Source organism: Dasypus novemcinctus, chromosome 13 (assembly GCF_030445035.2).
Source record: "Dasypus novemcinctus isolate mDasNov1 chromosome 13, mDasNov1.1.hap2, whole genome shotgun sequence".
In the NCBI taxonomy this organism is placed as follows: Eukaryota; Metazoa; Chordata; class Mammalia; order Cingulata; family Dasypodidae; genus Dasypus; species Dasypus novemcinctus.
Window position 1 is genome coordinate 37,178,699 of NC_080685.1, and position 68,614 is coordinate 37,247,312.

Consider the following 68,614-nt stretch of genomic DNA (forward strand, 5'->3'; position numbering starts at 1 on the left):
GTGGCCTTGGCCAAGTTACTTGCCCTTTCTGAGACCCATTGTCTCCATCTTGGGACCAATTAGGAAGAATAATACAGTAATATCTACCCCGTGGGCTACTGTGAGAATCTAACGGTTTTCAGTCTGTATTGCAACAAGTTGTGAGCCATGTGGTCAATAAATTGTAGCTCTTAATGTTTAAATTAGAAGAGGTTGCAAAGGGTTTGTGTGTGTGTGTGTATAAATATCAGTGAATTTAATGTTTTCTCTGCAATGACATAATTCTCACTTACTTGCCTTTCACAAAGCCTTCTTGACTGGGACATAAAGGGTTGGAGACAGCTAATCCCTTGGGAATTTGCACATAAACTACAGGCTATCTTATCTGTGCCACAGTCCTTGGGAGTGCAGCAAGCAAGCACATACCATCTCTCCTGTGGTGCTGGGATAAGGCTGAGGACCACTGAGCTGACTCCACTGGCCAGTGGGAAGTGCAAGCATGGGACTGGTACCTGGTAGGTTCCTTGACCAAAGGAGTGAGGAAGGGGAGCACATGGGGGTGAGAATGAAAGCTCTCTAGTTATAAGCCACTGCATGATCTGTCATCCTCAGGCAGTGTTCTGGTTTCCCCCTCCTAAAGACAGGGATGCCTGGAAGTAGAAAGGGGGAGAGGGACAGGGAGGTCAGGCCCCTGGGGCTGGCTGATGGGGGTGTGATGTGATGTGGGAGACTGGCCAGCATCCCTCAATTTCTCCTGGGGAAGGCACAGTGTCTGATCAGGAAGCTTTGGGGTTGGAAACTATGGGAACATTCACGCCTGGGCCAGGGTCAAGGACAACCTGACTCCAGTACTGTCTAAGTGGAGGGCATCCTTCTAGAAGGGAAGCTCTGCTGCTGGGCGCTGCCTGGATGCAGCCTCACAGGCACCTAGAATCAAGCAACAAGGTGTCCTCCCTCCAGTCCCTGCCTCCCACTCAGTCCTGCTCATTCCTTTGCTTCCCAGTTCCTCCTCACCACTGCAACCCCCCACCCCAGGCCCCAAACTGGTCCAGCCAATTCCAACGGTCACCTTGCCCCAAAGCTGCCCAAGCTGCCTCTCACTGGGAGGAGGCAAGGCCAGGCCTTGGGGCTGTGTGAGCAGCCAGCCAAAGCAGGGGAGCCCCAGGCAGGACAGCCCCCTGAGAAATTCATTAGGTAGGCTGGGCCCTCCCCTCCCTGCAGACCTGCCAACACTGCATTTTGGCCCCCAGCCCAAGGGTAGGTCTCTCTTCTCCACCCCAACCAGGCTCACCTAAACCATGCGACAGAGGATGGTGGAGGAAATCTGAGAGAGGGGTCCTGACGGCAACCTTTCATCTCCAGGCCCTCTTCCCCTGTACTGTTCACTGCATTTCCCCAGTCTTCCTCTCTCTTCCCCACAATGGGCACGATGGCCCCACACACAGCCAGAGTCCATCCAAAAAAAAAAGACTGGGATTCTTTATTTCAATCAGCAAAACTCACATTCCTCAAACCCCAGACCCCAGAAGGCTGCCTTCCCTCCTCTGTCCCCTCACCCCCACCCCTTAGCCAGAGCAAGGGGAATGGAAAATGAGAAGCCAAGAGAGCCTCTACCAGGAAAGGCTGCCCCAGATGTGTGGTAAGCGCAGTCCAGCTGTGGCTGGGGTGGCAGCTGCCCCAGGCCCCTCCCTATAAATTAAGTCCCTGCAGCCACAGCTGTGGGGGAGGTGGAAGGAAAGCCAGTTGGCCTCAGAAGGCCAGAAGGCAGCATCCCTGACTCCCAGCCAAGGAAAGGATTGAGAGCACAGAGCCTGGGAAGAGAGGCCAGAGGGAACGAGATTGGGTGGGATGAGACCCCCGAATTTTGGTCCTGGGGAAAGAAGTGGCCAGTTGGTCCAGTTGGGTAGTTTGGGGGAAGGGAATGTATTAGTAAGCACGGGGGAGAGGCCACCATTGGGCACCCCCAGAGATGATAGGATGGGCCAAGCCCCCACCCCAGCAGAGGGGGGCTTGAGGACTCCGAGGACTGTCAGGGAATGTCACTGCTAAAATACATATATATATATATATTAACCATTCATGGGGGCAGGGGCAGGTGGGGGCAGGATCAGAGGATCTGGCGTGGCATCCCGTAGCCGGTCATGCCTGCCTGAGACGCCCCGCGGTTGGTGCCCATCTGTAACCCGATCACATTCTTGCCCTCTTGCAGCTGGTTGTCCGAGAAGTTCCGGGGGTTCTCCTTGGATTTCCTGGGGGAGGGAGGGAGCACTGGTTAGGAGGAGGCCAGAGGATGTTCCAGGAAATTGCTTCCCTGAGCACAGGCTTCACAGTGGGCTCAAGTGCTGGCTCTAGCCCCCTTAGGTTCTCTGAAGCTACCTCCTCATCTCTCAGATGGGACCATCACTTGTTCTGGAGAGCTGTAAAGATTCAGTGAGATGAGGAGTGCGAAAGTGCTTTGTAAAGGGCCTCTGCTATGGAAACATCAGTTGCTTCCTAGGGACAGGAAGGGAGACAGGAGGGCTGTTCCTGCCACCGACCCACTGCTGCCCCATAATACTTACTTAGGAAACCAGTTGGGATCCCCAGAGAATAACCCATCATTCCGGGCTACCGCCAGCCCACCCAGGTTCATCAGTGTCCGCTGTACACAGGCCATGTTCTTCCCTGGGAAGGAGGAGGAGGATGTGTTGGGGTCCTGGATACCAGGGTTCTACCTCCATCACTCAGCCAGCAGACCCACCCTCCCAATTCTTTTTATGCTTCCTCCCCTTACCCTTCTCCACCCTAACCCCAACATGGCTGACTCCCCCATAAAACACATGTACACACCTCTCTTTGTCCTCAAGGAGAATCTGTCCCTTTGCCCTGGTCAAGATGGCCCAGCCCAGTCTCTAGTTACATGGAGGTCAGTCCCCCAGACCCTGGCTCACCTTCCCAGAGATCCACAGTCTGGAAGATGTCTGTGGTGTTGATGCCATAGCGCTCGGCTGCTTGCAGGAACTGAGAGATCTGCTCCATCTGCTTAAAGGCCATGGTAGAGGACTGGATCTTCTTTACTGGGGCCTGGCCCTCAGGATACAGTCCATTAATAAGTTCACAGAGCACCTGGGTCAAGGACAGAGCATTTGCAGAGGTTGAGGACATGCCTGCTGCAGACCAGCATGTACTGTCCTCAGCACCAGAGGCAAGGGACCAAAGAGGTCCTTCTACCTGAAGACTGCTCGGTCTCCTGTATCTGGAATACACCTCAAGGGTCCTTCTTGCCCAGTCCCCTGCCTCTGAGCCCAGAATGAAAAGCCACTGATTATAGTCTTTCCTTGCTCTTCCCACATCTCTCTGACCCTCTCACAGTTCATTTCTTGGAGTTATTCTTCCTTGGTGTCACCGAGGGCCGTACCACAGTGGGGAAAGCACACCTGCCCTTACCCTTCAATTGGCAAAGAGAGAAGAAAGTATGGGTCCTCTGTATAATGAAAATTTCAGGTTTAGGAAGAAGGTGGAATGGGTGCCCTCAGTCCCCTCTTCTACAGGTTGAACAACCCCAACCCTCCAGACCCAGCCCTGCTCTCTCCTGGCACTTGTCAGCCCAGGGTGGGCCCAGCTCTCACCGTGCCATCCTTGAGCCAATTCTGGAAGTTCTCACGCCCAGGCTGGGGCCGGCCCACATCCTTGCGGCACTGGGCGGTTATCCACTGGATCAAGATCTGCTCCAGGTCTGCATCATACTGTTTCTCAATCTTCTGCTGCACCTCCCGGCTCAGACCATAGGCAGGTCCCCTGTTGGCCATTCTGAAGGGAGCTAGGGAGCTGGGGAGAAAACACACCCAGGCCTGCGGTCAGCACTCTGCAGCCCGTGGGGTGGGGGGTTCTGCCTGCAGAACCATATTCCCCAGAATGGACCCCAGGGGTGAGGACAGAACTGCTGCCAAATGAGAGAAATCTTGCCTTCACCCTGGCTCTGGGCTAGAATGGTGCTACTTGGAAGTCTGGGAAGTGTCATGGGGACACACACAAGCTGTCTCTGGAGTCCCCCATATGGATGACAAGCAATCTGTTTATTATACAGATTTTATTTTGGCTGCTCAGCTTTAGCAAAGACAAACTGGTTGTTCTTAATCCCAACCCTGATCTTTATAGCCTTGGAAGGGGAATGATTCAGGGAGAGGACAAAGGATATGGAGCAGCTTGGGAAACCTATACTAGGACCTGGAGGACTAGATGGATCTATCTCCAATCAACCACTAGATTTTAATTCAGCAGTTTACCATTTGAGTTAAGAATGCTGGGAAAGACAGAAGTCCTTGGTCCTAAAATTGCCCACAGTGCATTAGGGAGACAACATGAGTACATATGAAAAAGTAAAGATTGTACACGATGAATGCTAAACTGCATGACACACCCCACCTCAGCTACGACAGTCTTTGTCTTCGGCGCAGAGTGCAGAGTGGGATGGCTGGAACCCCCGGCAGGAAGAGGAGGGGGCAAGAGGTTATAGGGATTCAGAAAATAGTAGTCTGGGAGGGCTTTCTGGAAGAGGTAGTTCAGAGTAGCCCCTTAAGGTATTTCAGCAGACAAAGGGAACTTCCGGTAGGAAACCAGGCAGTAGGAGTAAATTCCACTTTCCCTTCTAGGAGCTACTGGTAGACCACGTCCTCATTCCCAGAACCTGTGAATGTGTTACCTTACATGACAAAAGGGTCTGTGCAAAGGTAGCTAAATTAAGGATCTTGACACAGGGAGATTATCCTGGATCACCCAGGAGGGCTCAATGTCATCACAAGGTCCTTATAAGCCAAAGAGGGAGACAGGAGTGTCACAGCCAGAGAAGAGTTGTGACAATGGAAACAGATGCGGGGCCATGAGCCAAGCAACACAGGCAGCCTCTAGAAACTGGGAAAGGCAAGAAAGCAGATTATTCCCAGGGCCTGGAGAAGGAACACAGCCAGGCCAACACCTTGATTTTAGCCAAGTGAGATCCCCACTGCACATCTGACCTCTAGAAATGAACAGTGATACATCTGCGTTGTTTTAAGTCATTAAGTTTGTGCTAACTACTTACAGAGGCAATAAGAAGCTAACACGGCAGGAGCCCTGGGTACTGTTTTTAAGGAAAAAGAGGGAAGGATGGAAGATCCACAGGAGTTTCTTTAACTTCACTGGAGGGCTTAGGTTAGCAACTGGGTAGTTTCCCAATCACTGGCCTGAGCTGCAGCCCCTCACTGAAGGCAGTCTGTCCCACCTCACACTGCCCAGGTTCCACTCTCAGGGCCTGTCAAGCCAGAATGCTGCTGATGCCTGGGGGCAGCCAGATCTGGACAATGAACAGTCCCCATTTCCTGCCCTGTCCCCTCCGTGATGGCTCTTCTTTCTGCTCTGAAATCGAGCCAGCCCTATGGCTGCTCACAGAAGGGGAGCTCCTAAGACAGGCACCTGTGTTCAAGGAGAGGCAAGGGAGCCACCCCCTCTCCCACATCTGGCTCCAGGCCAGGCCAGACTTAGCGATGAAGTCACTTTGGCCCCCTCTCTCCCACACACCCCAGGTTAAACAATGCCACCACCCCCTCAGAGTGAGAAGCCAGGCCCCAGGAGTGGCAGTGTGGACACCCCCACAGCCGAGGCCCAGGGCAGGCCCTGAACCTGGGGGCTTGGGTGTCTCAGGCCAATCCCCTCTTCCTCCGCCCTCCAACATGGCCACTCCTTCAGCTCCTGGGGCTGAACCCGGTCTGGGCAGCCACCCACAACTGTCACAGTGACCGCTGCTGGGGGCGGGCAGGCAGGATGGCACTGCACACCCCGCCTCAGCCACCACACAGTCTTCATAATCCTCTAACCTTTGGTGCAGAGTGGGAGGACTGGAAGAGTTGGCAGGAAGAGGAGGGGGCAAGAGGCTGCCGCCACCGTTAAGTACCCCTTTTCCCAGCCCAAGTTTCCAGACCTGTCTTCTGGGAGTAGTTTCACCGTGGTCACCCGGGCCTCAGGGCTTTGTCCCTAAGGGACCAAGGGATCCCTATGGCGCAGGGAAAGAAAGGGCAAGAGAATAATTAACCCAGACAGCAGCGTCAGTAAGAAAAGTACAGCCAACAGCCAGGGAGAAGGCGATTAGGCCTCCCAGCCCCAGCCCCGTGCGGCCAGCGGAGGGCAGATGCCGTGGGCCCCGCCCCTCTGCTATAGCCTGGTCGCAGCTGACAGGGCCTTGACCTCCAGCTGCGGTGTCTCTGCTCCACTCAGGAGCCATTAGCCTGAAGCCCCGAGGTGCAGGAGGCACGGGGTGGAGCTCTGGAAAGGGGCAGTCCCAGCAGGGCTGAGTCTGGCCGGCAGCTGTTTCTCCTCCCCACCCCCAAGGACCAGCAAGAGCTGATGGTCTGTGGCTGCTGGAGAGGCCCACCCTAGAGACCCCCTGTTCTTCCTCGAAGAAGGGAAAACAGCAAGTCACCTATTGGGATGGGGAGAAGCCATATGCCCAGCTGGAAAGCAGGCATGGGAGATTCCCTGAGTTGGGGATCCCAGGGGAAGACAACAGCTGGACAACTTGGGGGGTTGGGGATCCCAGGGGAAGACAACAGCTGGACAACTTGGGGGTTGGGCTGGCAAATGCTTTTATCTAAGTTGACCACAGTTGTGGGAACAATACTCGCCCCCATCCACAGGGTTTACACTGGTGGGGAAAAGGGGAGGGGCCACAAGAGGCACTTTCAGCCCTCAGCCCCACCCAGCCTCTGGGCTGGAATGCTTACTTCGCCCCACCCAACACCAAAGCCAAAGGAAAGGAACACAAAAGGCGGGAGACCACTAGAGGTTCCTGGTAGCCAGAGTTTAATTAAGAAGACAAAGGGACTGTCCATTCACTGTGGAAATATGAACTTCCCAACTCAGAATTGGGGACCGGCCATTCCGAAAGGCCAGTGCCACAGAGAATTTGCAGAAGCAAGGATGCTGGGAGATTCACGATTAGAGCCGTCCCCTCACCATCAGGAGCTGTGGGCAGAAGAGAAAGCTGAAGCTACACAAACAGGAAGCCACAAGGTTTGAGCAGGAGGAGGGGTGGAGGTGGCGACCGTTGCCATGACTCCTGTGTACCAAACACAGGAATGGGGGCAGGGTGGGGGCACCCAAGCAGAAACACCCAATCAACCCAGACCAAGTGATGAGAAGGCTGTGAGCATGGGGGCAGAGGTGGGGTCCTTGGATATGGAGCCAGGTGCAGGAGATTTCTCGAGGAGGCAGCTAAGGAGGGTTTGGGGTGCACTGGGGGAGATAGGAAGGCCACTCCCCAGCAGGGGCAGAGGTTGAGGTGGTGTGGTGAGGGGGGAGGTTGCAGCTGACAAAGACTTATTTGTCGGTTCTGGAATGGTAGGGTTCTGCAGGCCCCTCCCTGCAGTTTTAGATCTTCCTGGTGGAGTAGGAAGGACAAATGGGGAGGGGTTTGGAGGTGGGAAGCTGTCCCTCTGTCTGGTGCCCTGGAGTCAAGATGGAACTGGGGGGGTGGGGTGAGTCCATCCAAGCCACAGGTCTCCTACACCGGATCTCCACACCCAGTCTATCTCCACAACCACTCGGCTTCTTTCTGTCCCACAGGCACCAAGTTACCCCAGAACTTCCTTGGTACTGGCTCCACGAGGGCTGCCGGGGGTGGGGGTGGGGCAAGGCGGCCATCCGCTTCCGGTCCTGCTCTGCCGACCCCATAGAAGCCCCCCCCATCACCACCACACCCTGACCGTTGCTGCGGGATGAGTCACCCACCGCCCGCCGCTGGGGTGACGTAGTGGTCTGGGCAGCGCGCCCGCCCGCCCGCCCGCCCGCGGCCACCGCCGGCTTTCCCAGCAGCAGGGGGCACGGGGAGGGGGCAGCAGGGCCCCGGCCCCGCCAGGGGCAGGAAAGCCTAGAAGGCACCCCCCCCCCCCCCCCCGCCTCCCACCTTACGCGAGCAGGACACCCCGGGGCGCAGTCGGGGTTACAGCTTCCCCCTGCCCCCCGCCAGATGGCAGAGTTCGAGGGACTCTCCCAGGGGGCGACCGAATCCTCGATTCCCGGCCCGAACAGGGGAAGGCGAGGCCACTGGGGGACCCGCACGAGACCCTCAACCCGGGTCCACGGCCCCGGTTCCGCAGGTACCAGGTCCGGCAGGAGAAGGAGCGGCAAGTGCGGCTTCGGGGACGCAGGCAGAGGGCAGGCAATGCCCACACGTGTTCCTGTAACTGTGAAGGGTCACCCAGGAAGCCCGGTAGCCGCCCTCCCCCGGGACCGGCCCACTCTTCCCCGACGCCCTCCGTTCCTCACTCCAGCGAGGCCCGGCGCTGAGCCGGCGGGTGGGGCTCGCTCGGCCGGGGAGTCCCTACGCGGCCGGACGCCCCGTCTGTGCACCGGCCAGCCTCGCCTGACCTCAGCGCTCAGCAACGTCGGGTCGGGTAGGAGACCGGAGTTGACAGCTCGGGGCGGGGCAACGCAGTCAGGGGACCCTCGTCTGACCCCGCACCTTGATTCCCAAGTTGTCCGCAGCAGGTCCCGGGCGCCGGCTTCTCGCGCTCTACAGACCGCGCACCCGCCCCAGCCTCCAGCCCCCAGCCCCCAGCCCCACCCCGGCCCGGGTCCCTCGCTCCAGCTCACCTTCCGAGTCGGCAGGACGGAGGCGCACTCCGGGCAGGGGCAGCGGCGCGAGTGGAGTGCAGCGGACCCGCGGGGGGTTTTCAGGAGGCTCCCGCCTCAGACGGGGCGGAACAGGGGCGGGGCGAGGCCGGGAGGGTTTAAAGGCGCCGCAGCGCCAACGCGGGCTGCAGCGTTAAGAGAGGGGCAGGGGCAGGGGTGGGGGCAGGGGTCGGGGCGTCTGAAGCGTCCGGGGGGCTCTAGGGGCAGCTGCAGAGGTCTCCACCCATGAGAGCCCATGGACTTGTAGCCATTGGGAAACTTCCTGCCAGGAGGTTAGCTCAAGGCTGTGGGGCGTGTTTATGTGGGAAGAAGTCTAATGGTTTCAAAAGGCTGGCAAGGTAACGGAGGCACAGGAAGACACCACCCCGCGAACCGACTTGCAGGCCGCGACAGCACCTCCACGAGTTCCTGCTGGTCAAGTTCTTCAAGCCTGGGCAGGAATAACTGAGGTAACTTGGCTCCGGAGCCCGAGGGGGCGTGCCCAGCGTTTCTGACCTGACTTCTTTCCCCTTTTTCACCTCCTCTGTGACCTGACATCACTTCTTAAATCCAGGAGCCATCTGAAAGGGAGGCCTCTGTGGAAGCCGGCAGGAATTCTGAGGCCCTTCTGGGTGTCTCAGGGTGGGGGGCAGCATAGTTTAGGGGTTGGAGGAGTGCCCCTGGGATGGGGTCCCTGCTTACACGCATCAGTAGTTTCCTCACATGGTAAAGGCCCCCTCTTTAACCTGGTTTTCAAGGGCATTAACAACCAGTCCGTTCCCCGCATCTTACTCAGCCTTGTATTACAGTCCCACCCAGTGATTCCCTGGTAGCATTTTCATTCTTTACAGAGGCTGCTCCTCTGCCTGGGATTTGCCTTCCCCTTCTTGGCTGGCTTCTGGCCTACTCTGCCACTTACTGGCTATGTGACTTTTGGGCAAACTACTAAAGCACTCAGTGCTTGTTTCCTAGTCTATCAAATAGAGCTAATACTAGAACCAGCCTCAAAGTTATGGAGCAAATTAAATGAACTCTAAACACGTCAAGAGCTTATAGCAGTTCCTTGCACATAGTGAGTTCTCAAATGTTAGCTGCTATTGTCATGATCCCCACTTTCTGTGGGGAGGCACACGTGTCCCCCAGCACATGCTGTAAGCTTCCACTAGTTTCTCTTGAACGGAACATCTTCCTTTGTGCTAACCTAACAGCCAACACAGAGCTTTATCACAGAACTTCTCACCATTGTACTGTATTTATTTGTCTGCCTCACTGACTAGAAAGAACTCCCCAAGGGCAAAGGCATGCCTTAGTGTACTCCTTTCTCAGCGTCTAGCTCAGTGGCTGGTCCTCAGGAACTGACCTCAGAAGGCACTCAATGAATGCTTTTAGAGTGAATGTTGACTGCTTCTCCATTGACACAGGAAGATTCTCCTCCTCTTTAAGGGTCCTAGGATTTTCCCATCTCTCCCTCAGATTCAAGACAAAACAACACACCGGAAAAAAATTTTTCATACTTTATTCACCTGTAAAAAACCTCACCCACACTACAAACACCACGACACCATACACACAAATACACTCTCACACATACACACACACACTCGCACAAAAGGCCATCCCTAAAATCCCTGTTCCAATCCCCAGACCCACTGGCAGGGGTCAGCACATAACATCCCATCCCAAGCCCACCCAAGCCCATCATCAGGGTCTGTGCCTGGGCACCAGAGGGGCAGGGACAAGTGCCCCAGATCAGAAGCGGGTCTTGTTGGGGGCTTCCTTTGCAGGGTTGATGTGGCCTTGCCCAGGCTCACATTAGGGACGTTCATAGAAGAGTGGCCTGTTCAGGGTGGGGGACAGGCTGTCGGTAAATTGGGACCCGGGCCCGACTGGCATCACGGCGGCGGCGGAAGGCTAGGAATTCCTCCCGAAGGGCAGCACAGCGGGCCTCAGGGCCAGCAGCCTGGGGAGTGTTCAGGGTGAAGCCCTCCTCTGGGGTCTTAGTACCTGCAAGAGGAGGGCAGGAGAAGGAGAGAAGAAAGAAACCATGAGATGCACTGGGTGCAGAGCTTGGATGGGAAGCTGCCCAGGACCTTCCAGAGCACATAAGCCAGGGGAACAAGACATAGTACAGAGCAGAGGAGCCTGGGGGCTCCAGTCAAGGACAGGGCCTGACTGGGAACAGCCTGGAACCTAAGACCCCAGGGACACGGGACAGTGAGGCCAGGAACGCGGGGCTTCCTGGAGGGCCCACGCACCTAGCTCTGGCTCAGCTTCAGGCTTGAGCCGGGGGCCTGCCAAGCCCAGATGCAGAGCTTCCAGCAATTCTACATCACCGGGGAATTCTGAGTCCCATTCATAGTTCTCATCCACGGATGTGTTCCTCCTGTTAAAGGGAACAAACATGTGATATGGGTAGAAGCAGCAAGGGTGGTCAGAAACTCAGGTTGGGCCACCAAGCTTTCCAGAAGATCCCCAGACCACAGCAAAAGCTTACAAAAGGAGACAGTGTCCAGGGAGGAGTGGAGCATAGAAGGGAGAGGGCACTGGCAGAGGGGTGGGAAGAAAACAGGGCAAGGGCCAGGGCAGGGATGGGCTCTCACCTCTTGCTGACTGTCACATGCTCCCTTCGGGGCCACCTCTCAGGGCCACTGGCCCAGCTGCTGGTGTCCCCTGGAGCAGGACTGAGGTAGCTGCCTCCTGCAGAGGGGACTGTGGAAGGGGGCCGCAGGAAAGAAGCACTGCCCCTCCCGCTGCTCTGGCTTGTGAGGCTGCCCCGAGGGGCGGTGGCAGGAAGAAGGCCCGGCAGCAGCCTCTCCCTCAGTGTCCAGTCCCCCAGCGCTGTGTAAGGCGGCTCTGGGGTGGTTCTAGCCCCTACCACGGCCCCAGAGAGCACTGCCCTGGGGCCTAAAGAGGGAGACTCGGGGGGGTGAAGGAGAGATGAGGTGGGGCAAGGCCGGGTATCCATGTAATCTGGGGGTGGAGCAGGACTGGGTTCCTCAAGCGGGGGCCAGTCTCCATCCACATTCATCTCCCGGAAGAAGGGCAAACTCAGGTACTGGAGCAAGGGACCAGGGCCTGGCAAGGGGCTGGGGGGAGCTGCTGGCGGGGGCCCCACAGGGCTGATATCCGCAATGCAGAGGGGCTGGGGCACCCCACTGGGGCTGCTGCTGCCGCAGTCAAAAGACTGGGCCTGGTGCCAGGCTGGGGTCCGAGGTTCAGCCAGCTCTGAGTCTGACCTTTCCTGGGGAGCCCCCACATTGGGTCCCATCACAAAGCGCCCATCTGGGCCCCGGCAAATGGGCTCTAAAGGTAAGGGCCCCCGGTTGGGTGGAGGATCCGGGGGGAGCTTGGGGGGTCCGGTCGGGTCTCCCCAGAGCAGACTGTGGCGCAGGCTGGGGGCCGGGGAACCCTGGAGCTTTAGCTTTGCCACGCTGTCAGGACTGCTGGAGCCCGGAGCAGAGCTGGGGAGAGACAGGAGATCAGGGTCTGTGGTGGGGGGCCAGTTCCCCTGCCAGGAGCCAGCACCAGGCCTTGTTGTGTTGGAGCACAACAGAGCACAGCTAGGGAGAGCAAGCCAGAGAAGGTGGGGGGAAGGGGCTGGGGCCTCTGCACTCCCATTCTCTCCCCCCTGAACTTGTGTGCCATGCCCTCCCACCTCTCCCACCTCTCCCAAGGTGCAGAAAAAGAAGGGCATCCCGACAAACACAACAGGAAGGCAGCAGCGGAAAAGCCTTGGTGGAGGGACTTACTGTGGAGCTGACTTCCTGGGAGGAGAGAAGATAAGAGGCGGGTCTGTAAGAGCAGGAGAACAGCAGGTGACACAGGCAAAGGACACGCTCCTCCTGAGCTCCAGGCACAGGCCCTCTCAGCACCATTAAGAGCCCACCCCGGTGCCGAAGCCCTCGGGATGCGGAAAGGGTCGTAGACAGGACGGGGACACAGGATCAGGGGTCCCGCAAAAGGATGGCGCCAGGCAGTGAGAAGGGCTTTTTCCTCTGGGTGGGCGGAGTTTATGGAGGGCCCGCCTCGTGGGCGGCGCCTCAAGAGGCGAAAGTGTTGCCGAGGGCCGGCGGGTTATCAGCGACAGTGCAGGGACTTAGGGGCCTTACCTTGGCGGAGGCGTTTGCGTCGGCGGCGGGCAGCCCTGCGCCTGTTCATCAGGCAGGCGGCCAGGATGCTCACGAGGACGGCCACGGCCAGGAAGCACACCCCGCCCACCACGCCGGCCAGCACGGGCTGGGGCAGGAGCCCCGGCAGCTGGGTGCGCGAGGGGTAGACCTCCAGGCCTGGGCAGGGGGCCACGAGGGCGGGTCAGTGGCCAAGAGTTAGTCTCCTACCCTCCCCCCCCCTCCCAGTGCCATTCCCTGCCACCAGACTCTCACCTGAGGTGGAGACGTTGGCAGTGTTGCTGGGATCGCTGACATAGCTACCCGCAAAGGCCACAAGGCGGAACTCGTAGAGAACGTCCTGCGGGAGCCAGGAAGGTGTCAGGGCCCAGCACTGGCCACCCCACCCCATTTGGAAACACTGCAATCAGGAGTACGGGTGAAGGAGGGCATGGGAAGTGAAGACGGGGCAAATCAGAATAAGATCGTCGGGTTCTGGGAATGGAGCAGGGGACCAGAGGTCACTGGGAGGACTCTCCCAGTGCCCACCTCCCACACATACCTTGATGAGCCCTGGCACCAGCAGCTGCATTTCCTCGCCTCCCACGGCCCCATCCAGCACCTCCCAGCCCTCGGCCCCTTGCCGTCCTTCCAGGATGTAGCCATCCAGCCTCTTGGGGAGCAGTTCTGGGGGGTCCCAATATAAGAGCACCCCCCGGGGTGTCCTCACTGCCACCAGGCCTCGGGGAGGGGAGAGGGGAGGGGGCATCTCTGTCGGGGGAAGCCTGGGGACAGCTGGTGTGGTAGGCAGCCCTGATGGGGACAGAGGGGCATGTCAGAGATAAGATTCCCAATCTCCCCGGTCCTCCCCATCCCACCCCTTCCACAGCCCCCAGATGCCCACCTTTCTCCCAGAGCCCTTAAACAGGTCTCACCTTCAGGGGCGGACAAGACGATCTCGCTGAAGGGCCCGCTCCCCAGCTTGTTCTGAGCTAGGACGCTGAACTGATACTGGGTGTGGGGCTGCAGACCTGGCACCAGCAGGTAGGCAGCTCCCACAGGCACTGCCAGGGACACCCAGTCGTGGTGGGCTCGGTCAGGACGCTTGGCTCTGGGGGACATGAGGAAACGGGGGCATCTCATGAGCTAGGAAGACCAAGAAAACTCGGGGTCCAGCGTGCTGACCTCTCCCCTCCCCAACTTCAACCATCTAAGGTCTCAGGACCTGGGCCCTGAACGCCAAAGATTCTCTGGGAAAAGGGTAGCAGAGTTAGTGGAGGGCCAGAGATAGAAGGACCGAGGGCCAGATGGTGGAGAGGAGAGGAGGGGAGGCTGACACAGAGGGGTGGCAGGGGCAGGGGCACTTACAGTGGGGTGTACCAGACACTGAACCTCTGCAGATAGCCACCATCAAAGCCAGGCTCCCAGGAGACGTTGGCTCCCTTGGGCAGAGGCGCCACAGACACATTGGTGACAATGTGGGGGCTGGTGCCTGTGGACGGGGGACGGAGGGAGGGATGGTGGTCAGGGCCATGTGGGAAGATGAAGCCTCTGCCTTCCACCCTCCGCACCCATGACCCCCATCTGGGCCTCCAAAAAGAGTTCCCCCATCTCCTGTCCCTGCTGGTTTTCCCCAGCCCCCCATGTCCCACCCTCCGGCCACTAACCCAGCACGTAGACATTCGTAGAGGCGGCCACTCGGGCTACGGCATTGCTGACGCTGCACTCCCAGCGCCCGTGGGCCTCCTTGGTCAGCGGCCGCAGGATCAGGCTGCTGTTGCCGTCCACCTGGGCCTGGCCCCGCAGGCCCCGGCCCACCTACAGGACCACCGGCCAATCCTGAGGACACACGCAGCCACCCCGCGCCAGGGCACCACTCGTCGGTCCCAGCAGCTTGTTTCCGCCCCACCCTGTCCCTTTTTTAGGCAGCGGTGCGGTGGGCAGGAGTGCAGGCAGGGCAGGTGCAGGAGTCTTACCTTGGCCCAAGAGACAGTAGGCGGAGGGTCTCCTCTGGCAGAGCAGGGGATGAGGAGCTCCCGCCCTACTTCTTGGAAATATTCTTCCTTGGGCCGTTCTATAAAAGCTGGGGGAGCCTGCAAGCCAGATCTGGCATTGGGAGGGGCCTCTCTCCCAGCCTCTTACTTGGCTGTCTAAGGTTGGGTTCCTGCCCTTCCTGGGGCTCTGGGTCACACCGTATTGTCCCAGCCTCTCTGGCACTCTTCCTCTGGCCACCAGCAGGTGAGGCTGGAGGGAAGTGGTGGGCTAGACTGGACAGGGGGGCCGGGGCAGGACTCTCTGGAGGTGTACAAACCTCTAAAAACCCCTTTCACCTCACCTTGTCTTCCCATTCTTTTCCCTCCCTAGAGCTCCAGAGAGGAAGGCAGCATGGTCAAGGTCAGTGCAGCTGGGGCAGGTAGGATGCCATTTCTCTTCTACCCTTTGTTCTCTATCGTGTGGATTTGCATGTGACTGATGTCCCACCTCCCCAGTACCATCTCTGGGAATGACGTCTGACAGCTGCCGACTTGGCCACCCTGGGAGAGCTGCAGACCAGAAGCCCCTCCCTCATGCATCTTCAGCCCGCCCCCCCCCCACCTTGCTCACCTTGAGCAGCACGCGGGTCACCGGGGAGGGCCCTGCAGTACCAAGACTGTTGTAGGGGGTGCAGGAGTATTCTCCCAGGGCATCCTCGTTTCCCAGAGCAATGATCAGTGAGCCTTCTGTGCCCTGGGACCAGCCAGGGAACTGCAGGAAAGAAGAGATGACAATAGACGAGAGAACCTCAGCAGAGGAAGATCGAGATGGAGAGAGGCAGGAAGGAAACGAGACAGTACAGGAGACCCACATGCATGCAGATGACTCCACAACTCGACCCCTAGACCTGACCTCTCTGAATTCCAGCCCCCCGTTTCTGTCTTTCCTACAGAGGGGCTGCCACCAGCAGGCATGAAGGCTGTGACTGCACAACCCCAGGCGGCGCCACGCACAGAGAAGGCAAGCTGAACGGCGATTCATGTGGGGCTCCCTACCTGCTGGCATCTTCTACTCCAAACCGTCCATTCTTCCTGGCTCCCTTTTTTCTATTTAAGGCCCTACCATCCACATTTCTAAAGCTTGGCTCCTCTCTTTCCCTCACTACCCCCCACTAACACTTATCAAGCCTGCCATCCTGGGGCATCCCTTTATGTCTGGGCATGAGGCCCTATCCATCTTCCCATCTTCCTCTCTCAGGCTTCCTAACCCCTTGCCTGGACCATTCTGACAATCTCTGATTTCTCTTCCCCTCCGTTCCAGCTGACAAACTCAATACCTGATCCCAGTTCTGATGATATCAAATCATTGCCCAAGAAACTTCATGGGTTCCAACTGCTTTTAGATATATATATTTTAAACATTCAACAAAAATGTATTAAGTACTACTACTGTAGAAGCTCTGGGGACACCATGATTAGAAGCCTCAATATTGAAGGATGGAATTCTGCTTGCAGCTGTAGACTCTCTACGTTCCCAGGTGTAGTCGATGGCCATCCTCACCTCCCTATTAGCTGACCTGGGTAAGTCCAATGAACCGGAAAGTAGGAGTTGCAACCCTGCTGGGGCTCAGGGCCCAGCTGGCACATAGACAGTCCAGAGATTCAAGTCTCCTGAGCATATACCAACCCCAGAGCCAACCATAGGTTCAGTAAAAGTGACAGAAGAGGCATGCATAGAGAGGTCACATCTGAGTCCAACTCCATCACACTCAGGAACACAATCCATGCTGCATAGCAGTGCTCCAGAATGTACTCATCAAATGCAGTGAATGTACCACACTAATGAAAGAAGTTGTTGATGTGGGAGGAGTGGGGGTTGTGGGGAGTGGGGTATATGGGAACCTCTCATATTTTTTAATATAACATTTTATGTGATCTATATATCTAAAAAAAAAAAAAAAGATAAAAAAAAGCCTCAATACTAGCCCTCCAGAAATTTAGTCTCCGCAGACAAAAAAATCCCAAATGTTTTGGAATGAGGTCATTTTAGCATGGCATCCATAGTTTTTGTTTTCAACCCGAACATATCTTTCCAGCTTTCTCTGCACCATTCATGTCCCTACAGACACTGCGTTCCCCCCAAATTGGAGGACTATATTAAACACACTGTACTATTTTGTGCAATATCTGTGCGCCCTTCAAAGCCCATTACCAAAGTCCCAGAAGCTGGGACCGATGTATCCTCAACCAGCCCTAAGAGGAAGACATTCCATCCCTGCCTTCTAGCAGAGCATCTATCTTGCCATGCTACCTGTCAGCCTGCCTCTCCAGGCTGTGCCTTCTTTAGATGGATGCCTCTTTGCCCCTGCTTTCCACCCAGTGCCCTGCACAGCACCTGCTAAGAACCGTATGTTCTGGAATCACCAAATTGAATTAAACTGAACTATCTCCACTCAACTCTTCTTCTGGCCAGAATAATGCCAAGCTAAGACCTTCTGTCCCCCTGCCCCAAGCCTGTACCTTGTCCAGTTGCAGGACCTGCCCATCTTTGGTCCAGCTGACAAAGAGCAGAGGGGGGTTGGCACGGGCTGGACACCGGATCACCCCCCGCATGCCAATGGGCAAGGGTGTCTCAGGAGGCATTGCTGTCACCTGGGCTGGGTCTGCAAGGAAGCAGTAGCAGGTTGGTAGGGGAGAGAGGCTTGGCCCAGGGGAGGAGAAGAGGCTGGGGAAGGAGCTGGGGTCAAGCTTACAGAGCACAGTGAGGTACGCAGAGGCCGAGGGCTGGTGCAGGAGGCCATTGCTGGCCTCACAGGTGTAGCGGCCGGCATCATCGGGCTGGACAGCCTGCAGCCGCAAGCTCCCGTCCACCAGGATCCGCACTCGGGACTGCAGGCGGCTATAATATGGCATGTGTGGGCAGGGGTCCCAGCCTCACTCAGCCGAGAGACTCCTCTGTCTACCGATTCCTCCCCCCACCCTTCCAGAGTCCCACCTAATGTGGAAGACATTGACGCTGTCCTGGAACCAGCTGTAGGTGAGGTTAGCAGGGTACGCCTCAGCCTGGCAGGCCAAGGAAACATCCTGGGAGGCATTCACCGTGCTGTTCTTGGGGGGCACCACGATGACTGGGGGTCCTGTGGAGAGCACATGGGGAGGTAGGCAGCCTTAGCACAAAGTCCTTTCCAGAATCCTCAGGTCTCGTCTATAAATCCTCCCAGCTTTCCCCTCTGGAGTACGGGGGCTGGTTGTCTTGGGGAACAGAAACAGGGCCTGACCCTTGGAGAGAACAAACGTTCATCCCCTACCAGCTCTTCTTCCCCATTTCTCCTTCTACCACCAGGGCAACCCCATTCACCCAATTTCCCCTGCCAAGGAGCTGTTTGTGTGTGTGTGGGAGGGGGTCAGTTTTAACTCTCTGGTCATGTATCCTTTACATTCCCCTATCAGTCAAGTCTTAAATCACTGTCTGTTTCTTATTCTAATTTAGGTACCTAGGCCCTCACCCCAAGATGCTGCAGCAACCCCTGACTCCAAGCTCCCCAACCTCTGCACAGAGCTGCTAGTCATGCAAAAATGCCCCTCTGGTCACAGAACACTTGAGCTCAAGAACCTGCAGCAGCTCAGTTCCTATTGCATTAAGTTCAAGCCTCTTTGTCCAGCCCTACAGACTTCCCCGCTGGCCAAAAGACTTTCCACCTATTACTCCTCCTCAGGCCCTTTCGGGTCAGTATGGTCAGCTAACTGCTGCTGTGCTCACTCCTGTTTCTAGGCCTCGGCTTGCTCTGAGTCTGGAATGCCCTTTCCTCGGGGCCTGGACGAGCCCCATTCCCTTGCAGAACCACCTCTGACTACTGCAGCTCCACCGCTCTCTGGGCTCCTATTGCGTGGCTCATCAGGAATAAGAGGTAGCAACAAGCTCACATGGATAGAGCACCTGCAGCATGCCAGCCACTTTGCTAAGCATTTTCCTTGCATCATCTTGTTTAATCCTCGCAACCCTTTTATGGTAGGAATTATTGTCCCCACTTTGTAGATGAAGAAATCAAGGTGCAGAGGCAGAGAAGATTGTCAGGTGACTTGCCCAAGGCCAGCAGGGAAGGCAAGAGCCATATCCAGGCCTTCCTGATACCGCACACTACACTCAACCATCACACAGTACTCTCCTCTGCTTCACAATTTAATCTTATTTCCCCACGTAAATAGTATGCTCTGTGAAGATAGAGTCCAGGCCTAACACTTCTCAGCTTTCCTTCCAGAGGGAAGGGCTTGGCCAGAAATTACCTTGCTTATCGCTGTGCTCAACGATTACCTAATTAAATCCTTGAACTAGTCCTGAGAGGTAGAAGTGGATGCCTTTATATAGATGTGGAAACCGGTTCAGGGAGGTTAAATGTGAGAAGGTCTAATCCCAGCACTCCCACCCTTTGGACTATACCCCTCTGCCGTGCACTAAATATCGATTACTGTTTACTGATTCTTTTAAAATTAAGATTAGAGCAAGCGCCCGCATGGGGAGCTCCCTCACTCTCCAAGGCCCGATCCCCAGGCACAGCCTCCTCCCCGCTCCTGCTTTGGGCACCCCCAAGCACGGTTCACAATCCTCTTCCACAGGGGATCCCTCGTTCCCAGCCCCGCCGCCTCCCGCCCCCCACCAGAGAGCACCTTGCACCAGCAGCTGGGTGGTGTGGGTGGCGCTGCCCTCAGTGCTGGAGGCTTGGCAGGTGTAGACCCCGGAGCTGCCCCGCTCTACCCGCTGGATCCACAGCGTCCCATTCTGCACCTGGGGAATGGGTGAGGAAGATTCCTCAGGTCTCCTCCCCCCGCAGCCGCCCTCAGCGCCTGTACTTCCGAGGCTGGCCAGCAGAGGGAGGCAGCACCGCGGTTCCGGGGAAGCCAAGGCGTAGCCCCTCCTCCGGCCATCTGCCCGCCTAGCCTTTGGATCCTCATCCTCCAGCCCCGCTCCCGAGCTCCCCCCTACCTCTAGCACCCTATCAGGCCCACCCTGCCTAGCCCCAGGGCTCACTTGCACCAGGCCCTGGCCCTGGCCAAGGTCCTGTCCGCGGAGTTTCCAAGTCACGTGAGGCTGGGGACTCCCGCGGGCCACACAGCGCAAGGTCACGGGCTCCAGTTCCCGCACTTCCAGCACAGCGGGCGGTGTCTCCCGGAATTGAGGGGGCGCTGCGGGGAGAGAGGCATGAGGGCCTGCCAGAAGGGCTATCAGCCCCAAGAGACAGCCCCCTCACCCCACCGGGAGGGCCAGTCTCACAGGAATCCCCAACCCAGTCACCCTGCCTGCTGCCCCACTGCGAAGTGAGACTGACAGCAGCTCATCACACCCACTGGCCTGCTGAGCTGGCACCTCGGGGTGGGTGTTCAGAAACAGGTACCCCCACGAAGAGCACTGTTCTGGGAGGCAGGAGGCCCGGGTTCTAGGCTCTGCTCTGCAACCAATCAGTGGCATGACCTAACCTTTCTGTGTCCCAGTTTCTTCATCCATGAAATGGCAAGGTTTAGGACCCCGCCCCCCCCCCTTCCTAGGGTTGAGAGAGAATTAATGAGGTACAGGATGGAAAGATGTTCTGAAAGACATAAAGTCCTGTGTCTGTGAGCTAGATTTCAATCAGGGCATACCCCCTGCCCCCATTTCCCTCTCAAGGCACGACAGGCAGGAGCAGGGAAGACAGAAGTTCCCGACACAGAGCTGGGAGCCCGATTGGATTTAACAGAACTGAAAGGGCAGGGGTGGGAATACAAGAGTGGGCTTGCAAGGGGAGGGCCAGGAAGGGTGGGGCATTAGAACTGCCTGTGCAAGGAAATACAACTTTCTCTTCCTCTTTCTTCCCACCAGCCCCAGGTCCCCACCATTCTGCCCCCTTCCTGTCTCCACTTCCTGTCCCCCAGCTTCATACAATTGACTGTGAGGTGCACCCAGGAGCCGTTGGCAAAATCGTCTTCGGGGCTGTGCTGGTCCAGGAAGAGCACGCGGCACTCGTACCAGCCCTGGTCTTCCGCCCGGAGCCCCTCGATCTGCAGAGATGCCCCCTTCTGCAGCCGGACTCGCCCTGGGCGGGGGAGGGAAGAGCCCTGAATCAAGGTGCTGAAGGGACCCCCTGGTTGCCCCAACCCCTGGTCACAGTCAGGGGTCAGGAACAGGCTGGATCTCAGTCACCCCAACAGAGTGGGGCCAGGAGAGGCAAATGGGGCTGGGGTCGTTCAGGGCAGGTACCCTGTCCAGCCCCTCTTACTGCTCTGGCCTTTTAGCAACTGGGGCCCAGTTTAAACAACAAAAAACCCAGGGAGGCACCCCTGAACAACACCAGCTTCCAGGACTGTTGGGGGAAGGCAGTTGAGGAGCCAGCACTTTCCTCTGTATTATTCCCAGATCTCCCCAGCCCCCACCCCACCCCTGGGCAAGGTATGGGCACCAGGGAGTGCTCTTCCTGACAGAGGACTCTGGCCCCAGAAATACGGGCAGTATTTGAGGCCCTAGCAGGGAACCAGACCTGGCCTGCCAGAGCCCCTAACCCCCAGGGCTATTACCAGCGCCCTCAGTGCCCTGGCGGCCAGAGTTCAGCCAGCCAGGCTGCAAAGTCAGCAGCCACCTCACCCCATCCTCCCCACGCCCCAGGGCACGGGGACTGGCTGCCCGCCACAGGAAGCTCCACAAAGTTCCACAGGCCACAGCACAAGCAGACACCTCCTTCCCACCCTAGTGAGCATCCACACCACAGCCAGGTTCTGGGTGCCCCCCCCAAAGCCCCTCAACACCCTTCCTGCCCTACACCCCAGGCAGCTGCAGGGGTCCCCGGCAGTGCAGCCTAGTGAGAAAGGCCCGTGCTCAGGAGGGAGACCAAGGCAGGGTGCCAGCTCAGCTGCGCACCTCTGTGGGCGGTCACTCTCAACTTGTTTCCTCATCTGTAAAGTGAGAGAAAAAAATGTGGGTGGGGCGGAAGGGAGAGATAACGTAGGAAAGGCATCCAGCACTGTGCCAGGCATCGGCAGGTGCTCAAATAAAGGTTGTTGAACTAATGAATGAGCTCCAGATTTGAAATCAGAAGCCTGCTTGAGTTCAGGTCTCGGCCTATCCCTTACCTGATAACACAGCATCAACCTTTTCTCCTCCACCCCCTCGGAGCTCCCTGCCTCAGTGAATAGCACCACCGTGCACCCAGTCACCCTACCAGAAACCCGGTATCACCTGCATTCTTCTCTCAATTACCATCTCATCTACTTGTTCATTAAACCTTTGAAATCCTTCCTCCTATTATTTTTTTTCTTCTTCTCTTCCACCCGCTCCTTAGTTACAGATCTGTATCAGCTCTGGAATAACCTGGGTTATTCCAATAGCCTACTAGTAGGCTCTCCCCTCAACCTCCCCCCTCCCACCCCCACAGACTTTTACATTCATCAGCTGCCACCCCCACCCTGGCCTTTGACATGTACAGATATTTTCTAAATCTTAGGGGATATGAAAGGCAGCCCCAAGAAAGTGCCCTAGCAGCGTGCCTGCCCACTTCAACCAAGCAGATTGTGCCCCGAAGCCTGTCCTCATACTAGAAATTATGAAGGTGCTAGTGCACTGAACCTTCCAATGTGCTTCCACTCTCCTTCTAGAGTGAGCTTTCTGAAATATAATCTAAGCCTACTGTGCCCCCAAAGCCATCAGGGAAGGAGAGAATGATCAAGTCATTCTGGCTTTGTCATCTTAGGTAAGACTTATTTCTTCCAAGTAAGAGTTCCTGGGGTGTGGACTCTTTAGAATGGGTGGACCTGCTTATAAGGTCAGGTGTTTAAATCCCCACCCAGGAGATAAACCTAGACCTAGCAGGTAAATATTTAACATAATCACACCCTTCCACCCTCTAGCGGGACCTGTAACCCTAACCTGCCTTGTCGTCCAGCCCCACAGATCCCCCAACTGCCACCTGGTCTAAGGCCTCTATGATAGTTATTTTTCATTATGGTAATCTTCTAGACGGAAGAAGAGGGGAGGGATAGTGAGCAGTGAATATGAGTCATGCAATATTAAGCATTGTCACCATATTTAAATCCTCGTAAAAATTCAATTATAGATGAGGGAACTGATGTTACATTTCTTTCCAAAGCTACATGGCTAGTGACAAAACCAAGCCGCCTTCGGATAGTTTACTTTCCTTTGTACACTGGTGTTAGGACCAAGTCTCAACACTGAGCACATTCAGAATATTCTCTCTTAGGAGAGATGAGCAGCCAATGGCAATAATTCCAAATGTATGTTAATCAAAATCTCCAGAGAAGCACACTGCATGTCCTGACTTTTCTATGACATGCTGACTCCTAGACCTGCAGTGTTACAATGAGCCGGAAAATGGGCAGGGGCAGGCAATCTTGAGCCATCCTCAGTCCTGCACCCACATTCTGGAGGCCTACCTCCACCCACAGGGCCAGGGTCTGCTGTCTGCTCTCCGTCTCCCTGCATGGAGGGGTATGTCAAAGAAACAAGGAGCTCCGTCTCTGCCATCTAGTTTTCAGAAGGCAGGAAACCTACACACACTCATGCACATTCTGCACACACAAAAGTTCAAAAAAACGATGCTAACTGTGCCTGGACATCCCAAGAGCCTGTGAAGCAAGAGGAATAAGGAAGGCTTCAGGGAAGATGTGAGTGTGCAGAGGTTTTTGAAGGATAAAGGGTGGTAAGGGGAGAGTACTAGAGGGCATAGAGGAGTTCTAAATGGGAGGATGAGATGATTGATTTTTGTCAAACAACTCAGGACCCGGAGAAAACTCACTTTCCTCCTACTTTCTGGGGCATCTCGAGAATCCCAAGAAACACAGTATGAAAGTCAAAGACCCATGGATTAGAAGAGTTGGTCTAAAATCCACCTCTGGAAAGCCGGGGTGGAATAGCCTAATTTCTTTCATCGGTAAGCCCATGTCTCAAGCACAACCTGATTGTCACAGATTACCAAGCACTATGTGCCAGGCAATTCACATACAGCAGCTACTTTCATCCTAGCCCTCACTCACAGCTTGTTGTAACTGCTTTTTGCTACTTGTATGCTATTCTATAAATCCCATCTCCAACTGCTAGGTGGATTACAGGCTCCCCTAAGCACCTCCCTGGCTCCTCACATGTCCTAGGCCACCAGCCTCACACACAGTCCCAGGCCCATCTCCCCTTCACTTGCCCGGAGGATTTATGACAGTGCAGCATTGTCCTTAGCAACCTTCACCTCCTGTTGCTTAGCAACTGCAGTTCAGAGTCCCCTACACAAAGGCTGAGAGGCCCCTTCCACACAGTGAGGCAGTAAAAGGGTTAATGGGCTCCGGGGGGGCACCTTCCTTGTGACTCCCCAGACTGGCTTTGGCCTGACCTGGAGCTCCAGTCTGGGGGGTGGGGATGGGAACAAAGGGTAGGGGTAGGAAGAAAGGCCCAGAGGTTACTGCTCACAGCCCCAGCAGCTCAAAAGAACAGGAGGCAGAAAGAAAACCCACAGGTAGGCGAAGTTTCCAGCCATCCAGTGGTCCGCACGCCCGAGGGACCCCAAGACAGGACAGGTGTGGAGGAGAATTCCACGCCCCCCTGGTGGAGTCCTGGAAAAGCCTTTCTCTCTCCTCCACCTCTTCCTTCCTTGCCCTGGGTCAGTCGACATTCTGAGTCTGAGTCTGTCCAGCCTCAGCCCAACAGCCCCAGGCCGGGGCGGGCAGAGCAGGGTGGGCATGACGCTTTCCCTCCCTCCTCTCACTGGCGATGGCGCTCATCAGTTCCCACGGGGCTTGTGTGGACACATCCACTCCCACCAGGCTGTTTGCCAACAACTGCCCCAGTTTGAAAATAAACCCTTCCCTTCTCCAGCACCTGTCTGAGTCTCGGCCCCCTCTGCTCAGCCCACCCACCCTGAGAGCTCAGCCAATCCCAGGGCTTCTCCCGGGATTCAAACTAAAGACAGGAAAGGTGGGGGCTGCTCTCCCTCCACCTCACACCCCCTCCCCACCCCCCGCCACCCACCCTCCCTCTCTCCGGGTGCTGTCTCTGGATTTCCCCACTGAGGAGGAGAGAAAAGACTCTCTCATACCCTAAAGTCCCTGCAGCCCAGACCACAGTCAGGGTCCACATATGGTGACCTCTGAGACCAGCCTTCCCAGCCCCACACTGGCCTGCTCAGATCAAGGCTCCGACAGGGCTTAGGAGAAAACTAAGCTATGCTGGGCAGCAGTGCGGGAGCAGTAGAAGGCCCCCAGTGGGCCTGTTCACTATTTTCAGATCTGTACAGGACCCACCTGAAGCCGCAGCCCAGTCCAGCCTGTCCACGTGCTGACTTTTAGGAGAAATGGCCCTCTCCAGCCCATCCTCTCTGCACACATGCACTGAATCAGGCTTCTCCAGTGGAGAAGCCGAGAGACTGGAGCTTCATCCACCCAGCCACCCCATCAGTCCCCTCCTGGAGAAGCCTAGAACATCCTGAACCAGCAATAAAGACAGTGGGAGGGGGAGCAGGGACCAGCACAGAGCCAAGTGCAGAGGCTACCGAAGATGAGGATGGTGTCTAGGAGGTTTCGTGATGAGATCTAGAAAGAGGCATGAGAGAATTAGAATGTATTTTTGGAGTAGGGCTGCAGGATCTCCTTCGGGTAGATCACATGGAGTTCTAAATCGCACAGCTACAACGTGTTGTGTATGTGTGTAAATGAACGAATCAGTCCATGAATTACCACTGCTTGAGAGGAGAGTCTCATTTGTTAAGCAGAGTTAAGGCAGAGGAATTAGAGGGTGTGGTGGGACAGTGCAGTTAAGAAGAGGTCTTGGGAGCAGATGTGGCTCAAGCATTTGAGCCCTGCCTCCTACATAGGAGGTCCTGGGTTTGGTTCCTGGCGCCTCCTAAAGAAGACAAACAATGAGCAGACATCAAGCAAAAACAATGAGCACACAACAAGCAAAAACAATGAATGAGACAATGAGCAAACAACAGACAATGAGCAAAAAAACAAAACAAAGCAGACGAACAGGGAGCCGATGTGGCTCAAGCAGTTGAGCACCTGTCTCCTACATGGGAAGTCCTGGTGCCCCCTAAAAGAAAAAACAGACATCAAGCAGACAACGAAAGAGAAAAAAAAGAAGACGTCTTGACCACACCCTCCTCAGCCCTCCTTTGTTGGTGATGCCTGCCTATCTCCCACCTAGGATAACGCTTACCCACGTAATCAGGGTCGATTCGGGGAGAGTAGAGGCCGAACTGGATGAAGATGGGAAGCAGGAGTCCAAAGCGCAGCCACTCGATGACATGCAGGGGGGGCCGGCTGGCAGGGGGCAGCAGGTCACAGCCCAGCACGGCACTTTCCCCAGCCCTGCCCACCACTGATACCACCTCAGGCTTCCCTCGACCTGCATGGTGGGTGGCATGAGGGCAAAGTGGGGGGTCAGAGTCAGGTTTGGGAAGGGACATTCTGTCAGTATCTCTGTGGACTCCCTTGGACCTTGGGTGCTGGGAGAACTCCAGCTTCTCCACAATCAGACCTTTTCCTCCCCTCCCCTCGCATGCTCCACGGAGAACCCCTGGGGAAGCCCCCCTCCCATCCCAAGGCTCAAGAGGAGTTCTTGGGTCCGGGGAGTTCAGCTCACCGTCAGCCCCCTGGCTGATGATCAGGCTGAGGATGGCCAGACCAAGGCACCAAACCATAGCCCAGCTGGCCTGCTTGCCCAGCCCCTCCTATCCACGGGGGCCCAGATGGAGAGGCCGAGGGCTGTCCACAGCCCAGCAAGCTTGGGGTCAATCCCTCTGATCCACCTCAGGTAACAGATTTCAGCTCTCACTCTTCTGGCGGTAGGGGCTTGGCTCATGAGATGAAGTTGTTCTCTGGAGAACACCAGATCTAAACCCAAAATGCAAGGCAACATGCATTGTTGGCCAATACTGGAACCCAGAAGAAACCCCACAGTTAAAAAAGGCACTAGGAAGAGACAGGAGAGGAGTGAGCAGTAATCCCCAGTAATAGGGAGCAATGACACAAAGAGATCAAGGACCTTGAGGCCCCAGCACCAGAGGAGCCCCCATGTCCGCATCCTCTCCCTGACTCCTGATGCTAACAAGGTAGCAGATAGCCAGGCAGAGCCAGATTTATCATCACCTCCACCTGCACTATGACAAATAAGGACCGTGAGGGTCTTGGAGGGCCTTGCGCAGGGGCACAGAGCAGTCAAGTGCAAAGCCTCGTCTAGAATCCAACCTCTCGGCCCCCAGGACATCCACACCCAATCCCCTGCCCCATTTTCCCAGCCTCTGGGCACCGTGTGGCCTCTTTCTCCACTCAGCCTCCCAATGTGGCTCTTGCTTTAGCAGTAAGTGAGTCAGGCACTTGGGGAGGAGGCCCTGTTTCCCCCACTTGCTGATATGGGGGGCACAGACAGCACCTCCCAGGTCCGGGCAGGTCCTGGGGCTGGCGCCGCTTCCTCTTCATGATGCTACTGGGCAGGCTGCCCACCCTCTGCCAGGCACCATGACCCAAGTGCCTCACCCAAATTCCTCCCACTCACTCGCCTCCAATATCCTCCAGAGTTTGCCAGGCCCTCCCTTACCCAACCCCAAGGGCATGGTCCATGAGAAGACAAAACAGCCTGGGAGTCTCTAGGGTGTACAAAGTGAGCCCTGGGACAGGCAGAGTAGAAATGCTGGACAGCCACAGTCCAGCCACAGCCCCAAAGGTGCTAGGGCAGTTACAGTGGGTGAGTCGGGCAGGGGCCAGCGGCCCTGTTTTGGGCCTGGCAAATTCAGCTGGACTCTGCTTTGGGGCTCCACCCAACCCTCGGCCTTATAGCTCTGGACTAGCTATAATACATCCTCTCCAGCTCCCGCCTTGATCCCTGCCTCTGTTTAATGCTCCAGTAGGTCTAATCCTGCTCCAGTAGGTCTAAATCACCAACCATTCCCCTTGCCTCCCACCACACTCCAGCCAGCTCACCTATACTTCCCCAAAACATGTTTTCCCAAGTATATAAGAACCCCCAATCTTTTCTGGCTCAGTTTTCCAAGAACCTTAGTAACCCAGGTATCCTCAGAATCCCTCTGCTTTTCCTAAGATCTTCCCACCTCCTCCACTCCCCACCATTTCCTCACCTTTCTAGTCTACCCACACACACACACACACACACACACAGAGCACTTCCCATTCTCCCAGTACTTCCATCCCAGATATCCCTATTTCTCCTAGTTCCCCAGAATTCCAGTTTGTTGCACCTGATCTCCAACTGCACCAGGTCCTCTGCGCCTCAAAGAACTCTCTTCCCATTTCTTCCATAGCACCCACCCCTGACTTTTCCCCAGCCTCAGCCCACAATACACTTCTGGTACCCCACCCCCAGCAATTTCCTTCTCCCCGCGGTATTCTCCGCACCCCTAGAACGCCTCCATTCTCTTGGAATCCAGCAAGTACTCCCCGACTTTACCTCCAGAACTTCTCCAGTTTGCAGGAACAGCCCCCTTCACCAATAATTCCACTTCATTCCCAGAACTTCCTTAGTTCTGCTCCCCAAAGAATTCCACTTCTTTCCAGAACTCCCTCGCGCTCTCCTGCCCCCCAGAACTCCCGCACTGTTCTCCATTCCCCCTCCAGCACCCCTACTTCTATTTCCCCCCCAGAACGCCCCCGCCCTCACCTGCTCCGCACCGCTCGGCTCCACTCTTCCAGCTACACAATAGGGGGCGGACCCGCCTCCCCGCCTCGGATGCCCCGAGCGCCTCCCGTTGCCCTGGAGACCGCCAATCCCCCTCCCGCGGCGGCCAATTGGAGCCAACAGCAGGCGAGGCGAGGCGGGCGGGACCCCCGAGCGGCCTGGGAGTTGTAGTTTCGCGCAGGAAGGACGCGGTGGCACGTGGGCTCAGGTCGCCCCCTCGTGGAGCTCTGTACAGCCGAGCGTGGAAAGGCCCATCTGCCGCTTCCCGCCGGAAGCTTGAGGGACTACCAGCCCGGGCCCCTGCTCCAGGGGACTGCAAGAACTGGCTTCCTCGCCGGCTCCCCGCACGCCTCTGTCCTCTTCCTTCCCCGGCGGGCTAGAGAGTCGCAGATGCCGCAGCTAGGGTTGGAATCTGAGCCCGGGGGCAGGAACTCCAAGGCTGGACTCCCCGCCCTCCTCCCTAGGGATCCACCTAGCTCCCGGGATCATCTGATCTCTTCCCCCCATCGCCATCCCCACCTCCACCCATTCCTTCTCTCGCCGGACTGGAAATACCTGTCTGAGCCGGCGCCTCCCACGGTGTGCAGAAGCGGGGGTGCTGCTCTCAGAGCCTGGGCTTGCCAAGTCACCTCCCGCTCCAGGTGCCAGAGACACAGGCCCAGAGGTCTGGCGAACGGACGAACATCCTGGCACGGGAGATTGAAAACGGAGGAATGAAATAAATGGTGGTGTTCTGTGCCAGACCCCTGACTAGATGCTTTTAATTCTTGTGTAATCTCACGAAGACGCAGAAAAGTGAGAATAACTCTGACTGAGAAAGCTGAGGCTCAGCGAGGCGAAGGAAGTAGCTTCCCCAAGATTTCCCATTTAGGGAAGGGCAGAACTGGAATACAGAACCAACCGGGACACCTGACCATCCAGCCTACTCCCTTGGAGACCTCAACCTCAGGCAAAAAGATATTTAGCATGTCTACCCTGCGGAACTTTCTACTTCCTCAGACCAGGGTGCTTGGCACTGCCCTGGTGAGGCAGGGTTGTCCTTTTGCCTTCCCCACCAGGCTTAAGCAATCATTACCTGTCCACGTGTTAAAGTGCCTCCCCTGGAAGCCTTCCCTGAAAGCAACACGTGAATCTCACTCCAGCCTCAAGTCCTGCAACTGGATCTGAGTGCACCAGGAATCTGATGCACAAAATCACCATCTCAATGTCAGGAGAGACCGCCCTGGGGTCACACTAGAATGCCTGCCACATCAACCTCCAGGTGGCAACCCCTATCTGACCACACCTGGGACCAGGAAGCCCATGCTCCCCCCACCTCCCCCAACCCATTCCATCTTCAGTCAACTCAGACTGCTGGGAGGGTTTTCCTGGTGTTAATATCTGGGTGCTTCTTGCCATAGCTGGGAGGTTTTTCCTGGTGTAAATGTCTGGGCGCTTCTTGCCATAGCAAGAGAGGGAAGCTGGGGGGGAGGGAGGAAGGAGGAGCACCGGGCATAGTCTCTCCCGCCATCCCTCCAGCAAATTCTCCCAAAGTAGCACCTTTTTGACATTGTTTTACAGTGTAATATGCTAACCTAAGAGTCTAAGAGTCTATAATGGAAACATGTTGGTGGACTCGGTGTGAAAGAGGCAGAATGCCTAGAAGACAGTCAAAGAGTAAAGTGTTTTTCATTTCTTGGCGCCTCACCAACCAGCGGGAACACTCTCCATCCCCTGTATTAGAACTGACTTCACATTTCATTTCTGCTGTCTCCGTTGTTTTCTTCTGGATAAGCTAATCTCTCCTCATTTGGATGTTAAAATAACTTTTTGTAAATTGGGATTTAGAAAGGTTTTAAAAGTTTATGATATGGTCTTTTTTTTTTCTTTTCTGGAAGCTATTTTGTGAGCTTTATTACTGTTGTCATCTTTCTCTGATTCAGATGTATCTCTTTGGCTTTTTGGTAAGAAAAGGAACCTAACCCCATAACTGGTTCCCTCACCACCCCAGAAGTGAAAATTGATTTTTTAAAAAATAGTCCCTGAGACTCAAAACTAAAGGTTTTCCTCTGGGTTATCCTTGATCCATAATTATTACTCTCTGGAAAAGTTTTTTCAACCCACAACCAGAGTACCAGGAGGCCCACATTTTCCACTGGTTGTCAAGAATATCAGGAGATGCTCTCAAGACCAGGGACTCTGCTGACGATGTGTGCATAAGCACTGGCCCCATCACCAGACCACACAAGAAGTATGGTTTCCAATATATTGCCATTTAACCGTTTGTCCTGCCTTTTTTCCCCAGTGAGACTCTAAGCTCCATGAGGGAGTGGATCATGTCCTGTTTGTCCTTGAACTCCCCCAATAGAAAGACTGCCTACCTCTCCAGCCTGTTTCTCACCTCCCTCTTGATCACGTTGTGCTTTGACCTTGCAGTCCCAAGAACTCACTCTGTTCTTTCACCTATCCATGTCTTGGCACTTACCTTCCGTCTGGCTAGGAAGCCCTTTTTCTACATTTCTTGTACTTACTGCTAATCACCAGCCAAAATTCAGTTTACTTGTTCTCTCCAAGACACCTCCCCTGACCCCTCATCTTCACCCCACAACTTTGTCACACCTTATTGTAATCTATCTTCACACTTTCCCCGAAGATTTCCCTCAGGGCAGACAGTGTCTTTTCCACCTCCCCAGAGCTAGTCCAGTGCCTAATACTTGGTAAGGGCTGAAATATGAGTCCTTCCTTCCCCCAACTTGCTCTCACCCACTTCAAAGGGTAAGGAACAAACTTCGCAAACTGTAGTGCGCTATTAGATGATTACTACCCTGGCTTCATGCAGGGGAAGAGGCCTAGGCCTCTCTGAACTTATAGTCAGCCTTCTTTAGGGTCTTAGAGTCTCAGCCTTCCTCTTCCAGGTGCTCCGGCCTGTTTGGGGGCCTCTGTTCAGAGCCTGGGTATCTCACGCTGTACAGGGACCATTCATTTCTTTATTTACTTTCTGTGTGGCAGACTCTGAAATGTGCACAGAATTAGTGAGTGCAAGATGGGTTCGAGCTGGTTTTTTCCAGTGATCTCTGGCACTATAATGGCAAAACTCTCGAGCATCTCAGAGTTCCCAGAGCCTCAAGCCCAAGCTTCAAAAGATGGTGCTGTCTAGGAAAGGCAGCTGGAGGAATATGGGACTGCAAGCTTGGTTCTAGAAATGCAGGCCTTTAGGGAGGTGGGACTGCTCAGGGCCTAACTAAAGTTGGTGCAGAGAATGGCCTCAGGTAAGATACTACTTTCCAAAGGGGCAAGAGCTCAGGCCCTCAGGATAGAGTAGATCAGATTGCCAGTCCTTAGGTTTTCCCAACCTTACCACCTCCTTCCCAAGCCCCAGAGAGAGAGAGCTCCAAAACCCTAGGCAGTTGCCAGTTTGCAAACAGGGCAGCACTTATTGCAGTGATGGAAGGCAAAACATCAAAAACAAAGCTTTTGCATTTCTTAATTTTTTGATACCCCAATTTATTTTTACCTTAATTTTTCTAAATTAATGTGTATTCTATATCTAACCTTTAAACTCATCACTATATTCCACTTTACTATTAATGGAACCTGGCAATATATTGGGCTTCATTTTTCAAGAAGTTTTGGATCACAGAGAGGTTCAACAATGGCAGGGGAGAAATACTGGGGTAGGATGTTATTGACAGGGGTCACATGGTTGGCAGGGAGTTCTCCAGGGCATATATCTAGGATGCATAAAAATGTTTGGATATTTTCATGGTGGTTGCGGTTAAAAACAACAACTGAGGAAGTGTTGAGTTCCTAGCTAGGGGAGCTCTATCACAGTCCCTAAAAGAACATCAACAATCCCTCAGATGCAATGTCAAAGACCAAAAAAGAAAGAATGCCCAACAATGAGCCCTTGATGTTAATGACTATGCTTGAAAGCCTGTGCACCTGAAATGAGAACAAGGCCTAGAGCTGCAAGGTGCCTAGGAGTTGCCTCCTGGGAGCCTCTGTGTTGCTCAAATGTGGCCAGTGTCGAAGCCAAGCTCAGCATGTAAATGTGTTGCCTTCCCCCCAGTGTGGGACATGACTCCTGGGAATGAGCCTCCCTGGCACTGAGGGATTACTACCAAGTACCAGCTGATGATGTAACTGGAAAATGACCTTGAATGAAAGGTTCAACTCGGACCAGCAGAATATCTCAGTCTACATGTAATACCAGGAGTTAAAAATGCTTTTTGACCTGAATGAAAGGGGGAAATGGAAAGGACAAATGAGTTTATATGGCTATGAGCTCTCCAAAAAGAGCTGGGAAGTTATCAGAGGGGTTGCCCTTATGCACACCTGAGCAGGGTCCCAAAGACAGATAAAGTGGATACAACCCCAGGTGTTGGTTCTTCTGAGGGCTACAGAGACCCACAGGTTCTATGGTCATGGCAGATGGAGTTCAGTGCCATGTCAGTTGGCCCCACTTTGGAGTTTGTGTTCTTGTGTGATGGAGCTGGACTCAGATGTGATCTTTGCCCACAAGCCTCTCCTGTCACTTTTGCCGGAACTGTAGTTGGTGCTGGGGTTTAATGTATACCCAGGGGACCTGGATCTCTGGACTGACCATGTGATGGCCAGGCCCTGAGCCTCAGGAGACTTGCAGCCCCTGTACTCTGGTTTGTTGGACTTGCCCCACTCAGCTGGCATGGAGGTGAAGAGGGTCAACCACCACACCGGGGAGCCAAGAGTGTCTATGACTGAAAGCAGGAGAGTTGCATCCAGCATCCATGTGGAATCTAGACCCCCTCTTGATGTGGATGTGGAGTGGACACAACCATTCTAGGGTCTATGGGATGGAGGAGTGGAGTATGGATTGGAGTGGGCTTGCTGATGTTCTGTTCATGAACTATTGTGATTGGTAATCGAAGAAAATGTGGCATTGGTGTGGAGAGGGTGGCCATGGTGGCTGCTGGGGGTGGGGAGTGGGAGGAAGAGATGTGGTGTGGGGGCATTTTCGGGGGTTGGAGTTGTCCTGGGTGGTGCTGCCAGGACAGTTGCTGGGCGTTGTGTGTCTTCCCATGGCCCACTGGGTGGACTGTGGGAGAGTGTGGGCTATGGTGTAGACCATTGACCATGGGGTGCAGTGGTGTTCAGAGATGTATTTGCCAGGTGCGGTGGATGTCTCATGATGATGGAGGAGGTTGTTGTTGTGGGGGAGGGGGTGGGGTGGGGGAGTGGGGGGGTATGGGGACCTCGTATTTTTTGAATGTAACATTAAAAAAATGAAGGGAAAAAAAAAAACCCTAGGCAGGGGGCCCCTGCTTGTCTCCTGTGTCCTGTTTCCTTTCTAGTTCAGAAGTCCTGCTCTTGGCTTCCTCCCATGCCGCACACGGCCCTCAGGGTCCTCCTCCTGGCATATCTAGTGCCCATCCCACATGTCCTGCTTCCCCAAGAGCCAAGTGTCCTTAGTCTCCAAGATTCTCCAATGCATCCTACCCCATCACAGAATTAAAATTCCTTTTTTTGGAAGACACTTTGGAGATCAACATTACTCCCTTCACTGACAGAGGGGGAAGGAGGGACCAGGGAAATGCCAGAGCCCTCCTCTTGCCCCAAGGCCCTCTCCCTGCTGTCAAACTCCTCTTCTGAAACTCCCAGGGTTACTAGCCAATCCCACCTCTGTGTGGGCCAAGGTGCTGGCCATAGCCATGTCTCTGTAAGAGCACCCATCATCTGCACCTCTGCCTACCTCTCCTTCTGAGGTATGCGTTTGTTGTGGAGAGGGACTGTGACTCAATGGCTATTTGCTGAACAAAGTTTCCCACCCTAGAAGGCCAGTGGCCAAGCAGAGCCCAGATCTGAGTACTTACCTGGTGCTCTCCCCACCTGCTCGCGACCTACACGTGTCCTGACTTCCAATTCCTTCCCTAATGCTCTCCCTCCCCTCCTCAGAGGTGACATGAAGAGCTGGGTCAAATAACATCCCCATGATCTGATTTGGGAGTATGACCAAGACTTGGGTAGTCGTACATCAGACCTTGGCGAGGCATGCAGGTTGATCACTGAACTAGGGGAAGAGCAAGAATGTAAGTTAAGGGCCTTTGGTAGGAGGGGGGGGCAAGAATGAGGATTACCCCAGTACAAGATTCCAGAGAGAAGGTCTGGAACATGGAAATGCCTAGGACAGGGACAGTCAGACAGCACGACCAACCACATGCAGAGGTCAAGGCTCTGAGGTTTTGGCTATTGATCCAGTAGAGTTATCATGCCTATAGGTTATGAACCAGAGGCCCAGAGCAGCCAGTATCAGGGAAATGACAGAGAGTTCATTGAGCTCATCTCAGAGCCTGAGAAGGGCTGCCCAAGGGTCCTGTCCCTTTCCCTATAGAACCCGGTGGGTGTGTGGGGGTAGTTAAGGGCACCCATCTGCCAGGGTGAGCGTGGAGAGATGGTGCAGAGGAATCTTAGCAATGATCACACCACTCTTACGCAGGATTCTAAGTGCCTGCGTTTCTCCCATTTACATGTCACAGGTTCAGTTAGGTTAACAAGTATCTCCCTTTTCTTATTTAGAGTGTAAATAATCTGGGTGCTATGGAATGGGACAGCTGGTGAATGATGCCATGCCCACACCTCTTTGGAAACGGGTCATTCAAACTCACTTTTCTCCTCCAAGGAAGGCTGGAGAAAACCTTTGGGCTTGGAGGAAGGGCACTTAGGAATAGAAGGAAACCTACCGAAGTGGGTTTTGCCACAGCACTGCCAAGGACAAAATGATCACAAGCAACTTCTCTGGAGTGGTGGTCACCTAATTTGACTTTATTGCCAGACAGTCTTCCTTTGGGGATTGTGACCCTTTAGACATCTATTCATGAGTCCCTTGGGGGAGAGGAGGGCCAGAGGAAAGGATCGCTGTGGGCTGGGAAGAAACAAAGCTGAGGACAGAGGTTCCCAAGGTGCAGTCAGGCTGGGCTGGGGCCAGGCTTCCCCTTCTTTCTCAGTTTCATTCTGTTTCTCCTGATTTTCTTCATCCTTGGGGTTTTGCATCTTGTCTGAACTCGGACGACCCAAAGTCCCACAGCTAGAATTATCAAGAGCAAGAGGAGGAGCAATACCTTGACCAGGAGGCAGAAGGAAGATGATGCCTTCTCCAAAGGAAAGCTAGGATCTGAGATGGAAAAAAGGGAAAGGAAAATGGGCTTGTCAGAGGGAGGGGTTGGTTTAGATCAGGGGACAGACTCCTACCCCAAATTCCACAGAAAGGATCTCAAGTTCACAATCAGTTGATGTCACTTTGCAAATGTCTCTGGAAATAGCCATTCTGTTCATCAAAGAAGGTCAGGAACTGAGATCTGGTGAGCAATCTCAATCTGAGCAGGGGAAAGGGAGAAAGAGAAGAGACCTTTGGAAATTGGGGGCAGTGGGAAAAGGGGGCACCCTCTCTTCATTCCAGGTGACAGGGCTCTGTAGAAGAGGGTTAAGTTTTGGCTTCCATGTACTCTCTTAGGAAGAGTGGGGGAGGGAGATGGTGACTCTTTCCCCCAGAAAATGGCCTTGAGGCACAGGCCCTGCAGTAGCTCAGGGGCTCTCTCTGGTCTCTAGGTACCTGCACAGAAGGGCCCAGCAAGGATGGGGCGGGAGCTGACGTTGCTGATGGGGTTGCTGACCCTGCAGGTGTAGGAAAGGGCATTGTCCCCAGGCCTCCAGGATGTGCTGAAATCAGGGCCTTCATGGATTGCATCATCGCTGTCCCCCCAGGATATCCAACTGTAGGTCACATCCTTGCCTGACTTCTCCACGGAGCATGTTAGAGATATATTACAGGCATCTTCACGAGAGATCTCAAATTTCACAGCGACTCTGGGCTCTGACAGCCGTCCTAGATGGGGTGGGGCGGGGGGAGGGGAGAAATGGGAGACAAAGACCTTCTAAATATTCAAGAATTGGTCCTGTTTTCCTAAGCAACTCAATCCTGGGGTCTTGATACTGTCTTTTGAGAACCCCTTCACTTACAACAAGAACAAACTATACCCAGCCACCATAAAGCCTGTAACTCCAGGGCCCCTAAGATAGCTGCTAAGGTAGGCAGAGCTGCCTTTGGTATCTTCTACCTTCTCTTTTTGCCTTCTCTGACTCTCACTTATGTACCCCACCTTCCTGCAAGCCCCATTTTAACTCCTGGATCCCATAAAATATTATCACTTTCCCAGGGGTATTTATATTTTAATCAGTGTCTCTTCGAGATTCAAGGTATAATATTAATGTGACAAGCCCTAAGAAGAAATTTGGGTTCAAGTAGAGAAAAGATACTGATTAGGACCCTTCAAATCACATGTGGGGATGAAAGGCTCAAGGATAGAGATGGTGTTCATCTCCCAGGATACAAAAATCTCCCTGGTAGAGAACTGAAATGGTCAAAGAAGATAGGGCAGTGACACATGGGACCTCTAAAGGGTCTGCATGGAGTCTGTAATCTCTCTTGCTGCATTGGGCACCTCCAAGGAAACAACCTAGAGTCCCAATGTCTGTTCCTTCTGGTCACTCCAGCTGTTATTGCAGCTCAAATGCTAGGGCTGGGCAGACTGGAGATGGTCCCACTATAACCCAAACAATAGCCCAAATCTTGACACCCCCTATTCTAAGACATGGGAAGCTCAGAAGAGCCAGAAAAAAAGCAGTTTCAGGATTCCCAGCCCAAACTTACGGTAGACACGTAGATTGTAGTGCTGTATAATAGATAGCTGGGATGTCCTCAGGTTAACTTGGACTTGGTAAGGCCCTGAGTCCTCGCTGCTCAGATTGCTGATCTGCAGGGCATAGCTAGGACCTAGGAAACTCACACGGCCCTGGTAGCGAGTGTTGGTTACACTGATGGTAGGTGGATTTCCCTCTTTCTCTGGCACCACAGTAGCAAGCCTTACACGGGAGGACCAGATAATGTCCTCAACCTCTTCATCTGACAGTATTTCCAGGGGGAGGATGATGGACTCTTGAAGGACTGCAACCACTTCCTCAGGATCCATTTCATCTCCAGAGTTCCCTTTGGCTGCAGACATAGGAAGAAAAAAGATGGAAACAGCCTGCTGGTGTCTCTGGCCTTCTTAGCCTGGCAACAAGGCTATGATCTCAAGGGAGGAGATGATAGGTTTATTGCTTAAGCTTGTTCTCCAGATGCCTCTTCTGGCTCTAGCTTTCTGCTGCACCTGAATTGAGCACATACCAGGGGATAACTTCCATCTGTATCACCCCCCAAATTTCATCTTCTCCTTTTGCCTCCCTTGGGCTGTGCCCCCCACCCCACTTCAGATTCCCAGTTTTCTTCATCTCTCAATCCTGCCCTGAAGCCACAGCCTGCTCTTCATTGCTCCAGAAAATCTGAAACATTCAGCCCCAAAGAAAGGGCCTGGCTAGCCCAAGGCCCAGCAGAACAGAACAGAGAGAGAAGGAGATACTCTTGTGCAGGCGCTGGCAGTCTCACCTTCCTGGAGCAGCAAGAGAAGAAAAAGCCAAGGCAGGGCCTGCATGGCAGCAGCCCCGTGCTGCTGCAGGTGTGACTTGGTTAGTGTAAAGAAGAAACCCTCAGGAGGCTCCTGGAGACTGAGAGACTGATTTACAGCCTTGAGGAGAAGGAAGTGACCCTCACCCTATCCAGCAGTCCTCTAACTTCCTCCATCCTCGCTTAGCTCCTCCTTGACCATCTAACTTCCTCCAACCTCACTAAACTTCTCCTTGTCCATCAGGGAGAGTTCTTTCTCAGAGTCTGATTGTCAGGATGGTTTTCCCACTGTCTCATGTTTCCCGTCCACCAAGTGTGGCTGAAATCTGCTTCCTAAATGAAGCCTTCCTACACTCCCCATCCTCTGTGTTCCTGAACTGCCAGGAATACCACACAGCCCTAACGATTAGAACAGAGCTGTGGGATCTAGACCTGTCATTTGGCATTTGGCATTCTCTGCCTCAGCTGTCTTGGCACATCCTATATTACTGTGGTCATTTAATCTTATAAAGCTTATAAACATCTATGTCTCCCCAGGTAGACGCCATCTTTTGTTTCCTCTGTATGCCCCACTATTGCTGTCCCATGCTAGACACATGTTAGCACTCAATTGACAACTTTGGAATGGATGAATAAATGGAATCTTTCTGTTTAAAGCTAGTTATGCTCCCACTTGAAAGACTGTGGGGAGGAGTGACCCTCTTTTAAATAAAAAAGCAGTTTGGGGAAGTGAATGGAGTTCAAGTGGTTGAGCACCTGCTTCCCATGTATGAGGTCCCAGGTTTGATCCCTGGTAACTCCTAAAACAAAGAAATGAAAAAACCAATTCTCATTGGAGAATGACTGTAGCTCAGTGTGGTTGAGTGCCTGCTTCCCATGTACAAGTCCTAGATTCAACTCCCAATACCTCCCCAAAAAAAGCAGTTTGGACCAGAGAACTCATCTAGGTAGTTAATATTATGGAAAGACTTTAAGTCATTCTGTGAGAATATCATGGTCATCAAAGCTATAAGAAGGAAATCAGATTCAGGGTGAGTTAAAGGGATAATAGTAAGAAAAAACATTTGGACAGTCAGAGCTGTCCAGGATGCGATGAAGTACCTTAGAGGTAGTCTTTGTACCTGGTGTTCCCACTAGGGCAGGAAAATCACTCACTTGGATTTTCTGTACCATCTCTGGCATCAGATGGATAAACAGACTGGATATATTTAAGTTTCTTCTAACACTCAATTCTGTGATTCTATGCTGTGTTGAGGAAGCAGGAGTGGTATCTCAAGACCAAGGGCACAGTAGAAGCAGATATATATTCAGTTCTCATCTAAGATTTCCGTCTTTAGGTTATCAAATTCAGCACTCAATCAAATGTTTATTGAGCAGCTTCTATGACTCAGATTTTAGCAGTGACCTAGAATTTTAGATCCTGACTTGGTGAAGTTCATAGTCTTATCAAAGTAAAATCAGGGAGAGCCTATAACAAGGGGACTTAGCAAAGTTGGAATGAAGAGGTTCAGGGGAAAGCTTTCAAGGAGAAATAATATTTAAGCTGAGAGCCCAAAGACAAGTGGGATCTTCTAGTTGAAGAAGAGGATGAAGTGGATAGTTTGTAAAGTTTGATTCATGAGTATCAAACTTCAGGGATCGGCATTTTTTTAAAAAAGCAGGTTTCAGTCTGTCTGAAAATGTTTTATGTAGTCATTTCTTTTGTTTAAAAAATAAAATTAAAGCAAGGAATGAAAAAACAAGGTCATACAAATAATATTCAGAATTTAAAGGGTGAGTGTATCAGTTAGGTTGTCTGAATAATTCTGATCAGCCAAAACGTGACTTGGTTCAGGTTATTAAACCTGTCTCTATATAAGCACTAATAGTCCAGTATATGAACTGAAGAGAAGGAAATAATTCCCACTCCCAGCCCTCACTTAGCTCCCCTGCCCCGGACCATTGTCGTAAAGGCCATCTCAGAGCAGGATTTTCTGTCTAATTTTCCGTTTGGCCCATGGACTGTGAGCCAAATGCACCTTCACTTTGGTCTCTCACTGCCCCTGTAACTTTACTAGGGTAGTCTTCCCTTGCCCCAGATGAGAACTCTGGTCAGCCCATGGTTTTGGTCTTAGCTTGAAAATAAGAACATCTTGTCCCAAATTCCATAATTCCAAAGTTAACCTAGAATCAAATAATCTCCCGTCTCCTGCACTTGCATCTGGTTCAGGCTGGAAGCCAGCAGTAGGGAAGGAGGGAGAGAAGGGTCATTCTGCTCTCAACTCACTCTCAGCTTACCTCCCCCACCCCTGCTCCCCTCACTGATGTGTCTCCTCAACTCACCTCCCCTAACTCATGTTCCATCTCCAGGAAGGTGAGGAGGGAAGGGTTTGTGTGATGAAGTTGTTTCTTGAGTGGCTTTGCGCTCCACGGGTCTAGCAGATGCTTAGTTAAGACGGACTAGTTCCATTTGAGGGGCAATTTCTGGGGTTCTTATGAGTTCTGGCTGGTTCCCTGTCTCCTGCCCTTGACCCAGGGTGGATGCATCTCTATTCTGGTGGTCCTTTGTGACTTCTTCCTCAGCGCCTGAACATTTGGCCGCACACCTCCAGTCCCCTTGCCTAAGTTTCCCTGGCCCTTCCTGTGCAGCCTGTGCAGCACCTAGGACAGCCAGGTAGACCATGTCTCATGAGTGGCCCTCAGTTGCCCACTGTAAACATTCCTTGGCCTAACAGATTCCAGGATCTACAACACCGTGCCTCGCTCCTGACTCCCCATAGGAGTCTGGTTTTAACTTTCCCAGGCCTGTCTTAGGCACCTGGCCCCTCTGACCCTCAACTTCAGGAATACATTTCAAAGCTCTCTAAGTCCTCTCCTTGAAGTGCCCCTCACCTGCCTTGTGGAGAACAGGTGGGACTCAGAGCAAAGTAATAGTTAAATCCAAAGAAATCTCTTTCCTAATCTCCCTCCCTCAATGTCCCATCCAGGAATGAAAGGGCTCAAAGAGTAGTGACAGGAGCTCTCCTTAATGCCCAGTGTAAATGCTGCAAGGGGAGCTCTCTCTCATGCTGCCTTTGACACCTCAGCATAGCCAAGGCAGAGTGAGCCCCATTCCAATATTCTGTACCACAGCCCCATGACCCACTTGATTTTGTGCTGCTCTGGTGGACACTTTCATAACAGCACCCGGGGCAGATTCTGCTTTTCAGCTTCAGGGCTTTCTCTGCAGCAGTGGAAGGTCACTTGGCCCAAAGGCAGGAGCAGCCAAGCAGCTTAGAGGCAGTGGACACCCCTCAGAAGCAACTCTCAGCCAGCGGAGGCCTAAGTGGGTCCATAAAAGTCCCAGCCTCCCTGCCAGAATTGTGGGACAATTCTGGAGCATGTTCTACACGGTTTCTCAGAGGGACTGAGCCACAGTTGTTCATGGCAGTAATAGCTATTAACATAACCCTTTTTTGGGGGAAGCGGACTTGGCTCAGTGGTCAGGGCATCGGTCTACCACATGGGAGGTCCGCGGTTCAAACCCCGGGCCTCCTTGACCGGTGTGGAGCTGGCCCATGCAAAGTGCTGATGCATGCAAGGAGTGCCGTGCCACACAGGGGTGCCCCCTGCATAGGGGTGCCCCCTGCATAGGGGAGCCCCACACACAAGGAGTGCACCCCGTAAGGAGAGCCGCCCAATGTGAAAGAAAGTTCAGCCTGCCCAGGAATGGTGCCACACACATGGAGAGCTGACACAACAACAAGATAACACAATAAAGAGAAACACAGATTCCCATGCTGCTGACAACAACAGAAGTGGACAAAGAAGAACACACAGCAAACAGACACAGAGAACAGACAACTGGAGGTGGGGGAAGGAAGGGGAAAGAAATTTAAAAAAAAACAACCCTTTTTGGTTTGTCTCCCTTCCCTTCTCATTTTCCCCACTTTCTTAATTTTGCTTCTTGGATCATCTCCTGGAAAGACTTCCAACACTCAAGTTCTCATCTAAGGGTATGCTTTGGGGAGAACACAAGCTAAGACACAATTAGATGATAAAGTAGTTGAGTCAAAAAAATTTAGATCTCCTCGTTCTTTAGGCTGGATCTTTCTTTAGGAGCAACATAAGCCAATGAGAAATAAGCACCCTTTCCTTTCTCCTGATACAACTGCCTTGGGAAAGAAGGACCAGTGGAAAACTGGTCCTGCTTTGATAAAGGGGATGGGGGGTAATATAGGGTCAAACCTTTGATCAAACTTTCTCCTCAGGTTCTCTTAAATCTGGAAAGATGGGGACCCCCATGGCAGAGCTGTGGTCCTGGAGGAACCTTTAACAGGTAAGGTCCAAACGAATCACCTCCCTCCTGGCGCAAAGCACGTTGAGACCTACACATGCCTGTGGTTCTGGGGTCTGTCTGTGCACTTCCTATGTGGTTTCCTTTTTTTCCCTCTCTCTTTCAAGTGTCAGGGGTAAGAGCGTGATCGCGCAGTTGAACCATGAAGGTAGCTGGAGAGAACCAAAACAATCTGCAAATTGTTGAAGTGCAACCAAAGGAGTCATTGTGAAACAGAGGAGAAAGGAGCAGAGAGGCCAGCCTGTACAAGATCCCTGTAGGGGGGGGCGGGGAGGGGGGGACAGGGGTCATCGAGGCCCAGGCCAACACCTGACCTGGTGGGGTAGAGATTGAGGTGGACAGTAGTTGAGATTGGGCTGGAAATGAGGACTGAAGCCAGCTCACCAGGGTCTTGAAGACCTGTTCAAGGGTTTGTAAGTTTTATACATTTACAAGTTATAAGTTATACTCTTTTAAGAAGTTTACATTTGACATGGAGAAGAAATATAGGATGGGAGGTGAAGGGAAAACATCAGTAGGGGAACAGTTTTATTACTGTTGATATTTTAAGATGGCAAAGATTGGAGCCTGTTTAAATGCTGATAAGAAGGAGCCAGGAGGGAGAGGGGTTAAAAAGAGATGGAGGAAAGAAAAGAGAGGTCTCTGAGGTCAAGGTCCCTGAGAAGATGGAAGAAGCTGAGATTCAGAGCTCAGAAAGAAGACCTGACCTTAGACGGCAGGTCCATTGTAATAAGAGGGAAGGCAGAAAAGATGGGCAGGAATGCAAGTAGGTTTGTGTGTGGCAAGAAGTTAAGGGGGATCCCGTCAGATGATTTCAATTTTCTCTGTAAAATAGAGGCAAAGTTATTTGCCAAAACCGATGGTTAACTGTATGTGTCAGAAGTAAGCATTAAAAGGGAATGAGGGAAGCAGATGTGGCTCAAGTGATGGGGCTTCTGCCTACCATAAGGGAGGATCGGGTTTCGATCCCTGGAGCCTCCTGTTGAAAAAGAAGAAGAGAAAGCGTGCCCATGCGGCAAGCCAGTACCCGTGCATATGCCTGCATGGTAAGCCAGTTCCTGCGCAGCAAGTCAAGTGCCCGCACAGTGAGTCAATGCCCACGCAAGTGAGTCATGCAGCAAGATAATGATGCATCAAAAAAAAAGAGAGACAGGGGAGAGTCAAGGTGAAGTGTAGCAGAGACCAGGAACAGAGGTGGCGCAATTGACAGGGAACCTCTCTACATATCAGGGGTCCTCAGGATCGAATCCCAGTGAATCCTAAAGGAGAAAAAATGAGAAGATAAAAAGAGAAATAGATACAGATGGTCACACAGCAAATGGACACAGATAGCAAAAACTGCAGGGCGAAGGGGGGGAAAATAAATTAAATAAATCTTTGAAAAAAAAAAGGGAATGGACAGGGAAGCAGATGTGGCTCAAGCAACTGGGCTTCAGTCTACCATATGCCATATATGCCATGACCTGGGTTTGATCCCCTGGGCCTCCTGGTAAAGGTGTGGCCAGCCCACTGCAGCAAGCAATACAGCAAGATGATGACACAACAAGAGAGGCAGGGGAGAGTCAAGGCAAGATGCAAGAGAAACCAGGAACTAAGGTGGCGCAAGCAACAGGGAACCTCTCTCCATATCAGAGTTCCCCAAAATCAAATCCCAGTGAAGTCTAGAGGAGAAAACGAGAAGAGCATACCAAAAAAAAGAGACACAGAAGATCACACAGCGAATGGACACAGACAGCAAAACAGCAGGATGGGGGGAGGGGGAGGGGAAGGGGGAAGGAGAAAAAGGGAATGGACAAAGTCTGAAGCTGATGAAGTTACCATGTATCCAAGCTGCTTGGGACAGTCCCAGTTTAAGCCTGTTGTCCTGGTCTCCTTTCACTCTCAGAAGAGTCCTGGTTTGAAGGATAAATTATGTAGTCACCTTAGAGAAGGAGCAAAATCATGCTAAAGGAATCACAGTGAGACAGCTAAGCTTCTGAAAGCCCTTGGTTTTTCTTGTCAGCAAATTGGCCTGAAGATTTGGGGGAGGCAGCGGGGGCGGGCAGTGGAGAAGAGCATGCACCTGGAGCCAAACTGCTTGGGTTCCTTCATGGGCAAAATGGGATTCTCACAGTACCCACTCTACAGGGTGGTTGTGAAAATCACAGGAGATGGCGCAAGTAAAGCACTTAACCCAGTGCTGGCACGCAGCAAGGGTTCGATGATTGTCAGTTGGTCATTGCTGAAGGCGGGTTAAGTGCAGAGATGCTGGGTTTGGCCAGTACACAGAGAACGAGGGCCCTGTGTAATTGGCCTGGGTCTGGCTATTGAAGAGAATACGGGAGTCTCTAACATAAGACACATGAATAGGTTTATTCAAGCACCTTAGCTGGTGGCACCACCAGCCCCTGGTCTGAGGAGACAGGAGGCATTTCTGCCGGGATGTACAGCCAGGGTGGGCTCAGCTGCAGCTCTGTATTTTCTGTGCTAATAACCTGTTCACCAGATAAGCCCCTTAGGTGTGTGGAGATGTGTCACACTGGGCTGAACTTTTTACCCACAGGATCAGAACAACTCATTCCTTGTCTCACCATCACATATCCCAGAGTGGTTCACACACACACACACACACACTTACCTCAACTTACCTCTTAAGTGTGGTTTGTCTGCCTCTTTCTCCTAAAACTGACTCACTGTTCCTCCAGATTGCATGTGTTCCTATTCCCTTATGCAGATTTGCTCAAAATGTAAGTTTTGTGCCCCCTGCATCATAGTCACATAGAGGGCTGGTTAAGATGCTGATTCCTTCGACCCTACTCCAGACCCACTGAATGAAGGTGGGGGGATGAGAGTGAGTAACTGTGAATCCACCTGCTTACCAATGTCCCTGGGCGATTCCACTGCCTTTTCAAGTTTGAGAATTGCTACACTTTGCCTGCTCTCCCATTTTGTTGAAGCGGATATTCTCCAGCCAGTCTTTTGTCTACAATCACAAAAGGCTTCTTCCCCACTGAGTAGAGCCCTGAACCAACATTCTCTGGTTCCTTCCTGGGCAGGGCTTCATATACCACGTGAGAGGGTCTCCAGGGCTTTTAATCTGCTGTCTTGGGAGCCATTTGAGTTCTGAAGAGGTGCCCCACTGGACAGCAGCAGGGTAGCAGGTGCAAGGCCAGGGAGCTTCACCTGAGATGTTCTGCTTTTATCTTTTTACATAAGGAGATTCCGAAGCAGAACTTGTTTGAAAGAAAGAGTGCCATTGCTAAAAGAAAAAAGTCTAACAACAACTGATCTTGTCCAACCCCTTATTTTGCAAAAAAAAAAAACAACAAAACAAAAACAGAGACCCAGGTGGCAAAGAGACGCCTTCAAAGCCAAACAATTTTATGGCAAAGCTGGAGCCAAAATCAGTTCTCCTGGTATCCTGCAAAAGGATTTTGTTTAAACTAATTTGGGATGTAATTAGGCCATATCTGGTGATGGTCCTTGTGGTTGTTTACCACAGAAAAACATGTTCTTGAATTTAATCCATTCCTGTGGGTGTGAACCCACTGTAAGTAGGATCTTTTGATGAGGTTATTTCAGTTAAGTTGTGGCCCACCTCAGTCAGGATGGCTCCTAGTCCTATTACTAGAGTCCTTTATAAGCTGAATGAAATTCAGACACAGAGAGAGAGCCACAGGACGCAAGAGGCTGGACAGCAGTGGAACCGGGAAGAGAAGGGAGAGGCCAGGAGACACTGCCATGTGCACTGCCATGTGAAAGAGGAACCAAGGATCTCCGGCAGCCAGTCCCAGAACGCCAGTCTTCGGGAAGAAAGCATCTCCTTGATGACACCTTGGTTTTTACTTTCTTTTAGCCTCAAAACAGTAAGCTAATAAATTTCCATTGTTTAACCCCATCCACTTCATGGTATTGAGCAGCCTTGGAAACTAAAACAGCCCTGGAAACAGAATGCCCTCAGTAAATATTATGATGGTGAGTGTCATTATTAATTTGTATTTGAATTAATTTATTAATTTGTATTTGAGACTGGAGACACTCAAAGAATGTGTGAAGGAAACAGAGGGGAGTGGACTGAGGGGAGCCAGCTCACATACAGGATAGTATTTTTCTTAGAGAATTCTGCACTGTTCAAGCTCCAGCTCTCTGTGGTACAGGCTCAAAACTCCAGCTCAACAATGTTCCAGAACTGGTTAGAATCTGGAATGCTGCCTCATTTTATCAGCACTAACACCACCTAACCCATAAAATTACTCATTCACCATCAAACTATTTATTAAGCTCCAATTAAGTGCCAGGCAGTATTCTAGGTATGAGAATATAGCTGTGAGCAGAAAAAATGTGGAGCTTACATTTTAGTTGGGGCTGAGGGACAGATAAGTAATACACAGTTAACAAATACATAGTGTTTAATAATAAATACTGTGAAAAAAAAAAGAAAGCAAAGCAGGCTAAAGGAACAGTGATGGAGGCAAGAAGTCTACTTTGCTAATTTGGTTAGGATGTTCAAATCAAACATGCCAGGGGCAGCCCTATTGCCCTGACCATGACATTGCTTCGCTGTACAGTCAGCATGAGGAGTCCATCCACAGGTTGCCTGATGAGCTCGGTGTTAGAGGAAGAGAGACGATCTGTGATTCAACAATTTGAGGGCACCAGGTCTGGGGCACCCTGTTGTGCTCATGCTAGGCTGACTAGCTATTGCAGCCTGGCTGACAACAACCCTGCACAGAACTCAAATGGAGCATACAGGGTTTACTTCTGTGATCCTTCGAAAGCAAAGTGGCCGCCCCCAACCCATCTCATTTTTCAAGTAAGATAGATACCTTCATTTGATCATTCATTTCTGTAAGGATAATGTGCATTATCTATTGACTCAGAAAGCAATCACATTTTTCTCTTTCCAGGGCTATCCACTCCCCTAAATCCCCTTCCCCAATTAAATATTTTTCTTGATAAAGACTACAGCTCCATCTTATTTGACAAATTGGTTTTGTTGAATTTTGAATGTTTAAGCAGTCTAAAATGAACTAGACAAATAATTTTGTGATACCAAAAAAAAAAAAAAAAAAAAAAGACTGCTGTTCTTCTGCCATGAGATACAAAACACTCTTGAAAGGGAAGACCCTCTCTTGGTTTCATGTACCCAATGGCAGTCCTTGACACTGGGTAAAATCCCATATTCTAGGGGAGAGAGGGGCCATCTGAGATCCTGGCCTCTGAGCATTGAAGGGAGCTTAGAGTTTAGGCCATTCGTTGTGAGGCAGGACTTCCTGGATCTGAGAGGTTTCCCTTCTCTGAGGTAATAGTACACCAACAATGGAGACCTTTTCTTTCAATCTGTGGAAATGGTTGAGAAGTGGGGAAGCCCTGGGTGATTCCCCTCTTCAAAGTGCTGAAGAGGAAATGGAGAGACAGAAGGAGAAGTGGAGAATTCAGGGGTAGCTGCCATGACCGCTCTGTGGGTAGGGGAAGAAGAGGTGGAGAGGAGAATTTTCCTAGGTTTGACAACTCCTGGCACTAGGGATTGTCACTTGGCTGACTGATTGGATGGGGGTAGGTGAAGGGCGAGGGGTATAGTCCCTAACACCTTACTTTTCAAAAGCCCTACTAATGAGGCATTACCTAAAGATTATCCAGTCCAGTCTTTCCTCTAGAACAGTGCTTTCTGAACTTTAAAAAATCCACACAACTCTTTCTTCAAAAGAAATACTCTAAGAAGGCCAATATGTGAAACAGATAAAAGTGGACTATTCTGGTAGAAGCAGGAAGGTATGGCCCCTCTCAGCACCTGGCTTAAATCCTGAAGCCACTCATTGGAGCTGTGGAAACTTCTTGGCTCAGAGAATGCCACATGGGCAGAGAAGTGGGGCAGTATTGAGCAGGTGGGATTCCAGGTCTTCCACCCTCATTTAAACCAGAATAGCTGGAATTTCACCTATTGTGCATTTGGGTTTATGAACAAAATTTCCTGGGGTGGGGGAAGGGACTACCCTTAAAAATGGAACCCAGAATAGCCCAGAATAGTCTCTTTAATAAATGGTGCTGAGAAAACTGGATATCCACAGGCAAAAAAAGAAAAAAAAAATGGAGTTAGACCCCTACCTCACATCATATACAAAAATTAACTAAAAATAGATTAAAGGCCTAAATGTAAGAATTAAAACTACAAAACATCTAGATGAAAACGTGGGAGAACATCTTTAGAACCTTGTATTAAGCCATGGATTCCTAGACTTCTACCAAAAGTATAAGCAACAGAAGAAAAAACTAGATAAATTAGACTTCATCAAAATTAAATCTATTTTGCATTAAAGCACATTAGCAAGAGCTTAAAAGACAACCTATAGAATGGAAGAAAGTATCTGGAAACCATATATTTTATAAGAACTCCCACAACTCAACAAAAAAAAGACATCCTAATTTAAAAATGAGCAAAGACTTGAATAGACATTTCTCCATAGAAGATACAAAAAGAGCCAATATGCACATGAAAAGATGTTAGGGAAATGCAAATCAAAACCAGAGAGGCAGATTTGGCTCAACTGATAGAGCATCCACCTACCACATAGGAGGTCCAGGGTTCAAACCCAGGGCCTCCTGACCTGTGTGGTAAGCTGGCCCATGTGCAGTGCTGATGTGCTCAAGGAGTGCCCTGCCACTCAGGGGTGTCTCCCCTGTAGGGGAGCCCCACGCACAAGGAATGCACTCCACATGGAGAGCTGCCCCATGTGAAAGAAGCACGGACTGCCCAGGAGTGGCACCGCACACACAGAGAGCTGACGCAGCAAGATGATGCAACAAAAAGAGACACAGATTCCTGGTGCCTCTGACAAGAATGCAAGTGGACACAGAAGAACATACAGTGAATGGACACAGAGAACAGACAACTGGGGGGAAGGGGAGAGAAATAAATAAATCTTTAAGAAAAAACAAAAAGCCATATTGTGGTACCACTTCACACCCACTAGAATGGCTATTATTAAAAATAGCAAGTGTTGGAGAGACTATAGGGAAACGAGAAACCTGCAGCACAGTTCATGGGAATGTAAAATGGTTCAGCAGCAGTGGAAAATAAGTATAGAATTACCATATGACCCAACAATCCCAAAAGAGTTGAAGATTGGGACTCAAACAGGCATTTGCACACTGATGTTCATAGCAGCATTATTCACCACGGTCAAAAAGTTATGTAACCCTAGTGTCCATCACAAACAATGGAATATTATCCATCCATGAAAAGGAATGAATTTCTGACACACAGTACAATATGAATGAACTTTGAAGACCTCACGTTGAGTGAAATATGCCAGACACAAAAGAACAAATCTCATATGATCTCACTTATATGAAATTCATAGCGTCAGAAATTATAATACAGGTTACCAGGGGCAGGAGCAGGGATGGAGAATGGGGAGTTAGTGCTTGATTGGGACAGGGTTTCTGTTTAGGGTGATGGAAAAGTTTTGGTAATGGATGGTACCCATGGTAACACAACATTGTGAACATAATTAACACCACTGAATTGTGTACTTGAAAGTGGTTAAAATGGAAAATGCTATGTTGCATATATGTTTCCACAATTTAAAAAAAGTCCATAGTAAGTGCATGTAAACTATGGACTTTAGTTAATAATATAACTTTTATAATATTAGGTCAGCAGTTGTTTAACAAATGTTCCACCCTAATGCAAACTGTTAATAATAGGGAAAACTGTGGGGGGCAGGGGTGTAGTGGGAATTCTGTGCTTTCTGCATGGTTTTTCTGTAAACCTACAAGTGCTCTAAAAAAACAAAATTAAAAAAAATTTTTTAAAGCCTTCCCTCACCCTGTTAAAAATACTTTACAATAGTGTTTATCACACTTTTTATAGCCTTAGAAACAGAAAAGAATACCAAAGCTCCCTTTAAGTAATCATGGCTCGCTGTGGCAGAGGTTCTCAAGGGGAGTGGGGGCTGCCTGCACTGAGTACCTCTAGACCCCATTAAGTCAGATCATCAGAAAGCTGAAGAACCAAGCCACCTCCTACAGGGACCGTGGAGGTTTACCCTCCAGAACTGCTTGGCTGAGATGCCCATAGCCTGTGCAGACAAATGTGACCCATTTTCTGAGGCCCAGACCCCTGGGGGAAATGTCTCCCCTCCTTCACCCACTCACCCTGCACCCTGATCTCCAGCCTGGGGCTCTGTTTCTGGACCCGGCCATCGTCAGGGGCCGCCTCACACCAGTAAAGCCCAGAGTCTTCCTCCTTGGCTCTTGAGATCTGGAGCTCTGGTTGAAAGCCCCTGTGCTTCAAGATGCGGCCATCCTTGTGGAAGGAGAAGTGGATCCAGAAGGCTGACCTCTGGGGGTACAGCCTTGTCTGACATCTCAGCATCACCAGGCTCCCCTCACAGAGCTCAGGAGAGGGGACAGCTCTCAGCACAGGAGGTGGGAACAGCTCTGGTGAGAGGCAGGCCCTGGGCTCAGATGAGCAAGTCCCTGGAGGCTGAGGACTGAACTTCAGCACATCCCAGGCCACCACCCAGGCCCCAAACAGGAGACGTGTCCACCCCTAGGGCCTGTCCTCCTGCCCTCGCCCACTAGCTATGAACCGACTCCCACACAGCCCGAGCCCCTCTGGAATCCCGGACGGTCAGAGCCAGAGGGCTTTAGAGGTCATCTAGTCCTGAGGGGGACGCCTGGCCCAGGGCCTCAGGGGGGTCAGTGGCAGGGCTGGTGCAGGGCCTTCCCCTTCCCAGGCATTTCCCCACCTTCCCCTGCTCCTGACAGCTCTGTGGGTGGGAGGGAAGGGGGTTCGGCCCAGCACCAAGTGCAGCGAGAAAGAGGGTCCTGCCTCTAGAGACCATGTCCCTGAGCAGCAACTGCTCCCCCGACCCAGACCCACCTGGTGACTCACCCCAGACTTGAATCTTAACAGTCCCTGAGGTTTGCATGCCCAGTTGTGGGACATGTGTCACCTGCCCAGTGCAGCTGTACAGGCCACTGCTTTTCACTGTTGCTGTCCCCCTCCAAGGAGGGTAGCTGGTATTAGAGAAATGAAAGACTTCTCCGTCTGGGACAAGGCTGCATTCTTCCCCACCCGGCATTGCAGAGTCAGGGTGTCTCCCTCAAATACAGGGTTTGGTTGGACTTCAAGACGCAGCCAGACCGTGAGACACAGGAACAAGGGTCAACCCTGGTCCTGCAGGTCCCATCCATCCACTTTCCCCCTTCTGATCCCCAGACCAAAACCTCGCTCTGGATGGAGGCTCCTGGACGGCACCTCCACAGCTGTCCCTGGTTAGTGGCCTGGTCCTTCATGCCAGCAGGACCAGGGCCCTGCTTGCTTCACCCTCTCTCTTCTTTCCTCTCCCCTTCCTCTTCTCCTCTAACTTTTTCCTTCTCCTTCCCTTTTCCTCCTTTCCTGATCTACCATATTGGCTTTCCTCTTCCCTGACATGTATGGTTCCAGCTGGAATCATTCCAACCACGTAGCTGAACAGATTCCAATTTTTTCCCACTTCACATCCTGCCCCAGTCCAGACTAACCAAATAGCCCCCACCTCCAGTGACAGTTCCAGGTTCCGACCCCCTGTGAGAATCCAGGGTTTGGAGGAGCCTGCACTTGCTCCCCCTCAGAGTCTCTCCCAAGCCCGGATTCCATCAAGTCCCACATCCATCTCCACTCACAGCAGGGCCTTTGCCTTCCCTCTCAGCCTTGGAGAGGCCCTAGCCTGTCTGCTCTCATCCTGAACCTGAGACTTCTGCCCTTATGGGGCAGAACTAAGGTCTCCTCAGGCCTTGACTCTCCCATCAGTGAGACTCCAGGGGTCTCAAGTAGCCTCAAGAGTCAAACCCATGATGGAAGCCAGGCCTGGAGCTCATGAAGCAGAATTCTAGAAATGGGGTCCATAGCTGAGTCCCCATTCTAGCTCTATTATGAGCAAGAAGAACACATTTGTCATCAGCTTCTCCCTGGACAGTAGGGCAACTTCTGTCACTCCTGGAGACACTGAGCACACGTCCAGATTCTCAAACCCAGTTCCACTATCGGGATTAACCACAGAGCACTTGAGTTTCCAAGCGTTGGTCTGAACTCCTTCCCCCACAAGCAGTATACACTCCTTGGAGTCTGGATATTCATATTTATGTCAGAGGTTTCTCCTCTTTGAGTAAGATATAGTTTTGCTATTTGGTCAGTGGAAGGCAGAGAAGGATTCATTCATTCACCAAATATTTATTGAGAACCTTCTACATGTCAGGCACTCAGGTATATATGTTCACAGCCTAGTAGATGAGAAAAGAAAGATAGAAACAAAGTACTTAAAATGCCACAGAGAGAATACAGAGGACAAGCTGGCCATTTTCACCTAGGGGAGAAGATCCAAATAGGTCATCTTGAAAGATAAGTATTTAGCATAAGGGGAGAAAGGCCATTTCAAGATGATGTAGCCATATGATCAAGGGCACTGCAAGGAATATTCTGGGAGGTAGTCAAATGTGGTATGGCTAGATCCATTTCCTATAACTGAAGATCATAAGGAACAGAGTTTCTCAGCACCCACTGGGAATGGTTGGGAAGAAGTGAGGCATAGAAGATAGAATCAAGAATCCAGCAGATTGTAGCATTGACATTGTAGGGTGAGTAGGTGAGAAGGCCAAGGACTTGCATTTTTGTTGGTGGCAAGAGACACAAAACAAAGTATGGCTGGGCTGATGGGCTTGGGGTCACAGAACAATGGTCTCAGGTAGTACTGGAAGCCATGTAGGGCTAGTAGATGTAGTCTTTACTCAGGGAGAAAAAAAAGGTTTCTGCTAGGGTTTGGTTGTCTCTGAGGACTCTCCCCTCTCCCCTTCTCCCCTTTCTTTCTCTCTCCCTCTCTCTCTCTCCATCTCTCTCTCTTATCATCTCTTCCTGGCTATGGAAAGGATTAGTAGTGTCCCAGTAGTCAGTCATGGCATCTTTTAGTTACTACTAGTAGACCTAAGACCTTGGGTGGCTGAAGAGGATTGATATGAATGGGAGAAAAGAGCTGAGCAAGAAAAGCAGAATGAGCCCAGGCATGGATATTGGTCCCCAGGTGCACGAAGGAGGTTCAGGGCCCTTTGAAGGAGGGAAGAGACTGTAATACCTCCCTCAGCTTCAGATCAGGTATATGGCAGTGCTCAGATCAGCACAAAGGCCTGAGCTCGGTAAGATGGAGCCAGCCCTACTGACTCACTCATCTGGACTCAGGGTCTGTAGTGGCCTCAGTCAGACAGCCATCCCTCAGACATGTCCAAACAGCCTGGATGGTCAGAATGGGGCATGGACACAGGCATACACAAAAAACAGGCAGAAACTTGAAATTAAAGATTCATCAAAAATTCCATCATGGAACCTGCAAGGGAGGAAAGTTATGAAGGTTAGATTAGATAATAAGAAGGACTTCTTGACAAAAAAAGTGGTTCAACATGGGAATGATGGCTATAGAAGGACATGTGAGCTCCCTTATTCCCTCTTCCTACAGAATTAGAGAATGCTGGCCCCACCATTACCCACACACCACCCTGGCATAGTTCTCAAGCTTCCTAAGTACATTTTTGCACAGCTTCTGGCCATCCTGGTTTCAGGGTCTCCATGGAGCCAGCTCATGGCATACCTCTCCCCATCCCTTTACTCCCTGCTTCAGGAGGAACGAGAAAAAGAGGACCAATGAGACTTAAATGACAACCACCTCATGCTCTAAGAAGCAGCAGGCAGAACAAGCCCCATGGGGGAAAAAACTCTATAATGGAGAACTAAATTTTAATGTCAATTATTAGGGAAAAGGTGGATCTTCAGACAGGACACCAGATCTGATGAGGTAGGTCTCAAGTAGGTAGAAAGGACTCCTAATCTCTCACTGGCTTGGCTCCAACTTGAAGGAGCTAGATGGACAATTAGTTACCTCAGTGACAGAGGCTAGGATGACATCCAGACAGGCCAGAAACTAAGAAGTGAGGCAGTTAAAAATTCATGAACTAGGGAAGGGGATGTGACTCAAGCAGTTGTATACCCATCTACCACATGGGAGATCCCGAGTTCAGTTCCTGGTGCCTCCTAAAGAAGACAAGCAAGACAGCAAGCTGATGCAACAGGCTGGCATGGCAAGCTGATACAACAAGATGATGCAATGAGATGATGCAACGTAGAGACACAAAAAAGGAACACAATGAGAGACACAAGTGGAGAGCAGAGGTGGCTCAAGCCGTTGGGCACCTCCCTTCCACATGGGAGGTCCCAGGTTTCAGTTCCCAGTGCCTCCTAAAAAAAAAAAAGAAGACAAGCATGCAACAAATAGACACAGAGAGCACAAACAATGGAGAGTGGGGAAAAATAAATATTTTCTTTTAAATGCATGAACTATATCTTATAAAACAGATTTCTCTTTTAGATTTCTATTTTGCTTTTCCAGTTGTGTGTTGAAAGGGAAGTAGTATTCCCCAAAGTCTAGCATAGTAGACTTGAACAGTGATAATCAAAGAGATACCTCAAGGGAAGGCGAACCTCAAAAACAGACAAAACCACAGGTATATGTGGTCTGGCTGACCCTCTCATGAGGTTATTGTTCCAGGACCAACTTGGGTGGTTCTGAGTTTTGTTACTATTCAAGAAGGTAGTAGTGAAAACATGTAGGTAGGGAAACGGACTTGGCCCAGTGGTTAGGGCGTCCGTCTACCACATGGGAGATCCGCGGTTCAAACCCCGGGCCTCCTTGACCCACGTGGAGCTGGCCCATGCGCAGTGCTGATGTGCACAAGGAGTGCTGTGCCACACAGGGGTGTCCCCCGCGTAGGGAAGCCCCACGCGCAAGGAGTGTGCCCCATAAGGAGAGCTGCCCAGCATGAAAGAAAGTGCAGCCTGCCCAGGAATGGCACTGCCCACACTTCCCGTGCCGCTGATGACAAAAGAAGCAGACAAAGAAACAAGAAGCAGCAAATAGACACAGAGAACAGACAACCGGGGGAGGGGGGAATTAAATAAATAAAATAAATCTTAAAAAAAAAAAAAAGAAAACATATAGGTAGAATTCCTCTTGTAGGACATGGAACTTCTCTCTCCTATACTATCTTTTTCCTAGGCTGATACCAGAAATACTAATTTGTGTGAAAACACAGTTTGTTTTTGGTTGGGGGTGAGAGGTGATCCATTTATGCTTATTTATCATGAGGTACTACATTGGCCTTGTACATAATTAAACATGTTTAACATGTTTCATTAATGCTGTAAGTATTATTTATTTTAAATTCTGTTTAGTCATGTTCAGTTCTCTGAGTCTGTGGCCCATATAGCACATGTGTAGAGGGCTACCTAGGTGGTATGCTCTGAGCTGACTTTAAAAAATCCTCCCTCTCAAGAACATCTCTCTTGGACCCACCCCCATGCCCACACATGAAATTCCACTGATTTCTTTTTGGTTTTCACTACCTTCTTCAAGTTCTTCTTTTAATATGCAAATGCTGCTAGGAAGATAAGAGGAAACCACATCATATCTGTATTTAGAAACTGTTTTAAGATATTTGTAAATGATCAGGAAAAAAAATGTAAATCTCCTTGGATAAGCAAGATGCTTTGAGCTAATTTTGGTAAATGTGCAAGCTTAAGCATTTAAAGCGTTTTTTTTTTTTTTTCCTTTTTAAAATCAATCTAAGCTTCAAAGGGCTGAGCTAAGAGTCCAAGTATGGTAGCCAAGAAGTATCTTCTTGACTGAAAGAGACTCTCATGAGACTCTACCATGACCTAGAGACAGTAAACAAAGAATTATTTAATTCTACTACATTTAAGGTGTTGTAACTGGTAAAACTGGCAACACAAGTTACGTAAAATAGTCATTGTTCGGAGACAGTCTAGACATGTAGGACGAAATATGTATGGAGACACAAGGCAAAGTGTCAGAGTTCTGTGAGAGTTCAAAGAAGGGAGACAGCCATTCAGCTGGAGGTCTCAAGAATGGCACCAAGAAAGGATTTGGAGACAGCTGTATGTAAAGTATAAATTGTAGATGAAGGAACTGGCATGAGTAAAGACACAGAGATGGGAAATACACAGTGTTTCAGGAAACATCATACAGATAGTTCTAGATGGAGCACAGGGTTTGGGTGTTGAGTTAATGACAGATAAGGATGAGAGAGAATATCAGGACACTCCAAGCAAGACCAGGGCAAAAAAAGTTTAGGGTCCATGAGCCACATGTCTTCCTTTCTTTCCCATTTCTTTTGCTGAGAGCTCATCCCTAGAACAATGATACCCAGGCATAAACCCAGGATGGACTGCTGAGATTCAGACTCCTTCCCACAATGAACTGAGTCCTTGGTTCTATCCATGGCCAGGAAGACATTCCTTCTCATCTGGCTCAGTGTTCTTCCTCCTTCGGCCATGCTTCCTACTGACCATATCCCCTTACTCCCCACCACCAGCCTTGATACCTCTCATCCTTTTGTCTCTTTCCCTCATGGCTACTTCTATTCTCTCTTGAAAGTAACTAATGATAGAAAGGTCCCTAACCTCATGGCCCAAATGCTTGTCCACTTAGTCCACTAATGAGCAACAGAGACTTCTGAGGATCAAGAGCCAAAATGGGTTTGGATAACTAATTTAAGAGCTAGGCCCTATTTAATACGGGTATTTTTCACTCTCCAGTTCTCTCTGTGTCTCTTGTACCCACCTAATTTTTCTTTTCCTTGTCAGAATGGCAGAAGTAGTAATCACAGGAAGGAACACCACCATATACAACAAAGGTCTAGGTCTCTTGAGGTGTGAGAGGGCTACAGAGGTGGGACTCTGCTTACTCTTCCAACGTCATGCTGGGATCAATGGGCTGGAGAGAACTTGATATTTTCAGTACCAGTCAAGTACTGAAATTAGTACTTAGGTTGATCTTCTGGCAAAATTGGCCATGCCTTGAGTTTTATGATCCTGCTACTCTGGCCACAACTGATGGGACCAAGGTTCAAGGACTGACTAGACAAATGGATCTTTGGAAAACTCCATATCATGTAATACAAAGTTTCCTAATTAGATTAGGGATTTTGCATATGAGACCAAGAGCAAAGTAGCAGAGAAAGTAAAAGTAATAGAAACAGAGGAGAAGTAAAGAGAAGAGAAAGAGAGAAACTGAGCTAGGGAACAGCTGTAACTAGAATAAACAGCCACCTCTGAGGGGACAACTAGTTGCCTGGATAACCGGAGTTGCTCTCACTCCCTAACCATTAGGATGCAGTTTCCACTCTTCCATGAGGCCTGACTATGTGGTTGTTGAGACAATTCCCTTGCTTGTTCTTGTATTCTTAAAACAAATCCTCATCACTCAAGGTCCTTGAAGACTGAGCCTGCCTCTTTTTCTTCTAATCTGAAAGAACCTACCTAATACAATAGGATCATATCTAAAATCAAGACGTGGCATCCTCCCAACCAGCCATCTTCCTCACCTAACACTTCCCTAAGTAAGCTGCCCGTCTGGAGTGCTGGCCCTGCACCTCACACCAACCAAGCTGCCCCTTAGGCCTAATGTCCAATGTTCTTCCAGAGAAGACAAAATGTCTCCACCTACCCCAACCTACCAGCACAAGATATATAAAGTTTAATAGATGTGCATATCCCAATAGAGAAAGATCTTAAAGACATTTTCTAAGTGAACAAACAAGTTGGAAAACAGTACATTTAGCATGAACCCATTCATGCTTAAGAATAAACCTATGATTAATATTTTGTATATTATATAAAATAATATAAATGCACAGAGAATAAACCAGGTATTCAGAAAGTAGGGGGAAAGGCTTAAACATCTCATTCAGGCTGTAAAGGAAGGAGAAAGCTGAGGGGTGTGAAAAGTTGGAAAGTTTTTAAATTGTGGAGTAGTAGCCCTGAGCACACTTGTAAAGAGAAAAGGCCTGGGAGATTCTGAATAATTGATAGGACAGGACCTCAGGGAGGTAAAAAAGAATGAAATTAAAAGCAGCAGTTGATCAAGCAGTGCAAGGAGAGTAAAGGAAAAGAAAAACAGAAACTGAGCATTCAGAAAAATCCTAAAGAGTAAAGAAGAAAAATGGAAAGATTCTTTTCAAATGACCTCAATCAGTGGAGCAGATGGAGCTCAGAGGTTGAGGGGCACCAATGAGAAGTGAGGAAGTTTGCCAAGGATGGAGCGTGCTCCAGAAGAGCACAGCAGGATGCCCAGCCCCAACAGAATAAAGGAGAAGAGGGGCAGGCAGGGAAAAACAGCTGAAGCCCTTTCAGGATGGTGGCAGCAAACAGCCTTCCCAGGCCAGGGGATGCCAGAGGTAAAATCCTCTTTAACTTCTCAGGGGGAATTGGATCATGTCCTCCACAAAAGTCTTGTTCAAGTCTTAATCCGAGTTCCCGTGGGTGTGACCCATTTGTAAATAGGACCTTTGAAGATGTTATTGGTCAAGGTGTGGACTCATTTGTGACTAGTATCTTTGAAGATCCTATTTAGATGAGGCCAAATTGAATCAGGGTGGGTCTTAATCCATAGGACTGGAGTCCTTATAAAGTAGAAGACATTCTGAGGCAGAGTCAGAGAAAGCCCCCGGAGGAGACCAAGCTCGTGACAGAGGCAAGACCCAAACCAGGAGCCCCAAGGATTGTGGAAAGCCAATACCAGAACACTACTGTTGGGGATTGAACCAAGTCTTAACCTGCATTCCCGTGGGTGAGAACCCTTTTGTGAAGAAGACCTTTGAAGACGGTATTATCTGTTAGGGTGTGTACTAATTTGGACTTACAATCTTCAAAGATATGAATTTTAAGTGTGGCCAAATTAAATCTGTGTGGCTGGAGACCTCATAAAGAGAGGACATTTGGATGCAGTCAGCAGAAGCCAGAAACCGGTAGAAGCCAGAAGTCAGGAAAAGATAGACAGAAGAAAGTGATTGCCATGCGTTGGAGGAGGCCATCACCAGAATGCTACCAACTCCGGGAGAAAGCATGGCCTTGCTGCTATCTTGACTTTGGACTTCTAGCTTTCAGAACTATGAGACAATACTGACTTTTGTTCAAGCCAACCATCCTGTGGTATTTGTCAGAGCAGCCTTGGCAAACCAAGGCCCCTCTCTTCAGACTGGGCTGCTGCAGCCATCTCTCTGGTGGCCGTGGAGGTGTGCTCAGATCGCCAAGAGAAACTGCTGCAATGAGGAGTGGCTGATAGACTCCAGCTGCTGCAGCCGTGTGTGTATGGTGGTGTTCACACTAAGGTCATGCTCTCTCCAGGCTGCTCCCAGCCAATGATTGAGTACAACAAAGATACCAGAGCCACTATTTCTGCCTGGCCTGAGACTTGTCTACCAGGCAGTCTTGTTCTGGGACACCTCATCTACCTGGCTGAGATTTTTTCAAAGCTGCATTGCAGTCTGAGGCTCCTCCTCCCCTTCCTCCTTACATCCCCGTCTCCTTTCACAGGTGTCAGACCTGTATTATGGTCTGAAGACTCCCTTCACCTACTTCTGCTCCCTCCTCTTTATCTTTTAAAGGTGTGGCATTTCCTCTACTAAATCTCTTGCATGTCTGATTTTGTCTTGGCATCTGCTTCTCTAAGGACCTGAATTGACACGCTCTCTTAACTGACCTAACTGCACCCTGTCTTACCTCCCTTCAAGCCATTTTCCTCACTGCCAGAGTTCTCTTCCTCTAAAATTCAAATCTGATCTTATCATACTCTCTGCTTTAACTTGTTTCAAGACTTCTGATCATTTACAGAATAAAATTTTAAAAACTTAAGTGTCTTCAGATTCAGCCTCTGCACCACTGTCCACTCCCATATCTCCCCTTCCCCCACCCCAAGGCCCCTTCCTGACAGACGTACAGAACTCTGCACTTTTCACACTCTAGGCCATTGCCCACATAATTCCTTCTTTCTGGAACATTCTTCTCCAGCACCCCTTTTTCCTTCCTCATGTATCTCTCCTAGTGCTCTCTGAATGTCTACAAAGACACACTTCGGCGTCTTCTTTATAAATGTTTAGTAGATACACCCAAACAGAAAAAATCATGCTTCTCTCTTAGAGGTGCACTGTGCAATAAAGTAGCCATGAGCCATAGCTACTGAAGTGTGGTTAGGCTGAATTAAAGTGTGCTGTAAGTAAAATATACACATCAAAGTTCAAAGACTTTGTACCAAAAAAGAGTAAAATAACTCAATAATGTTTACATTAATTACATGTTGAATGGATAATATTTTGGACATATCAGTCTGAATAAAATATATTATCAAAATTAATTTCTCCTCCTTCATTTTACCTTTTTAAAGTGGCTAGGAAAAATTTTAAATTATGTGTTTGACTCCCATTATATTTCTACTAGACGGTGTTGTCTTTGACTTTCTGAATGCTTCCTGAATGGAACAGTATAAAGGCAAGTGCTTATAGCTTTAAAGAAAGTGGTGTCAAACACCAACTTCTTTCCCCTAGAACTCACCTGCTCCCTCTTTTCTACACTTCTATAATGCTGACCAAGGATCATTCCTGGGAGCACCCTTAATTCTCAACTGTCTCTTGGTTTAGACACCTAAAGCAAGCGAGTAAATTCAGTTGGCCTCAGACACAATACTGGGTCCACCAGGACAGGAGGAAGTGGTTGCTAATTTTCCTTTTAAACATTCGATGAGCTGGGAGCACCATCCTCCCTCACCTGTGCCCTCCATCCATAGACTGTTTTGTTTGTTTTTTAATCCCTGTCATCTGCTCCAAAATGTTTACCCAACAGCCTGCCACAGTGTTTTAAATTCCACCCCTTGGATGACTCTTTTGAACAGGATATTTAACTCTGGAAACTGCATGGGTCTTACATGTGATAAGCCTCTAGAGCCTCAGAAACTCAGCTTGCTTTTCTTTCTTCTCTAGCACTGCCCATCCATTCTGTCCTAAATAGTAGCCCTAGACTAGATAAAAAACCTCCCAGCTCCCTTCTGTCTCATTGTGCCTAAAGACAAGCACAGAGCCTGCCTGCATATTAAAGGCTTACTGCAAAGCAGATGTGGCTCAAGCAGTTGGGCACTGTCTACTACATGGGAGGTCCTGGGTTCAGTTCCTGGTGCCTCCTAAAAGGAAGATGAGCAGACACAGAGAGCCCACAATGAACAGACACAGAGAGCACACAGTGAGCACAAACAACAACCAGGGAGGAATAAAAATAAATAAAATAAACCTTTAAAAAATAAAAGCTTTACTGCCAATCATTGCAGTGATATGACAAAGATAGCAAAACTAACAAACCTAAGCAAGCTTCAAGGGCTCCAGAATCTTCCTCAGGTCTCATAAGCAGTCCCTGATCTATGGTTTCTTACTCCCACGCTGAAATGGACTTCTGCTGCTGCCTTTATCCCTGATGGTGTAGTCCATCACTCAGAGCCTAATGGCCAAGGACATGCAGGTTCCTTTCCCCAAGAAGCTCATTCCCACCTTGTCCGCTTAAGAGGCAGCAGGGGCAGAAGTGGGCAATTTGCACTTAAAAGGCCTTGGATTAAAACGAACTTGGCCCAGTGGTTAGGGCGTCCGTCTACCACATGGGAGGTCCGTGGTTCAAACCCCGGGCCTCCTTGACCCGTGTGGAGCTGGCGCATGCGCAGTGCTGATGAGCGCAAGAAGTGCCCTGCCACGCAGGGGTGTCCCCCGCAGGGGAGCCCCACACGCAAGGAGTGGGCCCCCTTAAGGAGAGCCGCCCAGCGCGAAAGAAAGAGCAGCCTGCCCAGGAATGGCGCCGCCCACACTTCCCGTGCCGCTGACAACAGAAGCCGACAAAGAAACAAGACGCAGCAAAATAGACACAGAGAACAGACGACTGGTGGGGGGGCGGATTAAATAAATTTAAAAAAATCTTTAAAAAAAAAAAAAGGCCTTGGATTAGATTAGCTGCTATTCTCCAAAGAACTGAATGAATAGGACACACACCAAAAAAGAGAGAGAAATTGATTGATTGATTTGAAAGACTCGACTCACAAGACTGTGGAAGCTGGCAAGTCTGAAACTGCAAGGCAGGCCAGCAGCCTGGAGATTCTGGTAAGAATAGGGATGCAGTCTTGAGTTCAAATCCATAGAGAAAGCGAGAAGCCTGGAAACCCAGAGAGGAGTAGAGGGCGTGTCTTGAGACAGAATTTCTTCTTCTGGAAACCATAGTTCTTCCTCAGGAGGCCTTCATTTAACTGGATGAGGCCCACCCAAGTTCTCGAGGGTACTCTATCATTTTTACTTAAAGTCAACTAATTGTGGATGCTAATCACTTCTATAACATCCCTCCATGCTAACTCATAGGCAAGCTGACCCATGAAATGAACCATCACAGGCCTCCAGGCCGGGTGAGGGGTATTTCACAGGCTCTCTGCACCTACCTCTGGATACTCCTCACAATCCCTAGGAAAATCCGTTTTTCTGCAATATCTCTAACAAGAGCCAGGTTGTGACCAAATATGTTTCTAAATCTGCTAGTCAGAAAAAAAACTCATTCCCCACTCAACAGGTTCCTAGAGGAGGCACCTCTACCAGGGAAGCCAGGGTCTCTCTCAGGCCCTTCAGGCACTCATCCCCAAGAGCAGGTTCCTCTCAGCTGTTCCTCTCTCTCTCCTTGGAACCTGCTGGACCCAAAAGCACTCCTTCGCCTTCTTGCCTGCACTCAGCCCTGGTCCCTCATACCAGAGTCTGTAATTTAGAGCAGTAAGATCAGGAGATGTTAGCAGGTGCATTTAGCTGCATACCTAAGCCACAGCTGCCAGCAGAAACTTTGTCAGCAATAAAACTGATATTTTTATCTCCATCTTCTAACTCCTGAAACTCTCACTTGGTTGGATCAGAATTTAAGCAGAGAAGAATGAGGAGTTTTTAATGACCCCCTAAAATCTCAGCACTACCAGTATTAGAGCCGAAAGCCAAGCCTAGGCTTTCCTTCCGGACTTAAGCTTCAGCAGTCCTGTCTAAGGAAGGTGGGTGGTGGATAGGCTCTCTGGGATCAAAATCTAGCCTTTAATCCTTGTTTTGTAATGCCAGGACTCTGCAAGGCGTGTTTCTCCTTTGCCAGCTTGCTCACTGCTAGGTTCTGCCAAGAGGGACGCTAAGAGAGCCTGGAAGGCAGGAGAAGGGAGAAGAACTGCTCATCCTTTTAGCCTGCTATTCCTGGCAGGTAGGCCCGGCAGTGGCCCCTCATCCACACAGCAGCAGCTTCCTTCCAGCCCAGAAGCCTCTTTATACCACCTCAGAGGCACCAGCACCAGCCAGGCAATACCCCTTCCTTAGGGTTCTGAGTCTACCAGGGCCTCTCAATAAACTGTAGATCAGTACAATGAGACTTAATTCAGAGGCAAAGCCTCAGGTATGTGGGGCCTCTTCCCAGGCTCATGGGCTCTGGTAACCCCAACCTCATCCCCTTCCTGCACTTTTTTTCTCTGTGTTATCTCACTGTTCCCCTAGATGACTGTTTCAGTCCTCCAACGCCTATATTTCCTATATTAAGCTTTTCCTGTTAAAATACCTAGCACGGTTGCTGTTTCTGAGGGGGGTTAAGGTCTGTGGCAGGCAGACTCAAGGTCAGGGGTTGTTAACCTTTTATGTTATACAGACGCCTTTGCCAGTCAGGTGAAAACCACTAAGTCCACATTGTACTGTGTATTATTAATAAATATATCACATCCATGCCAACACATCCCCACAAGAATAATGTTTTTTTGAATTTAAATTCAAGCCACTGACCCCTTATTAAGGATCTCTGCTCTAGGTTGACCTTCAAGGTTCCTGCCCCCCTGGGGTTCATGCCTTGTATAATTTCCTCCCCTTGAGTGTGGCCAGGACCTGTCACTTACTTTTAACTAATAGAACGTGACAAAGATGAAGGGATTTTGCAGATGGAAAGCTGTTGAATTTGAGTTCATTTAAACGGAGATTGTTTGGGTGGGCCTGATTTAATCAGGTGAAAGACTTTAAAAAGAAACTAGGCAGAATGGATTGTACAAGGCACGGGACTATATAACACAGTGAATCCTGTGGTGGAAGAAGGACTGTGATTACCAGAACAAATATGAGAACATTCTCTCATGAACTATAACAAATATAAAATACTAATATAGGGTGTTAGTAATCGGGTGGGTTGAGGAGAAAATACACCAAATATAAGATATGGGCTATAGTTAGTAATATTTTGACAATGCTCTTTCCTAGTTTGTAATGAATGTTTCACAGCAATGTCAAGTGTTGGTAGTGGGGCAAGGTATGGGAACCCTGTGTGATGAGATGTATGTTTGGTTTGTAAGTTAACAACTTTCATTATACACTTATTGTTTATATATGTTCATGTGTGAATGACATACTTCAATTTTAAAAATTAATGAAAAATAAAAGGGAATAGGCACCCCTGAGGTCAGGGAGATTCTCCTTGCTGGCTTGATAAAGTAAGCCGCCATGTTGAGAAAGAAGCCCAACTGGCAAGGAGCTGAGATAGACTCTAGGACCTGAGGGCAGCCGCCAGCCTCCAGCCATCAAAAAAGCCCCCACACAGCCACAAGGACATGAATTCTGCCAGCAAACTGAAACAGCTTGGAAGAGGATTCTTCCCCAGTCAAGCCTCCAGATGAAAATGCTGCATGTCTTGAGTACAGTCTTTTGAGACCCTGAGCAGAGGACCCAGCTAAGCTGTACATGGACTCAGAACCCAAGGAACTGTGAGGCAATAAGTGTGTGCATTGTTTTAAGCAGCTAACTTGGTGGTCATTTTTTATGTAGCGATAGAAAACTAATAGATGATTTAAAGCCTTTGCATGAGGCAAACTAAACATAGTGTTAAAATTACCCATGAATTGAGCTGCCCTGGATGGTGCCTCAGAGGTAATCACCTCACAGTTGATTGTAAATCCTCACAGGGCCCACTGGATGGAATGGAGGAGAGTATGGGCCATGATGTGGACCATTGTCTATGAGGTGCAGAGGTGCCCAAAGATGTACTTACCAAATCCAATGGATGTGTCATGATGATGGGAACGAGTGTTGTTGGGGGGGGAGAGGGGGGGTGGGGGGGTGGGGTTGAATGGGACCTCACATATATATATATTTTTAATGTAATATTATTACAAAGTCAATAAAAAAAAAAAGTCAAAAAAAAAAAATTACCCATGAAAATCCCTCAGAAAAGATGACACTGACATACCGGTCTCTCCAATCCAACACGGCCAGGGTTTTTCTTCTAGGTTGGAACTTCTGGCACCAGTTGAAGTAGGTGGCTTTCTCTTAGGGACCATGCAGTTCAAAAACAAATGTTTTTAAACATTAGAATCATATTCAGTATACCAAGATATTCACTAAGAAAACTGAGACTTATGAAGATGAAAGCAGATTTGTGTCTCCCTCACACCTTCACTCCATGAATGGATAAGTAGGTGGAAATCCTCTTACTATTTAAAATGCTTTCTTACTCAGTATGTAGTTGGATTTACTTAAGTTAAACAAGGATGTGATGTAATTCCTCCTTATTCAAGTTTTTGTGGTTTTTTAAATGAGAGAAGTTGGAGGTTTACAGAAAAATCTGTATTTTTTTAATTAGTAGGTCATTTGTGATAAATTTTGGAGAAGTTTCTTTTATCATTTAAGATGTCTAATGTAGTCAAGACTATGCTGAGTCTGTCAACAATCCATTGATAAAAGAAATGGGAAAATATTCTCAGGAGGTAGCTGCAGCAGAACTTTAAAATTTCTTTGGGTCCTCTGTGTAAGATGGCAAAAAAAGACTGAGCACAGTTTCTCTACCATCCCCCAGTCAAAAAAGAATAATTAGGAATAAGTGAAAAACAGCCTAAGTGTGTCACAAAAAGTGATCTGAAACTTGAGCTTAGGCAAAAGGTATTTCGGAATTTTTTTTCTGTGCAGTCCTGAGCTTGATTTTTTATTGACTAGATTTGGTTTGTTTTTCTTCACAACTCTGTAGAGCAGAAGTTAACTTGTAGCCTTTTTGCCCAATAAAGATACAAAATAATTTCTTCCCAGTGGAACAGATAACCACAAAGGTTATGGTTTACTGCCCTGTAATACATTAACCAGTTTTATATTTAACCCAGCAGCAATCTTAACATTTCTTTATTAAATTGTGTGTGTGTGTATATATATATTGAATTTTACAAATGTCCTTTGAACCAATTTTAACATTTTACTGGTTCCCCCATTAATTAATGAGTTAGTTGAATAAAATTTTTGACATTTTTTTAATGCTTGCATGAGAGTCATGCTTTTATGTTTTTGAAAATTATACTTTAACCAATGCCTAAAGAAGAGTATCGACCACATTCTAGAAAATTCAGTGCACTTCAGTAGATGACGCTCAGGTGGGACTACACTGAAAACAGATTTCACAGTGGTTTTCACCTCACTTTCTTGAAGAAGCATGATTCTCCATCTTCCCCTAGCTCTACAACAACAGAAGACATAATTTTGAGACATCCCTAATATGAGGGGCAAGGGCTGGAGATAAGGGCAGGCCATGGGACAGTTTGGAAAGGGTCCAGATGGCGTCTTTTCAGGCTCTGCAGTGTAGTCAGCTTCATGAAAAGCCAGGCTGAGCAGCTATTGCAGACAGAAAATAGCAATAGCAAAACAACATGAATCATCTGAGATTTATGTGTAGCATCTCCATCATCCAGGACCAGAACTGGTCTGGTCCAATCCCTACAGTCCGAAAACAAACATTTAAAATTCTAATATTAGTAAACACAAACACTGAAAGTAGACCTTCATCATTGCGAAGGGATCCAGACAATTTCACGGGAAGACAAACCTAATAGTAGTGACAATATATGTAAATAAGATATGTTTCCCTATTACACGATATAGTCTCATATATACATATATTTTTTTAATCCAACCATATATTGTCCACGGAGTCATATTCCAAAATGACTCAGTGTATGCAAAAATAAAAAGTTGGACAGCGAGCAGACCCGCGGAACCGAGGGCGGGGCGTGTCCCCAGCCGAGCTCCTGCTCGGCGCGCCGGTGGGAGGCCGCCTGCGCGAAAGCGCCGAGCGCAGCGCCGAGCGCAGCGCCGTGGCCGGGCGGGGACAGCGGCCGGAAAGCCTCCGTCAGCGTGAGGCCAGCTGATGATGTGCGTGTCCCGGCCGGCAAAGGTCGGTCACGCCTTTTCGTGAATGGGCTGGCGCTAGGGGGCCAGAAATGTTCCGTGACCCAGGGCTCACAGCTGCAGGACGGAGGCCTGACCGTGGATCTTCTGACAAGAGCACCGGTGGAGCCCCCACCTGCCCCCTCACTGTCTCGGTGGCTGCCAAGACGCTAGTCCTGCTGATGGACAAAGAAGGTGTCTGCAGAGGATCCATCAACCAGAAATGTGGAGGCCCGCGCAGACCTGCTCTCCACCCCCCCACCCCCCACTGCTTTTGCACCCCTCTCCTTCCCATACACACATATACACTATTTTTATTTTGAGGACCGATACCCCACATCCCTTCTGGCTGCCAAAACCAGATGGGGCAGGTGCCAAGCTGCTCGGAAGACACCTCTCCCCTTACCGTCTCTCTCCTGTGTGTGGTTAGAATACTTTTTTGTTTGGGGTGTTTGTTTTTCCCTGAATTAAAAAATATTCGACCAAAATAATAAAATAAAAGATGGAAAAAGATCTATTGAGCAAAGGAGAATTAAAGACCCAAACTATTATAGAAAACCAAAATCTGCAGTGAAGATATATTTGTCATAAACCTTTAGTTTCTGAATAATGAGAGAAAATTGCTGGGCAGACGTTCACATAACTTTCAGTTCTTAATAGATTGAGACGCAAATATAAAGATGTAGAATCTCTGAAAAAAGTCATTATTCAGATTCATTTAGCAGATATGAAAAAATAAAAAAAGAATATACCATCTTTTTCAGTGTCCACAGAGCAGTTCTTAAAATGTATTACATATTAAACCACCAAAAAAAACTAAATAAATTCCCAAACCCAGAAATTAATATGCCTACATCCTATACCACAATACAATAAAAACTAGAATTTACAAAAATATGTAAACAAAAAAAGTCCAACTACTTGGGATGAAAACATTCTTCAAAGTAAACCACTAATCAAAGCAGAAACCAAAAACGGTAATTTATAGAATCCTTGAAAAATAATGATAATGAAAATACCACATATCAACATCAAGAGGAGACAGCCAAATCTGTAATCAGAAGCAACTTGAAAGTGCTCAATAAAAGTAGTAATTAACATTCATTGAGTACTCTTTTTTTTTTTTTTCTTGAGGTTCCAGGAGTTCATCAGATCCCCAGGGTTGCCTTTTCATTTGTTTGTTGTCTTTGTTTTTAGGAGGCACTGGGGACCGAACCCGGGACCCATGTGGGAAGCAGGTGCTCAACAGCTTAAGCCACATCTGCTCCTCATTGAGTGAGAACCTTCTATGTCCCAGACCTGTGCTAAGCCCTTTCCAAATAGTTTCAATTATTCCTTGTAACCAACATGTATTGCTTTTATTATCATCTAAGAAAAAATGAAAATATGTGGACTCAGCATATTACTTGAGAAATTAAAGGACATTAAATT

The 68,614-nt window shown here is 50.3% G+C and overlaps 3 protein-coding genes and 1 long non-coding RNA gene across 13 annotated transcripts; 1 reads left to right on the forward strand and 3 right to left on the reverse strand.

Moving 5' to 3' along the window:
* Positions 1 to 1,436: 1,436 nt before the first annotated feature.
* Positions 1,437 to 8,698, reverse strand: TAGLN2 (transgelin 2). The gene is made up of 5 exons (XM_004448442.5): positions 8,584 to 8,698; positions 3,588 to 3,786; positions 2,910 to 3,084; positions 2,541 to 2,643; positions 1,437 to 2,228 (listed from the first exon to the last, which is right to left on the reverse strand). Exons 2-5 carry the CDS (start codon positions 3,765 to 3,767, stop codon positions 2,087 to 2,089), a joined length of 600 nt encoding a protein of 199 aa, XP_004448499.1. The 5' UTR covers positions 3,768 to 3,786; positions 8,584 to 8,698; the 3' UTR covers positions 1,437 to 2,086.
* LOC105747092 (uncharacterized) lies at positions 6,738 to 21,940 on the forward strand. 6 transcript variants are annotated; one of them, XR_011645446.1, is made up of 8 exons: positions 6,738 to 7,002; positions 8,088 to 9,071; positions 12,276 to 12,416; positions 13,649 to 13,751; positions 15,072 to 15,120; positions 15,634 to 16,261; positions 18,453 to 18,588; positions 20,532 to 21,940. It is a non-coding gene; the product is annotated as an uncharacterized lncRNA (long non-coding RNA). The 6 variants fall into 6 exon arrangements; XR_011645443.1 differs by having other exon boundaries at positions 15,634 to 18,588; XR_011645444.1 differs by having other exon boundaries at positions 15,072 to 15,101; positions 15,634 to 18,588.
* IGSF9 (immunoglobulin superfamily member 9) lies at positions 10,101 to 29,349 on the reverse strand. Of its 4 annotated transcripts, XM_058309940.2 has the most exons (22): positions 29,309 to 29,349; positions 28,890 to 29,020; positions 26,286 to 26,536; positions 25,860 to 26,048; positions 20,593 to 20,745; positions 19,707 to 19,861; positions 19,346 to 19,463; positions 17,676 to 17,817; positions 17,434 to 17,579; positions 17,201 to 17,343; positions 15,312 to 15,452; positions 14,684 to 14,800; positions 14,375 to 14,525; positions 14,076 to 14,199; positions 13,643 to 13,818; positions 13,270 to 13,520; positions 12,984 to 13,068; positions 12,711 to 12,887; positions 12,351 to 12,393; positions 11,202 to 12,062; positions 10,857 to 10,984; positions 10,101 to 10,438 (listed from the first exon to the last, which is right to left on the reverse strand). In XM_058309940.2, the coding sequence occupies exons 3-22, from the start codon at positions 26,341 to 26,343 to the stop codon at positions 10,221 to 10,223; spliced, it is 3,576 nt and encodes a 1,191-aa protein (XP_058165923.1). In that variant the 5' UTR covers positions 26,344 to 26,536; positions 28,890 to 29,020; positions 29,309 to 29,349; the 3' UTR covers positions 10,101 to 10,220. The 4 variants fall into 4 exon arrangements, with proteins under 4 accessions (XP_058165923.1, XP_058165924.1, XP_071063600.1 ...); XM_058309941.2 differs by lacking the exons at positions 28,890 to 29,020; positions 29,309 to 29,349 and adding an exon at positions 28,317 to 28,428; XM_071207499.1 differs by lacking the exons at positions 28,890 to 29,020; positions 29,309 to 29,349 and adding an exon at positions 28,317 to 28,428 and having other exon boundaries at positions 10,101 to 10,605.
* Positions 29,350 to 35,088: 5,739 nt separating this feature from the next.
* SLAMF9 (SLAM family member 9) lies at positions 35,089 to 37,907 on the reverse strand. Of its 2 annotated transcripts, none has more exons than XM_004448440.1 (4): positions 37,771 to 37,907; positions 36,997 to 37,338; positions 35,899 to 36,171; positions 35,089 to 35,460 (listed from the first exon to the last, which is right to left on the reverse strand). In XM_004448440.1, the coding sequence occupies exons 1-4, from the start codon at positions 37,814 to 37,816 to the stop codon at positions 35,255 to 35,257; spliced, it is 867 nt and encodes a 288-aa protein (XP_004448497.1). In that variant the 5' UTR covers positions 37,817 to 37,907; the 3' UTR covers positions 35,089 to 35,254. The 2 variants fall into 2 exon arrangements, with proteins under 2 accessions (XP_004448497.1, XP_004448498.1); XM_004448441.2 differs by having other exon boundaries at positions 35,420 to 35,662.
* Between the last annotated feature and the right edge of the window lie 30,707 nt (positions 37,908 to 68,614).

Excerpts from the sequence above, each read along its gene's own strand:
- IGSF9 (XM_058309940.2), bottom strand. The coding sequence starts at position 26,343 with ATGGTTTGGTGCCTTGGTCTGGCCATCCTCAGCCTGATCATCAGCCAG. Across the intron at positions 17,344-17,433 it reads TGCGTACCTCACTGTGCTCT|ACCCAGCCCAGGTGACAGCA; the intron begins GTAAGCTTGACC and ends GCTTCCTTGCAG. Across the intron at positions 12,888-12,983 it reads TGCCAACGTCTCCACCTCAG|GCCTGGAGGTCTACCCCTCG; the intron begins GTGAGAGTCTGG and ends CCCCCTGCCCAG.
- SLAMF9 (XM_004448440.1), bottom strand. The coding sequence starts at position 37,816 with ATGCAGGCCCTGCCTTGGCTTTTTCTTCTCTTGCTGCTCCAGGAAG. Across the intron at positions 37,339-37,770 it reads TCTCTTGCTGCTCCAGGAAG|CCAAAGGGAACTCTGGAGAT; the intron begins GTGAGACTGCCA and ends CTATGTCTGCAG. Across the intron at positions 35,461-35,898 it reads TGCTGGGCCCTTCTGTGCAG|ATCCTAGCTTTCCTTTGGAG; the intron begins GTACCTAGAGAC and ends TTTCCATCTCAG.
- TAGLN2 (XM_004448442.5), bottom strand. The coding sequence starts at position 3,767 with ATGGCCAACAGGGGACCTGCCTATGGTCTGAGCCGGGAGGTGCAGCAG. Across the intron at positions 3,085-3,587 it reads ATTGGCTCAAGGATGGCACG|GTGCTCTGTGAACTTATTAA; the intron begins GTGAGAGCTGGG and ends TCCTTGACCCAG. Across the intron at positions 2,229-2,540 it reads GATCCCAACTGGTTTCCTAA|GAAATCCAAGGAGAACCCCC; the intron begins GTAAGTATTATG and ends TCCCTCCCCCAG.